At 34.0% G+C, this 59,820-nt stretch overlaps 2 protein-coding genes across 2 annotated transcripts; one reads left to right on the top strand and one right to left on the bottom strand.

Moving 5' to 3' along the window:
* Positions 1-3,648: 3,648 nt before the first annotated feature.
* Positions 3,649-10,641, bottom strand: LOC132719604 (uncharacterized). The gene is made up of 3 exons (XM_060703395.1): positions 10,529-10,641; positions 5,282-5,461; positions 3,649-3,842 (listed from the first exon to the last, which is right to left on the bottom strand). The coding sequence occupies exons 1-3, from the start codon at positions 10,610-10,612 to the stop codon at positions 3,747-3,749; spliced, it is 360 nt and encodes a 119-aa protein (XP_060559378.1). The 5' UTR covers positions 10,613-10,641; the 3' UTR covers positions 3,649-3,746.
* An 835-nt stretch (positions 10,642-11,476) lies between these two features.
* LOC132719603 (acid sphingomyelinase-like phosphodiesterase 3b) lies at positions 11,477-49,389 on the top strand. Its single transcript, XM_060703394.1, has 6 exons — positions 11,477-11,651; positions 23,681-23,894; positions 29,789-30,042; positions 39,945-40,108; positions 46,073-46,253; positions 46,984-49,389. The coding sequence occupies exons 1-6, from the start codon at positions 11,555-11,557 to the stop codon at positions 47,628-47,630; spliced, it is 1,557 nt and encodes a 518-aa protein (XP_060559377.1). The 5' UTR covers positions 11,477-11,554; the 3' UTR covers positions 47,631-49,389.
* The last annotated feature ends 10,431 nt before the right edge of the window (positions 49,390-59,820 follow it).

Below are 59,820 nucleotides of genomic sequence, written 5' to 3'. Positions count from 1 at the left end.
GCAACAAGACGCTTATCATTTGGTCATAAGTCATTGAATTATATGAAGTGTGTGCGTGTTTGTTTTTTTTAAATTTGTTATCTAGGGGAGGCAACTCAAAAAGGAAGGGCATATTGCATAAGAGCAGTAGACGATTACCGTTGACATATTTATTTAGTTTTAAAAACATAACAGTAGAAGTTATAGCTGTATTTACTTGTTTATTATAATAGTGGTTTTAGTTTGTTTAGAGAGACACTAATAATCAATGTGAAATATCGAACTTGTATGTTTACTATGCAAGCTTTACAATTGACGTTTCTGCTTCTAGATCAAACAACAACACTAAGCTTTACATGTGCATGCAGTAACTTTATAATAGCAAACCATTAGACAGCCGTATTTTAGTGTTAAAAGATAAAATCAAGTAAATATATCAATCATGTATGGCTAGCTGTTCATTTTACATGCAGTTGTAAACATAAACTTGGTCTATTTCTCATATGCTTATATGTAAATACTTGTACAATAAATTTAGGTCGAATAAATATTAACTTCTGCTCAACATTGTATAAGCCGTAGATCTTGTTACCTTAAACATTTTAACAAGACTTGTTTCACTCGAAAATCTTTCAAATGAAATAAACTGGGAATCTCTCGAAGAAAGACGATATATTCATAGAATGATCTTACTATTTAAAATTCAAAACGGACTAGCTGCAGATTATCTTTTCTCAATTCTCCCAACAACAACTAATGATAGGTACAACCTAAGAAATATTGACAATATTCCGGGAATATATGCAAGAACTACACTTTATTTTAACTTTTTTTTCGACTGCAATAAGGGAATGGAACATCCACACGATGTCCGTAACCTTCCAACTCTCACATCATTCAAACAAAAATATACGGCACACGCCTATTACTTTTCTGGTGAAAGAAAACTTCAAATTCTTCATACAAGACTTCGAACAAAGTGTAGTTCTCTAAACGACCATTTGTCTTTGAAAAACATAACTGCATCGCCTTTATGTCTTTGCGGCCAAAATAGAAAATAACTTTCATTTCTTCTTCGAATGAACACAATTTGACACAGCTCGACAAAAGTTACTTCGAAATTTGAATAATGTTGACATCTTTTAGGCAACCCAGACCTTTCTGACCAAACTAATGACATAATTTTTTCACACGTACACACTTACATCCAAGAGACAAAAAGATTCATTTAACACCTAAACACTTAATCATTATATTCCTATACTTTATACCTCATTATTTATCTTTCTCCTTCTTCACTACCTTTTCACCTTTCTGTGTTCTTTTCAAATACTATTCTACTTTGTATGTTTATATTAATATAAATGTTAATTCGATCCATTAATATATTCATTCTAAATATATATTCATTCTAAATATATTCAATGGAACATATACTATGTTTCTTAAAGCATTTAAATACATATCAAATTTTGTGTTTTCTTTTTTTCTTATATAAACTCGTGATTTTTTTAATATTATAGTCGTCTCAGATTATAAAATATGTAATTACTTAAGCGCCTATTATAATGTCAATTACTCACTTAGGAGAAGAATTTCATAAGACATGTTGTCTTTCATTCTAATCCTGTTTTTTAAGAACATTTGAATTGCTCTCTGTATATTGTAAATTGTAACATGTATATATATTCTGAGAATTAAATATGTTTAAACTAAAAACTAAACATTTTACACAAAAATGTCATGTTATTTCACTACAAATCATTAATGCAAAAAGCTTAATTATAACAAAGCTGTATTGCAGGATACATTTGCAGGGTGAGCAGAAGTGACACCATCGGTCGGGTTGCATTCTACGCATACAAGTCTACACCAACGCCTTATCTTGGTGAAGGTCAAGGCATCGTGTTTGATTACCGGACAACAAATATAGGCAATGCCTATAACGTACATAACGGTGTTTTCGTCGCTCCAGTGACCGGGGTTTATGTTTTCCGTGTGACACTTGGACATTATAGTACTTTTGTTCAGTCGGACAACGGTGATAGTAACTTAGTGGTTAACGGTGTTATTGTAGCAGGCTTATTTATAAGCAATGACCAGACATCCAAAATGATTGTTGTCGATCCCAAGATCGGTGATCCCGTGATCTACTTCCAATCAGGGGATTTTGCTACATAATTTTTTGTTATTCGTGATTTTTAAGTTCTGTAAATATTTACTCTCTTTGCTGAAACATACGCAATGTGCAGGTGTGAGAAAGTATTGAATCTCAACGATAAGGTAATTCAATATATTAAACTCTGGAAGGTTGAACATATTGAGGACGCCACTCAAAGAATGTTTCATTTTCCGTCAATATGCCCAGCTATGCTTTTATTTTTATTTTGCTTTTTTATTTGGTGTTCTTTATAGTGCTTACAAAAGTTACTGATTGCTGTACCGGACCATTTTTTTACTTTTGTTGCCATTTGGCTACTAGGTCAGTTACAATAATTTAACATTTTGTATGTATTTAAAAATACTACTTTGTTTACATTTTGCTATTTTTATGATTCAGCGCTTCTTTCTTCAGGCAGTAAATGTCTAGAATGCTTTAAAACCATTATTTAAACGTTGTAAAACCCCTTTTGTCCTTTCAATACTGATACATAATAAAAGAAACTAACAAATTGTTCCTACTGAGAACATTCAAATTCATTCTTTACTTATTCTGCAAATTTAAAAATTCTATCATAAACGTTTAGATATCTACGATTGACCAAAACATTTTCGTTTCATTTTTAGTGTTATATCTATTAAGAATTAAAAGCGTATAATTGTACACGAAGTTTCTCAAACTTGTAACCATAATTGTATTATTTGTCATATACATTTTTTCGCGCACGTGACTATGTCCTGTCATTACTACTACTGTCATTCTAGATATGTATTGTTGAATTACATTGATCAAAAACGTCTTTTTGATCCATTTCGGGAATTAAATGGTAATTGCAGTAAGTATGCATAGCGACGCACAAATCCAATTCAGCAAGCCAGATTAGATTTTTTCCTTATTACTGAAGATTTATTACCACATGTTAGAGGTTGTGATACAGATGTAAGTTATAGATCTGACCATTCTATCATAATTTTTAAAATTGATTTACAAAATATTGTACATGGGAAAGGTTTGTGGAAATTTAATAATTCTTTATTATGTGGCTTAGAATATTTAAATTGTATGAATGATAAGATAGATGATGTAATATTGCAGTATTTGTTGTCTGTATATAATATTGACTGTTAAAGCACTCATACAACACGGGACCTAGATTTAAAGTTTCATCCGAAAGATTGATTAGTAATTTTAGTTGGTCAGCCCGGGAATCGAACCCACAATGTCGAGATTACAATTCTCGCACTCTAACCTATTGAGCTATGTGGGCTGGCTAATTCGGAATCGTCTATGAACTTCTACTATAATTATATGCTCTTTTTGCCCTACGCAGCTTGTGCATTCATGAGAAATACTACTTTCGGTCCGCATCGTTAAATGGTCTATTTTATTATCTGTACAACCTGGTTTATAAATTGAAGTTATTTGTGGAGACGGCCTACTGAATTTTCGTACTCTTTATAGTAAATCCATCACATCTAAGACTAAATTCTGAACACAGCATATCCCGTACAGTCATTTGGTGGCTAAAACTTTCAACAACAATACTATCCAACTAAATTTAGCACAGAAAAATAATACATTGGCCCTTGGACTTTTTCTGCAGCTTTTAATTTGTGTAAGCACTATAAAATAAACCAAATAACAACTGGGATGTACTCTGGCGCATGGTACTTCCAAAAACCTTCCACCAAGAAATGAAATCCTGCAAAGATACACAAAAAACAACCTTTAAAGTACTTAGTAATGAAACTTCATGTACACATTTACAAACAAGAGCACCGCTAGGCGGAGCATTATATGCCCGAAAGTGTTTTTTTGTTAGTTAGGATGAAACATTTGTAAGACATGGGAATTAAATACATTAAATACAGTATTACCTCCTTCAAAAAGCAATCCTCATTTATAGCTAAAGAACCTTCATGTATATATATATATACAGTTGCTGTTTTCAAAGCACCAGCATCAAGTTGTAGTTATGCTCCAGAAACCACAACTTTCAGTGTAAAGATCATTGTGATCCTGACCTTTGACCTTATGACCCTTAAATCTATAGGGGTAATGTATTGGACATGGCTGTTCATCCTTTAAAACTATACAGCTGTAGGTTGATTAATACTTAAGTTATTAAGTGAAAACTGTTTTCAGTTTTAAGGTAAAAGTGACCTTGACCTTTGACCTTGTGACCCCAAAATCAATAGGGTCTTCTACCCAATATGGACAATCATCCTATGAAGTTTGAATACTGTGGGCCAAATGGAACTTAAGTTATGCTCCGGAAATCATTTTGAGTTTTAAGGTAAAAGTGACCTTGACCTTTGACCTTGTGACCCCAAAATACCTAAGACATTTGTCCAACTTCAAGTGTCGTATAATAATAGAAGGAAGCTGGTAAAATAAGATTTAAATACTTTTAATGAGAGAACCTCCGTTGCTTCAGTGCTTCATTCACGAAATCGGCGTTACCTGTAAAATTGGTCTCAATTACGTTTTATCTGCTAAATTAATTGTAATATGACACGACTAGATTGAAAAAAAGTCTCAGGCATACGGAATATAAAAAGTCAAAGATTAATATGTACGTTAGTGTATTTAAAGATATCAACAAAACTAACAATTGCCATCAATACGCTACTGAGGTCGTCATTTTCACGAATGATCTTGAAAAATAAACATTTTTATGAAAATATTTTTGATGAGGTTAAAAGTATAATGTCTCGGCAACCGTAAGCGCTAATTCGTTTCTTCGAATTTGCTGCACAGTAAACAAGATATTGGTCCATTTACGTATCGCGGTTCTCGTTTTAGCCACTAAAATATGACAAACAAGATCAAAAGGGAAGGCGGCGTTCAATAAACGCAACCCCCAGACGACCTAGCAACAAGAACCAGAGGCAAGGAGCCCAGGAGGATCCCAAACAAAAACAAGACAGGGCGCAAGGGAGAGCACTGTCAGGCTTATCACTAAAATGATACACATGAAGAAATAATAGTAACCGACAAGGAAATCATAATTTCAGAAAACATATAACTGATTGATTAATAGCCCCACTAATTAAAGGGCACAGGGGAAAGGGGATATGAAATTCGGGGAAGGAGGCGAAATAAAGAAATAAAACTAGGGGGGAAAGGGAAAATACTTACCGTAGACGAGACAACAACAAGGGACACAAACAAAAGTGTCACCAAAACAGTATGAAACAACAAGACATACATCTGAGGAACACAGATCGAGGGCGCCGCCTTGGAACGGTCAGCAGCATAAGTACTACTGGGGAGTTTAAACCGGTTAATGGTGCACCAAACCGTAGTCCCGCCATGTTCCTATAAACGAGACATTGTAAATAAAATGAATCCCCGCCAAGTGAAATTCTAACGGTTGTTATGATTACAAAAGATGAAATAAGTAAAACACCAAAATGATCATGTAGAAACATATAAAAGAAAACCCAATGACCAAAATAAAAGTACTCAATGTCTTAAAGGAACAAGAAAATCACCTACAAGGGCCCGACGAAGCAAGGCAGAAGATGAACATTAAGGCAATTAAGTCCCAAAGGGCTTCAAGAACTGTCCATCATAGAGTCTCCAACCTGGTCCGTCAGATGTAATCAAAAGAGGAAAACGTAGTGTCCAACTGTAAAAGGGTTGAACACTCAGCATGCAGTATGCCTTAAAATAGTGGGATCATAACCTCTTTTAATAAAACGTTTAATGATTTTAGTAAAAACAGCAGAAAAAAGCTTGCTGGTAATGAAAATATTCCGCTCGTTGAAATCTTTACGTACGTTGCTACACGCTCTAGAGAATCTAATTAACTGAGAAACATATACCCCATAAGATGTTGCATGGGGTACGTCTCCATATTCATGTGGATAATTTACTATACAAAAGTCAATGTCATCTCTTTTATCATAGATTTTCGTGTGATCGAATTGTTGTTGACAGTAATATGAAGATAAAAAAATGATGTACTAAAATTTCAAGTGTTCGTTTTATTAAGTAGTAGTTCATGGGGATAAATATCAGACAACATTTGATCAAAATAAAAATTATCTAAATTAAAAAAATCATCAAGGTATCTGGGAGTATTATTAAATGCTACTATAACATCTTGTTGTGTATATTCACAGAGACTCAACATAAAGTCTCTTTCATAGCAGTACAAAAACAAATCGGCGACCAGTATCCATAGGAATACCTATGATCTGTTTAAATAGGGTATTTCCAAACCTGACATAAATGTTGTCTAAAAGAAAAGAGAGTGCTCTACAAACTTCGTCACAGGTCCACATAGTATAATGTTTCACAATACCGTTAGTGAAAAAAGTTTTGTTAGAATTACATGCAAGAAAGGTAATTTTTTCCCGTGCAAAAGTTTTCTGAATTAAGGAAATTAGTTTATCATTAATTAATTTAAGTGGCAAGGTTGTATAAAGTGTAAAAAAAATTCGTATGTACTGACAGTTGAAGCTTGATAAATGTAGTTGTTAATTTTGAATTTATCCAATATTTCACCAGAACTTTTATAGACCAAAAGAGATGTTTGCCTGTGTTTTCATAGACTTTATCACAATATCTAATTACATTGTACATGTGTTTTAATGGCAGTCAAACAAGACGTCAATAAAATAGAAAGTTTACTTGTAGTGCAGAATGTAGAATTAGCAATGAAACTGGCTTGGAAAGTTTTTTTATGTAATTCAGGAATCCAATTCATAATAGGAAGTTTGAGTTCTTTTTCATTAATAATTGCACAATTCTGCGTAACTTTTGCACAATTCCTGCGTTATTTGCACATTCCTGCGTTAATAGATATACACGGTGATCATTTGGCAGAAGATTTGACGGCGAAAAAGAAAATCGAAACTTGTATCCTGCTGCGAGCTGCCGATGTCCTGACTAATACAGAGGCCGGGTAGTGGCCCTACATGTACAAAGTAGGCAGGGACGACGGGAAAAGTGTGCTAGGATGCGTGAGTCCCTAGCACAGAGAGTGACTGTTTGAAAGGTAGGCCCTTTGTCGGCATAATGTTCAGCCTTTATCAGGGCTACCTCCTTTCCGTATTGTCTCAGGTTACTTTTTTATTGACCGCCGTATAGTGACCTACTTTTGGCTCAAAATTCATATCATGGATAACAGACCGTGGAAATTGCATAGAGGTAAATTATCACCACTCTGTGGTTTAAGTGCATAACTAGTGAAATGTCCATGCAGGGTCCGTACTCGACAGCGAAAGCTGCATTTACTGGACAGTAAAGGGCGGATGGAGCTTCATTAAGCATAGACTACTCCCACGCCACCCCCCCCCCCCTCCTCATGAACCAGTGTGTACAGGCTCCTTTGGAATAAAACAATATTCGGAATATTTTTCTAGGAATGAGTCTATTCCACGTTTTAAATGCCTGGCTGCATGGCGATTCCTAGCATTTTTAGAAATACTAATATTTGTATGAATAAAATAATATAAAACATAATTGCTATTAGTGTTTACTTTTTTATTGTCCATGGAGCCGCTTTTTATCAATTATTTTTGTATACTGTTTGTACAATTATAATATTTAAAAAAAACAGACTTTGTTCATTTTGAGTACTGTTTTGTATGTTCCAAAGAAAATACATTTAATAGTCTTATCTCTAGCAAGCCTATCACAGTTCATGATGAACAATGTCTTTCGTCTGCCCATTCATCTTGTTCAATTCTGGTAAATCCAATTAAGGCAAACTAGTCAAATCGGCCCCAAGTCATATCGGCCCAGGTCAAATTGGCCACAAAATTAGTCAAATCGGCCTCAAAATTAGTCAAATCGGCCACACAACAATTTCAAAAAGTCAAATCGGCCCCAAAACTAGTCAAATCGGCCACAAAACTAGTCAAATCGGCCTCAAAACTAGTCGAATCGGCCCTTAAGTTATTTTTGTGACTAACAGCTATAAATACTTAAAAATAATGGTGAATTAATTGCCATAGCAAAATAAGTAAAAAATAAAATTTTATTTCTAAATTCAAATTTTTATAAGAGAAGTTTTTGATTTAAATTAATAATATAGTTTATTGATAAAAAATAAATAGAGATGCAATACTACTGGATTAACGAATGCGTGATGCAATTAACGGTAATTAAGTGTGAACAAAGTGCTACCTGATGAAACGTGGCGGTACAAAATTATGTGTTGTTGAAACTTTATTTGATTTGTTGCGCATGAGTGGATACAGAACACACAGACAATATAGATATATATAACATATATATGAATATATAATTTGAGATTTAATTGATGACCAAACACCAACTGTTTGAATTTATTATAACATAATTTCTTGGTGCATGCATTATAATAAATAGACATGCATATGTATGTTGTGATATTCGTTGTGATGATGTGTGTTATGCCCCAGTCAGAAATAAAGTATATATGCTCTGTTCTATCATGGTTATTTTGTCCGAAAAATACTTATTTATAGTGATATCCATCCAATTGAAGAGTGAGACGTTTAATCAAGTAGCATGTTGTTCACACTTGATTGCTTTAAATTAGCTGTTTATTAGTTACAAGTGTGAAAAACCTCATATGCCTCATACAGTTACATTTATCATGTTTCATATGTTTATAGTACATTGAAGATACATGTAAAACGTTATACTCAGACAATAAATTTGATTATTATATGTTTTGTTCTTGTTTTCTTTGTAATCCATGGTTTCTCATTTGGTATTCCCATCCACACAATTGTTTTTTTATCAATATGCATCCAGCATTTAAAAAAAAAGAAAATGAATAAAGAAAATAAAAAAATGGGCCGATCTGACTTGAGGCCGATTTCACTTGAGGCCGATTTGACTATTTTGGGGCCGATTCGACTTGGGGCCGATCTGACTTGGGGCCGATTTGACTGTAAATGCCAATGCAGCATTGAAAATTCTAAAATAATATCTGGTCATCAGATGTCTACTAGTTCATCGTCACTTGCTGCATTTTTTGCTTGGACGCCCTTTGATGCTTTGCATCAATGCTGCTTTCTTGTTATAACATGATATACCATTTGCCGCTAAACATTTTGGACATTTTGAAAAATAAAATCGATGAAAGATTTAGTTTTGGCTTATTTATATATGGATTTTTAGCTCGACTTTTCTATGAAAAGGGGAGCTATCCTACTCGCCCCGGCGTCGGCGTCGGCGTTGGCGTCACACCTTGGTTAAGTTTTTCGTACCACCCCACTTTATTTCAGAAGTATTACAAGTATGGCTTTGAAACTTACCATACTTGTTCACCATCATAACCTCCATCTACAGACAAGAGTACATAACTCTGTCAAGGTTTTTGACAGAATTATGGCCCTTTTTTGACTTAGAAAGTGTATTGAGCTTGGTTAAGTTTTTTGTACCACCTCACTTTATTTCAAAACCATTGGAGGTATTGCTTTGAAACTGACCATACTTGTTTTACCATCACGACCTTCATCAACAGACAAGAGGACATAACTCTGTCAAGGTTTTGACAGAATTATGCCCCTTTTTGACTTAGAAAATACATTGAATATGGGTAAAATCCACTTATTGCCTTAACCCTTTGAGATATTGCTTTGAAACTTTTAATGCTATTTCACATCATTACCCCCATCTGTACGCAAGAGAAGGTAACTCTGTCAAGGATTTGTTTTAAAAATTAAGGCCTTTTATCGACTTAGAATCTTGGTTAAGTTTTTAGTACCAGTCCACTTTTTGACTGAACTGTTTGAGATATTAATTTGAAAGTTGGAATACTTGTTTACAATCATGATTCCCAAACATGTCCAGGAGAAGGTAATTCTGTCAAAGATTTTATTTGAATTATGGCCCTTAACTGTCAATGTTTTGTATTATAGGCAAGCACTAAAAAACTTAAAAAATCTAAAAAAATTCATTCCTATCCACTTGTTCACTTTACCATAAATTATGTCATATAAACATTGCTGTAATATTCAAGGGTATCAAACAACTAGTTCACTTTAAAAATACAGAGATTCTTGTATTGCCTTTTACTGCAAAAACTTTTTTTATTGGCAAGCAATAAAAAAGTCGAGCGCGCTGTCTTACGGACAGCTCTTGTTATACTTCTTACAATGATTAGTTGTTGATATTTGTAGAGAATGAGTAGCATTACAGGTGAAAAAGAAAATGTACATGCTTTGATATTTTTTATATCTCATCTAATATGTTTTACTGTAGTGACACAATCAGAACATCATGTCACATACCATTAAAAAGTCTTGTTTGAATTGGAATTCAAAGCATATATATATTTTTTTAAATTTAATATCTGACCCCTCTGTCGTGGACAGTGCATACGATAAGTCTAATTATGCAAATTTAAATCTGGAATAATGTACATAAATAGAAAATGACCTGTGCGAATGAGCGCATTTTTTGCGCGGAGATTCTCAATTGCTGCATTTCAGCATCATTTGTACTTATAATTATTATTGTCATTAAGATATCAAAATCCAGCTTACTGGTTATCCGTATTGTTTGATTTTATTAACCTGTCAATTCCATACTGATTATACGGTCAATGCACAGAATATATTAATATTCGATAAATGTTCGGTAAATTCCGTGAGATGTACGCAGCAAGATGTGATTAAATTCATCTAGTTTGTATGAATTAGTTACACTGACCGTTATAGCGCAATAGGGTAAACCACGGGTATATATTATCTGAATGTCCAAAGTGTTGCAAGATCGAGTGTATATTCAGGTTTTTTTCTTATACATAATTATTTTCAACATTTTTGAAGTTATGGTTGTTCCTTTTATAACATGTTTTGCACTTTTTGTAAATACTATTCTTTTGTATATAACATTGTTTAAGAATTATTACTGAAAAGTCATTCGGATTAAAATCAAAATATGTAATTTCAGTGCCATAAAATACAATACAAAATGTGACAATTCAGTGTTTCTTAGTTGTTTCATATCTGTGTAGATAATTTTGCAAGCGCTTGACCATTTTCATTAAAAGTAAAGAAAGAATGTCAAAAGAAGGGATCGAACCTCGGGCCTCTCATGCATTAGGTTATCACTTAACCCACTGCGCTATTGCGGATGTTAAGAGAAATTTCATTAAGCTAGTGGCAGTTTTCCAAACGTTAGTCATATAAACTCCTTATTAATTCTCGTAAAATAAACGGACAAAACCGAAGTGGGATCGAATATTTAAATGAGTTCTATAATGTATTCATAGTTGACAGGTCAATAAAATCAGACTATAATAACGCCTGTCATCAACTCATCATAACACCCAGTGTTCTGTAAGGGAAGTAACTGCTAAAGGCAGTTGGTAATCAACGAATACAAGTTACACCCCTTGGTTACCGAAGGTGAACTTTGTACTTTCGTATCAGCTATTTTTTTTTTTTGAACGGTAAAGAAATGACGCGACCTATAAAGTTTAGAAGGCTAGAAAAAATATTTTTCATATTCTCAATCATTGTATTCGTCAATGTTGCACACTGCAAAAAGACAACTGGTAATTATTTTTGTGTTATTGTTTACATTTACTTATCATATTTCGGATAAGCTAATGTTCGGACATTAATGTTGAAAAGTTTAGGGTTTTAGTACTGTACTGGTCGGGGACCATCAAACAGACACTTTTTGAACATTTTTCCATACAGATTTCATAATTTCCAACTCAGAGACCTAAAAAATTGACACAGTACAGATAGGTTATTCTCCTAATTAACAAACTAGTTTGTTTATTTCTCCTATATAACTATAAGGAGGGTATCAAAATTACCTAAATTGTCTACACTACAGTACCATGTGTCCGGACAGATATCTACATGTTGTGATTTAATTCAGATAAAAGCTTGGGTGTTTTATTTTTTAACATTATATCCATTACAGTGAACTTGCCCTTTCCGAACCAATTTTATACTTTTTATGAATTACGATGCTTAAACTAAAAAAAATATTTTAAAATATAGATAAATATGTCACGATTAAAATAGCGCAAAAAGAAATTGTCTTTGAATTGAATTTTATACCGGAATTTCCCAGAAAATTTAGACTGGTTCTTTGCGTAATCAGAGGGTCATACTCGCCTTTTCCGAATCACCACAAAATTAACGAAATTAACGACATTGAATAAAACAATATTATGCTCGCCAGAGGCCTGCATAATATGATTTTATTCAACTCGTTCAATAAATTCAGTATTAAACCTACACTCATTGAATATCCTCTATAGATATTGTATATATAGGGATACATGTATATAATACATACATATATTGTGTAAAAATTATAAAGAAGAAGGAAGTTTATGATATTCTTTAATAAAAATGTTGGTGAATATGAATATTAAACTGTTCAATTTACTTTTGATTTTTGTTCCAATTCAGGATAAATAGAGAGTAACATGCTACTGTCTTTTGATATCAATTTTATCAGGCGAGGCAGATTATGGACTGAAAGGGGCAAGACTCAATTAATGCCTTAATTCCCGGGTGTAGATTTTCCGAGGTTTATGAAAAAAACCATGGAAACTGCTTCAAAAACCTTGGAAATAAACCAGTTTTACAAGGTTTTTTTTTAATTCCGAGGTTTTTTTTAAAACCTTGGCAACTTTATCCAAGGTTTTTGTATAAAAATCCTTGGAAATAAAGAAAACCTTGGAAACTATCTCGGAATTAAACACTCTGCCAAAAATCAGCTCGGAAAAAGCTTGGAAATAAGAACTTAGTCATTTTTTTGCTCGGAAAAGAACATAGAAAATTTACGTAAAATTTGTTGGAAACACTTTGCCAATATTTAGCTTGGAAATGACCTTGGAAAATTGAACTTAACTAAATTTCATCTCGGAAAATGTTAAGACATAATCATGATTTAACTTATAATGGGCATCAAAAGCAATAATCAACAGTTAAAGCAAACTAAGATAACAACCTGACTGTAGATTGCCCATGGATATTTTTTAATCCATGGTCAGAGCAAACATTATTGTCCAACAGCATGGAAAGGAGAGATTTGGTCCAGGAAATCAATTTTTAGTATGAACATTGTCAATGGCCAACTTCCTTTTCAATAAATTTGTACTTTAATTTTCTGAAGCCATTTTTTTCGGAGGAATCAATTCAAAAAATTTAAGTGTGAAAACATGGAAAAGTTAAATACAATGTAAATTCCTTGTTGCCATAAAATACCTTTTATTAATGGCTATAAAGGTATTGTAACTAATCATAATAAGATAAAGATTATTCAAATAACTGATGATCAGAAAGACTTGAAAATTTTTTTTTTTTTATTTTCATATATTTCTTTTATTATTTATAATTATTGTTACTAGATATCTTTTCCATTTTTAAGAATAGATAAAAGAGCAAAACTATAATACAAAAAGAAACAATCAGTGTTTATGTCTATTAGTTTCCAAATGCATCAGTATTTTTCCTGCAGTTTCTTTCTATATATAGACTTATTTTTACTTAGGGTTTTTTGACAGCCTGTAAAAGAATGCTATTAATATTTAATATATGTTTTTATGCCATATAAAATAGTATATTCTACTAAGCAAGTCTGTGACATACATTCAGATTACAACTTACTCTGCCATTAATTATGTGTACAATAAACATAAACAGTTATTAATTGTCGTTTTAATATATAATTATGTACAATTAATGTGTAAAATATGTATGCTTGAAAATTTCTTATAATTAGGATAAATAAATACTGCATCCACTAAGATTTCACACACAGAATATAACACACTGATCAGATAAAACTAATGGCACCCCAGGTGGTTCCCTCTATCTATGCATGATCAATCTTCTCATTGCGCATTCTGGGATAGACCAGATTGTTCCATGTGATTATTTAGGGGGAGTCTGGGTTTTTGTACATTCCAAAACAATCAGTCTAAAATGACACTGCAACTGTGATTCTCTTTCAAGAACTTATTATGATTTTCAAGTATTACTTCTATTTATCATTTGATATATTTGTACCTTCAATAAATGTAAAAATAAAATGATGATGGCTTTGATATTTTGGGATCACCCCTGTTTCACATTATGATTGCCCCTCCAGTTATACTGTTGAAAAATTTGAATCTCAGACATTAATTAATGGGTCAAGTGGTTATAGTTGGAAATAGTGCAAACCTGGATTTATTTTAAGCAATTTTGGAGATATCTTGTTTTAAATGTTAGGGAGCATATTTTGGAATTTTCAAAGAAAACAATTATCTAAGTGTGACAAGATTCAGGAAATGTTAGGTTGTTGTAATTGAACCTAACGATCAGTGACCTGAGACAGGAAGATAAACAAAAGACACATAATAGTAAAAAGGTTCAGGTAAATAATTTTAGATACATTTATGCATAAAATCTGTTGTTTTGTTTTCAAAAAAGTATTAAATACAAACTATTTTAGATCTATATTTTTAACCTAAATGTAAGCTAGTTTAAATACAAGTGTTTAGAGGATATTTTATGAGTATAATTATGCTATGTTTGTCTATGCTTGTATTGAACAAGATGAGTGCATGAAACTATGATGACATTATTTATAAACTTTCATCTTTCATCTATTATTTGAATCTACAAATTTTTAATTACAGAGTCAGCTTGAAAGCAAGTTTGCAGGACTGATCCAAACTGCAAGAAGATGGCAATCCAGCTTTGCTGTGTTTTATCATAGTATAAAGCAGAGGAATATATTTGAATGTCATATGCATTGGCACCTTCAAAGTCAAGTGATTAAGGAAGCCAACTGTAGAGCAGGAAAGGCTTCAAGGAATATACTACAGTATGTTTTTGTTTTAAAACTAGGTTTTGAAAGTTTCAATTTGAAATTTGAATGAATGAAGGTTTCTGGAACTGATTTTTTTATTGATACTTTGTTGGAAATGCTGTTAATGTTACATGATGACTCTCCAGCTTTATTGATGCAGATGTCACTTTGAGCAGACAGATACAGTCAGTGTAGGCAATCGGAATCACCTTATGAAAAGCGATATTTTTGGCAATATTTTTAGAGTGCTTTAGGTTGTAACATCCAGTATGACATAATCTAAAATAATAGTAACAGACATCATTTCTTTTCTAAACGTCACAGAATTGTCACACTGCTTACCAAAGTTTTCTTGAAATCCTGACACTAAGTACTGATGAAGAAAAAATAGAAATCAACATGAAAAAAATTAAATTCACTATTTCAAAACAGTAGACAAACATTTAAAAGTAACTACAGAAAAGGTCATTTGAAAATATTAAAGCTTTCATTTTAAACAAAGGTCTTAAACAACTTGTCATTCAAGTAGTTTTGGATCACTCAAAAGATGTATTTCTTTTCACAAAAGTGCTGATTCTTTAAAACAATATATATCAACAGTGAACTGATATTTTTGCCTATGGAAACGTTAGGAACGTATCATTTTTTTTATTGATTAATAAAAAAGAAATTAAATGATGTAATTCTGATTGCCTACTCATACTGAACTGTCCTGAGTATAACCATAGGTGTTCCTTAATCCTGGGCTGGATAGCTCCCTCAGAGGAAAAAAGCCCATCCTGGCTTCAGGAGTCAAAAATACAATGTTGTAAGGCAAGTAGTTCGAAGTCTTTGATCCTGACCACATGGAGAGGGAAGCGCCCAGTGGTGATTTTATATAATTTTTTTCTAACTTTTTTCAATGGCTGTACTTTATTAAATATTTACTTTATTTATTTCAGGAAATTTATCATGGAGCATTTTCCAAATGTGATCCCTGTGATGGTGAGGAAAAAACTAAGGGACACTTTAAAATCATGAAGAGTGAACAGGAATTCAATAGATAGATATTTGAATGTATTTAAATAAAGCCGGATACCAAAAAAATTATAACTGAACATTGATTGTAATATTTACCATTAAAGACTATAACTAACTTAACTTTTCATTTGTAGTGCATTACTATTTACTTCACACTGACATTAAATGTTTCAGTGAGTCATGTGATCATTTTTTGCTCTGTATTATTATAAAGAAGTTTCTTAATTCCTTAAAAGGACAATATAATTGCTCTTTTCAGAATATTTCATTGGATGTTATATTTTCTGATTTTCCATGGATATTCTAGAAATTTCCAAGGTTTTTGCTCAAATAAACCTTGGAAAATTCTCTGATGCCCTTAAGTAAGAATCCTCAAAAAATATAACAGTATTCCCAGTTGTGAGAAACCACGGAAACACTTTAAAAATCCTTGGAAATCGTTCCAATACTCCGAGGTCATACTTTTTACGAGGTTTTTTTTTTAAAAAACTCGGAAATTTTTTACAAGGTTTTTCACCCTCTCCCTATTTTTCCAAGGTTTTTTTAATAGAAAAGTTTTGCATTTTCTTGTTCCAATACTCCGAGGTTTTTTTCCAAGGATTTTGAGCCAAAAACCTTGGAAAATCTACACCCGGGTAATATCAAAGATAGTCACATGTTTTTTTTATTTATCATGTAACACATAAAAAAACTGTCAAAAGTATAAAATAATCTAACTTTAAAAGTTAAAATTGCAATTTTCATAGAAAGGGGTATATTTTGTTATTATTTATGAAATAATTCTTGAAAACAAAATTTAATTCCGCCACCCCTGATACTTAGAATCAACTTGTAAATGGCGGCCATCAAGATTATTTACTTTTGAAATAAATACAAAATAATGTAATACAAGTTTCTAGTGAATTTCAGTCAGTAGTATTTTGCTATTATTTAAGAAATAATTCTTGAAAACAAAATTTAATTCCGCCACCCCTGATACTTAGAATCAACTTGTAAATGGCGGCCATCAAGATTATTTACTTTTGAAATAAATACAAAATAATGTAATACAAGTTTCTAGTGAATTTCAGTCAGTAGTTTTATAACAGATATAAATTTTGAAAAAACAACTGAAACCAAAAATTTTCTATATTCACAATTGGCCATAATTCAGTCAAAATCAAAGTCAGAGTTTTATCCTTGGACAGTAGTAGTGAAATTTGGGGCCCCCAATATCACTACTGAAGTTTCATGTTTTCATGTGAATAGGGGTGTGCAATATATTGCAATACATGTATATTAGCAGGCAATATTAAATTGCAATATGCTTTAAGATATAGAAATATATAAAAGCTATGAAATTTTTATAAAAAACATAAAATTCTATAAAATTACAAATGTTTTCAACTTATATAGACTAAGCTTGACTTCAAATGGCATTTGCAGTAGCACTTTTAACCCAGCAAGAAGTCTTTTATAAAAGGACGTGAGAAGTCTTTTATAAAAGGACCTCTTGTACATTATGTTAAACTATAAACTTTTAAGTCAATGTTCTGTTGGTCTTACCCTTGGTTTTCAAGCATTTTAGACAGTTCATACTGTATCGCAATATATTGCAATTTATTATTTATATGTCTGTAAATATTGCACTATATCACAATACTGCAGTATGACTTTTCTTTGCAATAATAACCCAGCCTTACATGTGAATATTTTCAAAAGTTGTAAAGATTGATCTTGCACTAAAAACTTTAATCTTAAGTACAGTAAGGACCATCACTTCATCAAAATTCATGCTAGAGTTATAGGTCTTTAATAGTGACAACCAATTAAAATCTGGAAAAACATGTATAAAGTTTCAAGTAAATAACCTAAATAGTATTTAAATACATGTACATATAAGAGTTATGGGCCTTTGATATTGACCTCCAATTATGATCCTGAAGACTTTTATTTAGTTTGAATAATTTTGAAGATTTAACCAAAAAATTCATTAGTTCAAAATGGGCCATATTATTAGAGTTATGGGCCTTGGACTACATGTACCTCCAGTAATGATCCTGAAGACTTGTACTAAGTTAAAAGTCGACACCTTCAGTAGTTTTGATGGTTGGTGTTGCATGCAAAACTTTAATCAAGAATTTCAGGCCCCGTGTTCACTAAGAAAAGATCAGGATCAGGATCAAATGATCCTGATTTTATTTTAATTGTTTTATAAAACTAAAATTGATCGTATTTTGCACTTATTCAAAATGTAAAAAATTGCTGATTTGCAAAGAAACAAACCTATTTTGGGATAAAATCGACAAATAACAAAACAAAATTAGAAATAATCACTGCGGTATACTGTACCCCCGGATATTGCTCGATATAATGAGGACTTTCATCCCATTTCGCGACTTTGAACGGGGAACAAAGGTAAGTTCAGCGACAATATTTTCCAAACTAATGGCTATTTCATTTATCTCAACAGGTTTTTAATATATCTAGAGGTATTTTTGTAGCTTAAAAAGACGTAAAAGTTTGACAGGTATTTGTAAAATTGATTAAACTACCCCTAAACGATCTGCTGCTCACTAGAAAATACTGACCGCGATACTGTAGAATCGTTAGAAATTATTATATAACCAATATAAAAAAAAATTGAATCGAGCATTTTTTTATTCACAATCCAAGTATGCTTTGTCCAAATTTCAGGCAAAAATTGTGAAAGTACAAAAGGATACATAGTCCAAAAAAGATACGAGTATTGATTTTAAATTTTAAGTGTACAGAGTATTGCAAAATATAGCCCAACTTTAGTGTACAGTATATTGCAAAACAGTCTCAATGAGCACATTAGTATGGAAAATCAATATTTTTGTCTAATTTTCACGTCTGTTTATCGATTCCATTTCATTTTGCTGATAATGTACTGTTTATATGATATTCATTCAAATATTTCAGATTCAGCAATGCATTTTCAGTATTGTTACTGTTCTTTTTCTACGGGCAAATACATAGAATTAAATTTCCCATTTGATTGAAAATCACACTATGGATGAAATAAAGTGTGTGCAGGGTCTGAAGCAGGGTTGGGAGCTGGGTAGAACCATCAAAATTGACGATAAAAATCTTTAAATACATGTCTCAAGAAACTGTGATCATCATGGAGACCCATCTCTGAAAAAAAGAGAAGAATAACAAAACATATTTAGATGACATTAATTATAGGTTTTACAGGGCAAGTGTGTCTTAAGAAACATATCGACACACTTAGTAAAATATTGGCCCGAGTGCTTATGCCGTCTAAGCATGCCGGTATCGTCTTAACCTTTTACTGCATGAGCATATTGCGAAAAATGGCTGTTTTCATTGAATTAAGCCTGTTGTTACAAGTTCAAACTTCTATGAACTATAAAAAAATGCTTCAGTACTGATCAAACTGGGCACAAATGTTGGCTGGACCATAGCCTGTGGAAAAGCATGCTCAATTTTAAATTTCCAGTTACCATGGCAATGGGGGACATCTCAAAATTGCCAAAAATCTCTATTTTGCGTTGTTTTTTCCCATCAAAACTGATTTCAAGGTGCAGCAACTTTTCAATTGATTGAGATAAAGTCTAAGGTTTTCGGCGTTCAGATTACATGGTGCCTTTAAATCGACCCGAGGCCATTTTAGCCCCCCCTACAAGTCCCAAATCTTCTCGGCGATTAGAGGGGATACTGCCCCACTTCAATCCCCCAAACAGAAGGGGGCACATCCCTCCTGAGGCACCTTCCCCCTGTGGCACCCCCTTGATGTACTTTTTTAATGGGTGGGGGGGGGGGTGGCACCAAAAAAGTGATCACTCTTTTGAACAACATTTCTCAAACCGAAAAACAGTGTTTGGGGCCTAAATAGCGCATGTTTTACACTATTTTGAGGCCTCAAAAGGGTTGGGGTGTAAAGCCTTCAAAACACGACTTTATGAGGTAAATAGAGGATATTAAATGAGTGTAAGTTCAATACTGAATTTATTGCACGAGTTGAATAAAATTATATATTAAATAATATTATTTTATTCAACGAGTGCAATAAATTCAGTAATGAACTTACACGAATTTAATATTCTATTTATCACATACCCAAAATATTAAGACCGTTTAAAGTGAAATAAGAGTCATTTTTTATTGACGCGCTTACAGTATAACGCTAACATTTAGCGCGTCTTTACACTATGTCAGTATAACGCTAATCACGTCACGGCCATGCAGTACCATATTTACGGAGTCGCAAAATCGGCATGGGTGAGTGATAAAAGGTTATAAGGAAACATAACCTTTTTATTGCATCTGCTGCCCTTTATCATAATCTTATCAAAATCCATTATTCGGTTTTTTGAGCTCAGAACAGTACTTGCTCAGAAGTCATACGGTACCTCATTGCTAATGACGTAACAAATTTCATGTGCAGATGGTCTGCCGTTGCTAGAGTGCAGGTGCAAAATGACCGAAAGTTACCTTTATATGGATTTCTGACTTAGTAGGAAGTCGGTTGATATTAGATATTGGCACACTTGCTCAATACCGTCTAATATTGACAATCTTGAGGCAGCATTAATGCACTTTGGATGCATTTTTTTTTACTGTTTAAAGTAAGATATGCAATAATTATTAACAAATTCTGGAAAGGTTGATCCTTCGATAGCAAAGAGAACTTTTTAAACACAGAAAATTGCTGAGTTTGTTTGACTGAGATTTTTCATGAGCAGGAATGAAAATCTGGATTATTTGCAGGTGTTTCCAGTAAAGTACCTCCGAACTCTGCATAATCTGCACATATAGTGTAAATAAGTATACACAATAAGAAATATTTAAAATTAAATGTAGGAAATACTCTGTGTTTATAACTTGCATTAATTTTACTCTATATCGATAACCAATACTCGTTATACTAAAAAGCAATACTCGTGACACACTGACATGTGTATTTTTCTCAAAATGCACTGTCATCTGAGGTTCTATTGTTGATTGAACATTTACAACATAAACGTTATCATCATTATCACATTTCACTTGATTCAAGTTTTTCTTTTAAGGAAGTATATTCACAAAAACATCAAATTTGACTGATCCTAGCTCATTTATCATGTGAGCAAAGAGATGAATTTTACCACAAAGCTATTTCTCAACATTTTTGGGTTTTTAGTTTCTAGAGGAATTATCAAGTATTTTTATGCCCCCGGGCATATAGTAATTGAACCGTCCGTCCGTCTGTCTGTCCGCACTCACAGGAGAGTAATTATGTGGCTAGAGGGACAATAGGTAACTGTTCTTTCTCTTTGATGTCATTCATTCCGTAATGCTTTTATGTGGCTATTTTCTTTGTGTGGCTAAAAAGAACAATAGAGAGAACAATAGAGTAGCCACATAATCACTGTCCTGTGAGAACTTCTGTCCGTCCGTACGAGGTTAACCTAGAACGGCAAGTTGGATTTTTCTTAAGTTCTACCTGTACCAATTTTTTTAGGCTTCTTAGTTTACACACTTACTAATCAATACAAAGTACATGATCTGGTCAAGTTACATAACTATGGCTTCCATATTTACCAAGTTATTGCCCTTTTCAGCACTTAGAAAATGAATCATGGTTAACCTAAAACGGCAAGTTGGAAATATCTTAAGTTCTATCTATACTAATGGCTTCATAATTTCCACACTTACTTATCAATACAAAGTACATGATATTGCCAAGTTATGTAACTGTGTCATCCATATTTCCCAGTTATTTCCCTTTTTTCACTTTGAAAATAGGGCCTTGTATGGTTAACCTATTCCGACAAGTTGGATTTATCGTAAATTTCTCTTAATTGCTTAATTTATTTAATGATATCTTGCATATTTGGTAGGTGGATACCTTTAATGGTCCTCTAATTTTTTGTGGAGTAAGTGGTCTCTAGGGTCAAAGTCAAGGTCACTGGTTTAGAAAATAAATTTAAACATTTTTGCTCGTACTGCCTTTATTTTTTGGTTGATGTCTTTCATGTTTAATACAAACATGCCAAGGGAGGTCCTCCTTCTTTGGGTATAGTAAGCAGTCATTTGGGTCAAGGTCAATGTCACCAATGTCAAGGTCACCAATGTTAAAAATAGATTTTTACATTTTTACAGGTGTATTAACCATATTCTATCATAAGACAGATGCCATTTATAATTGATAGGAACATAAAATTTGATGGAGTTAGTGGTCAGTTGGGTCAAAGTCACCGGTGCTAAAAATAGATTTTTACACTTTTGCTCATACAGCCTTTATTTATTGACAGATATATTTCATATTTGGTAGGAAGATAACTTGCATGGTATTCATCCTTTTGATTTGGGTAGGGATCAGTGGGTCAAGTTCACTTGTGCTAAAAATAGATTTTTACACTTGCCCATACAGGCTTTATTTATTGACAGGTGTATTTCATATTTGATAGGAAGATAACTTGCATGGTATTCTTCCTTTTGATTGAGTTAGGGGTCAGTGTGTCAATGTCACTAATGCTTAAAATAGATTTTTACACTTTTGCCCATACAGCCTTTATTTATTGACAGATATATTTCATATTTGGTAGGAAGATAACTTGCATGTTATTCTTACTTTGGATGGAGTTAGGGGTCAGTTGGGTCAAGGTCGCAAGTGCTAAAAATGGAGTTTTACAATTTTGCCCATACAGCCTTTATTTATTGACAGATTTATTTCATATTTGGTTGGAAGATAACTTGCGTGGTATTCTTCCTTTGGATGGAGTTAGGGGTTAGTTTGGTCAAGGTCATCAATGCTCAAAATAGATTTTAACATTTTTGCCCATACAGCCTTTATTTATTGACAGGTTTATTTCATATTTGGTAGGAAGATAACTTGCATGATATTCTATAGGTGTCAGTGGGTCAAGGTCAAGGGTACCAAGTATAGATTTCTTACATTTATATATATTTGATAAAGTTGAATATTTATCACTTCACAAGTCATAGCAATGACTTGGCAACTTATATATTTCACAATTACAAAATGCCATGACTCTGTCAAGCTATATAACTAAAATGTGTTTACAATTTTTGGCAATGTTTCTGTCCATAACTGAGTGAATGGGTAAACATTTTTTGAAATATTGCTACTGACAAGAATCGGAGCCGGGGACATTAAATGTGTTTAACAAACACGTTCTTGTTTTCTATAAAATTTATATCAAACCAATTCAAAATGACTAAATATCGTCACTGAACTTACCTTCTTTCCTCGTTCAAAGTCGCGAAATAGGATGAAAGTCCTCATAATATTGAGCAATATCCGTGGTACGGTATAATACCGCAGTGATAATAGGATCAAAATAAGGATCAGTTTTCTGATCAAGATCAATATTTGGATCAACAGTAAAATGCCAGCATGTTGCAAAAATAACAATAAATTTATTCTAAAATTTCATAAAAATGCCATTTCAAGTCCAATTGTATTAAGTCATTATTAAATATTTAATCTATGAGGATAAAACAATACAGAATATTTGAGTTTTTAAATTTGATCCTGACAACCTTAAATCTTTGTGAATTCGGGGCCAGAAGTTCAAGAAGGGCCATGCTAGAATTATGGGCCTTGGAAAGTTACCTCCTATTATTGTCTCCAATAAATATGTGAAGTTAAAAGCAGATATCATTAGTGGTTTATAAAATATGATGTTGCATGCAAAACTTGTAACAAAGTGTTATGCTGATGATTAGGCTAACCTGCTTATAATGTTTCTTTTTTTTTTACTTCAGGCTACTTTTGGCAAGTAACAGATTTCCATTATGATGCCAATTATAGTACATCAGGTGACCCTGACAACATGTGCCATAAAGGGAACAGTAGTTCACCAAACTTGATTGGTAACTATGGAAACTATCTGTGTGATTCTCCATGGCAACTGATCACCTCAGCTGTACAGGCAATGTACAAAATCCAACCAAACCCAGATTTTATCATCTGGACAGGGTGAGACTCCATATATACATTGAAAATACACAATGAGATCTTTAAATTAAAAACTAGCTTACTGTACAGGTTATGTCTGACATTGGCACCTGTACAGTGATCTAAATTTCAGTATAAAAAGCATCTCTTTGGCTTATAAATTGCACAGAGGTAAATTGTCACCACTTTATACTTCTGCTTCAATATAAACTCTTAAGGATGGCATGATTTGGTTTGTTTTTATGTATATAAACACATTTTAAGCTCACCCACAAGTGAACTTTTGTAATGGCAGTATTCTTAGTATCTGTCATCTGTTGTTCAATGTCCATCCACAATTCCTTTAAACAACATCTTCTCCTTAACCACTTGATGGATTTTGACCAAACCTTACAAGAATGGTTAACTTAGATTGTCCTTTACAAAAGTTTTAAACTGTTTCAGTTTGAGGCATAAGTAGGTCACAGTAGCTACAAATGGACTTTGAAAATTCTAAGTCTCAGAAACAACAATGCCCAGACCTTAGATATTTGTTATGTTGCATCACCTTGTGATCTTCTTAATCGTAAAAAAAGTCCCACTTCAGGGGTCACCTATAGAGGAAAACAAATTTAAGACATTTTTTTGTGAAACTGCAATAACAAGAGCATTGGCATGTAGCATTGAATGTTATGACCCTCGGGTAAAAGATGATCCCATCCTTGGTTCCCTTAGTTTACCTAGTCTTGTATAGTAAAAATGCAATTAAAATGCCTCGAGTTTAGATATTTTGCATGTAGCAAGACCTAATGGTCCTCTACCAAAGTATAAATCATCCCCTTGGGTCAAAATTGGTTTTTTTGCCTGTGGTACATTTAGATTATATAAACTTACATAGTAAAACAAATTAAAATAAGATTTCTTGTGTGAAATTTCAGTGCTAAGAGATTAGTTACATGTACAGTAGAATTACCCTACTTAAGACCACCCCAGAATTAAGACCACTCCACTATTAAGACCATTTTTTTTAAAAGAACTGAATTTTCTGTTCTTTATGTTACATGGTAACATGATCCAGATTTAAGACCTTCCCCACTTATCCACTTTTAAGACCACCAGATTCAGTCCCTGGAGGTTTGTGTTTTATTGTCTACTAGTATTTGACCCTACTATTGAGACCAGTGATATTAAAGTAAACACCTATTGTTTGGCAATATTAACCTGAGACTCATTGAATTTTGGAAGCTTTTTAGCTCACCTGTCACAAAGTGACAGGGTGGGCTTTTGTGATCGCTTTTCGTCCGGTGTCCGTCCGGCGTCCGTCCGTCGTCTGTAAACTTTTACTTTAAATGACATCTTCTCATAAACCAATGAGCCAATTTCATCCAAACTTCACAGGAATGTTCCTTTGGTGATCACCTTTAAAAATTGTTCAAAGAATTTAATTCCATGCAGAACTCCGATAGAAAAAACTTAAAATATCTTCTTTTAAAAAACTCAAAGAGGTAGAGCTTAGATATTTGGCATGAAACATCTTCTAGTGAGTGTCTATCAAGTTTGTTCAAATAAAAGCCCTGGGGTCAAAATTGGCCCCGCCCCAGGGGGTCATTGATTTTCCCTATATGCATATAGAGAAAACTTAAAAAATCTACTTTTAAAGAACCTAAAGAGCTAGAGCTAAGATATTTAGCATGAAACATCTTCTAATGGGTGGCTACCAAGTTTGTTCAAATAAAAGCCCTGGGGTCAAAATTGGCCCCGCCCCAGGGGGTCATTGATTTTCCCTATATGCATATAGTAAAAACTTATAAAATCTTCTTTTAAAGAACCCAAAGAGCTAGAGCTAAGATATTTAGCATGAAACATCTTCTAATGAGTGTCTATCAAGTTTGTTCAAATAAAAGCCCTGGGGTCAAAATTGGCCCCCCAGGGGGTCATTGATTTTCCCTATATGCATATAGTAAAAACTTAAAAAACTTCTTTTAGAGAACCCAAAGAGCTAGAGCTAAGATACTTAGCATGAAAGATGTTCTAATGGGTGTCTACCAAATTTGTTCAAATAAGAGCCCTGGGGTTAAAATTGGCCCTGTCCCGGGGGGTCATTGATTTTCCTTATATGTGTATTGCAAAAGCTTTTTAAAAAAATCTTCTTTGAAAAAACCCAAATAGCTAGAGTTTAGATATTAAGCATGAAACATCTTCCAGTTAGTGTCTTCAAAGTTTGTTCAAATAAAAGCCCTAGGGTCAAAATTGGCCCTGCCCCGGGGGACATTAATTTTCCTTATATGTGTATAGCAAAAACTTAAAAATCTTCTTTGAATAAAAACAAATAGCTAGAGTTTAGATATTAAGCATGAAACACCTTCTAGTGTCTTCAAAATTTGTTCAAATAAAAGCCCTGGGGTCAAAACTGGCCCGCCCTAGGGATGTCATTGCTTTTAACTATATGTGTATAGTAAAAACTTAAAAAATCTTTTTTTAAAAAACTCAACGAGCTAGACCTTAGATGTTTAGCATGAAACATCTTCTAATGGGTGTCTACCAATTTTGTTCAAATAAAAGCCCTGGGGTTTAAACTGGCCTCGCTCTGTGGGCCTATATACAGGTGAGCGACTTCAGGGCCATCATGGCCCTCTAAATGTTTCATTATTTTCCATAATTTTTACAATTCACTAATTGATTTTTAATGATAGGAATGTTGCCGATACTTTATTTTATACTAACTTCCCGATGGCATAGCAGTAAGTGGCCTAGTGGTAAGTGTGACAGCATAGTAATCGTGAAGTTGCAAGTTCAAATCCTCAAGAAACTTTTTTTTCAGATTTCTTTAATTATTTTTTAATTAAATGCAGTATTAATGGATGAATCATTTCTTTAATTTCTTATGTCTTTTCTATGAAAAAATCATAACTTTGATATATAGATGTATATTTGTAAAGTTTCATAATTTCAATTTGTACAGTCTTACAATGGTTGATTGGCATGCACACAAATTGAGTATTAGATTTGCAAAATATAATTAAAAAAAAACAACACACACACATAAAAAAGTAAAGTTTCATTAAGATTTGGACCTATAGTATACAGTCTTCACTTTGAAACTAAAAGTCTTAACACCTTATCACTGAGACAAGTTACACAAGTGTTGTTCCGGTAACTTTAAGTTATACATAAACCAAGAATAACTATCATCGTATGGTTATGCCATATTTTAAAATCTGTATGATATACTTCAGAATCCGACAATTACTGATATATTTAGGTCATTGAATATTCAAATGTCTAAGGTCAATATTGCCAGACATTACCTTGATCTTAAATTTGTTTAAAATCTCAGTGCTTGAATGCTCTTGACGACACTTGAAAACTGTTTAAATATTGGGTTATTGTATGAAATAAGGCGAGAAAGTAAATTTAAGAGTGGTTTGATGTTGCTTTCAGCACATTTTATTTTGTAAAGATTTCATTTCTTATTATGCTCCCTGAAAAATTTCGGGGGAGCATTATAGTCGCCGGGTTGTCCGTGCGTCCGCACGAGAGGATATAATCGTTGGGTACTAAATTTAACCCAACAACTACAAATCCTACTCATTCCGTATGTATTTTTTTGTATTTTTAATGAATTTTGATGTATTGTTGGGTACTTTTTTACACAGTAAAATACCCAACAAGAATACAAATGTAAGGATGTCCGTCCATCAGTCCATCCGGACTTCCTTACATTTGTATTCTTGTTTCGGTCCATAACTTCGTAATTTGAAGTCGGATTTTACAACTTTTTCACAGAAATGATCACCATATTGAGACGACGTGTCGCCCGCAATATTTGGGTCGCTACCTTGAAGGTTAGGTCACAGCATGACCTTGCAGCAAAATTGTGTTCGGCCCATAAGAAGTTATTTGAAGTCAGATTTTACAACTATTTCACAGAGATGATCAACATATTTAGACAACGTGTTGCGCGCAACATTTGGTCACTACCTTGAAGGTCAAGGTCACAGCATGACCTGGCAGCAAAATAGTGTCTGGCCCATAAGAAGTTATTTGAAGTCAGATTTTACAACTATTTCACAGAAATGATCACCATATTGAGACAAAGTGTCGTGCGCAACATATGGGTCGCTACCTTGAAGGTCAAGGTCACAGCATGACCAATATGCAGCAAAATCGTGTCCAGCCCATAACTTGATTATTTGGAGTCGATTTCACAGAAATGATCACCATATTGAGACAATGTGTGCCGCGCAACATTTTGGTTGTTTTTACACTTTGAACTTTATCTGTTACATAACTGACACTACAAGAGGTATACCTTCCTGTGTCCAAAACCTATACGGGGAGCATCACCTGGTTCAACCAGCTCTCTTGTTTGATAGGTGAATTACGTGCATCATGTAATAATTAATATTGAAATCAAACCAAGGAGAATTTAATATTAAATTTCTTCAGAAATATGATTTTCTCTCATCAGATTAACATGCATGGTTTCCGATCAATAACTAAAGAATGCTTAGGCCTTGGAACTTCAAGCTTGGTATGGGGATTGTTCATGTCCAGAAGATGACCCCTATTGTCTTAAGGTCAAAGGTCAATGTCAAATTTCCAATTAATAACTCAACAACTCATGAGACTTTGACTTTCAAACTTCACAGGTGCATTGGTCTTGGCCATTGATTTTTGGGTTAAGGGGTCAAAGGTCAAGGTCACATTGATGTTGTAGTTTAAAACAGTTTCTGATCAATAACTTTACTATGCATGGGCCCTTGGCCCTCAAACTGCATAGGTGCATTAGTCTTGGCCAGTAGATGACTTCTATTGATTTTGAGGTCAAGGGGTCAAAGGTCAAGGTCACATTGACCTTGAAGATAAAAACAGTTTCTGATCAATAACTTGACATTCCATCGGCTGTTTGCCGGTGCATTAGTCTTGGCCTGTAGATGACCCTTATTGATTTTGATGTCAAAGGTCAAGGGGTCAAAGGTCAAGGTCATATTGACATTGTAGTCAAAAACAGTTTCGGATCAATAACTAATAAAACCCATGGGCCCTGGCCCACAAACTGCAAAGGTGTATTGGTCTTGGCCAGTATTGGGGGGTCAAAGGTTAAGGTCACATTGACCTTGAAGATAAAAACAGTTTCTGATCAATAACTTGACATTCCATCGGCTGTTTGCCGGTGCATTAGTCTTGGCCTGTAGATGACCCTTATTGATTTTGATGTCAAAGGTCAAGGGGTCAAAGGTCATGGTCATATTGACATTGTAGTCAAAAACGGTTTCGGATCAATAACTATGCAATAAAACCCATGGGCCCTGGCCCACAAACTGCAAAGGTGTATTGGTCTTGGCCAGTATTGGGGGGTCAAAGGTTAAGGTCACATTGACATTGACAGTTTCCTATCAATAACTCAAGAACCCATGGACCCTTGACCTTCTATGACCAGTAGATAACCCCTTTCGTCACTGTCAATAAGGTCAAAAGTTTAAGTCACAATAACCTGGCGATATGACTAATTGGCTGCGGAAAGGTGCATACATGTTTTACAAACATATCTTGTTTATATTGTATTTACAGGTTAAGATACATATTGTTTATCCATACAAAATGACAGAAATAAACCATGGTCATAAAGTATGTAAGCAATGATAGGAATATCCACAACTGAAATCTGACCCCGCTGTTAAAAGTTCCAATGGTCATTTTAATTGAGGGTTTTTAACTGTATTTGTTATGAAGTATTTCGTAGCAGACATCATTAAATATTTTAAAAATTTAGTAGCTTGGGTAAAAATGATAAACATTACTGACTTTAACATTGAAAATTTTTATTATTTCTAGCAATGTATCTTGGGTGAGCAATTCATTTGGCAAATTTCATTGACAAATATACATTGATTTTACGTAACAAACAGCTAATAGTATATGCATATTTACAGAGACAGTGTTCCCCATGTGAATGAAAAGGATCTAGATCTTGACAAAGTCTTCATGTTAATTGGAAATGTTACAGCAGAGCTTATGTCAGTGTTCCAAAACACAACAATCTATCCAGTGCTCGGAAACCATGACCCATATCCCTCCAATATGATGCCCTATGATGTAGAAGACACAAAATATTACAAGGATATATTAGATGTAAGCGGCTGGCGTGCAGTATTAGGACAGAATGAGAGCAAGCAGTTTATGAATGGTAAATTTTTTTGCACCTATCTCAAAAGCTACTGGTTAAGTCATCACAAGAATTATGTGACACTATTATTGGGCCATCAGCCTAGGATTGGCCAGACTCTGTATTTGTTTGCTTCTAAGTTCTAATTTCAAGTATAATTATTTTGATAGTGAAATTTTATAAATGGACTGTTTGTTTCCTTTTGAAAGCAAAACTAATATATTATACTGCTTCAGCAAAGTAGTATTTCTTTTTTCTGTCCATCTGTAATACTGTCCTGCTGTATGTCTGAGTAGCCTGACATAACAGTGAAATGTGGGGTATCAATGTCCTGTGGACACATTTCTAGTTTTTAGCTCACCTGTCACAAAGTGACATGGTGAGCTTTTGTGATCGATTTTCGTCCGGCGTCCGTCTGTCGTCCGTCCGTAAACTTTTACTTTAAACGACATCTCCTCATAAACCTCTAAGCCAAATTCATCCAAACTTCACAGGAATGTTCCTTTGGTTGTCAACTTTAAAAATTGTGCAAAGAATTTAATTCCAAGCAGAACTCTGGTTGCCATGGCAACCGAAAGAAAAAACTTAAAATACCTTCTTTTAGAAAACTGAAAGAGCTAGAGCTTAAATATTAAGCATGAAACATCATCTAGTCAGTGTCTACCAAGTTTGTTCAAATAAATGCCCTGGGGTCAAAATTGGCCCGCCCCGGGGGGTCATTGATTTTCCTTATTTGTATATAATAAAAACTTAAAAAATCTTCTTTTAAAAAACCCAAATAGCTAGAGCTTAGATATTAAGCCTGAAACATCCTCTAGTCAGTGTCTACCAAGTTTGTTCAAATAAATGCCCTGAGGTCAAAATTGGCCCCGCCCCGGGGGGTCATTTATTTTCCTTACTTGTATATATAGTCAAAACTTAAAATATCCTTTTTAAAAAAAAAAAAATAGCTAGAGCTTAGATATTAAACATGAAACATCTTCTAGTGGGTTTCTTCCAAGTTTGTTCAAATAAAAGCCCTGGGGTCAAAACTAGCCCCGCCCCAGGGGGTCATTGTTTTTCCCTTTGTGTTTTTAGTAAAAACTTAAAAAATCTTCTGTAAAAACCCCAAAGAGCTAGAGCTAAGATATTTAGCAGGTTTAAATTGGCCCCTGCCCGGGGGTCATTGATTTTCCTTATATGTATATAGTAAAAACTTAAATATCTTCATATAAAAACCCAAAGAGCTAGAGTGTTGGTACTAAGCATGAAATATCTTCTAGTGAATGTCTACCAAGTTTGATCAAATAAAAGCCTCTGGTTTAAAATTGGCCTTGGCCCAGGGGCCTATATACAGGTGAGCTATTTCAGGGCCATCATAGCCATCTTGTTATTAGTCCCCTACCGGTTGAACTGGAGGGGACTTTAGGTTTACCCTCTGTCTGTCTGTCTTTCTGTCAGTTCTTCAATCTGTCCGTCCACAAAACTGGATCCTGCGATAACACGAAAAGTACTGAAAATATTTTTATAAAACTTGGTATATGGATAAATGGCAGTATGGAGATTATGCACGTCCTTTTCTTTTCTACCTATGTTGAAAATTCTGGTTGCTATGGCAATAAATATACTGAAAATATGGCAAATTTAACACATAAACTGGATCCCGCGATAACGCGAAAAGTACTGAAAATATTTTTATGAAACTTGGTATACGGCAATCTGGAGATTATGCACTATGCACATCTTTTTCTTTTCTTCCTATGTTGAAAATTCTGGTTGCTATGGCAACAAATAGACTGAATTTCAAGATTTCTGATTCTAGTTTTTACGCTTTTTCACTTTATTTCTTAAGGTATTTACTTCAAACTTTAAATATTAGTTTCTGGTCATCCACCACATCATATGTGACAACTCTAGCTTAAAAATTATCAAAATTACCTCCCTTTTCATGAAAAAAATGAGTTTTTTTTTTTAAAATAACTTCTTTAGTTCTTAATGTATCTACTTCAAACTCCATATAATGTTTCTTATTATGATGTTTTATGCCGTCCAATATTTTTGTCCGGAGCATATCTCAAAAAGGCCGTTTGAGGTATCAACTTGAAACTTCATAGGTGGATAGACCTCATCGAGGAGGAGTGCAGTGCACAAGAATGATAACTCTACCCTGCATAATTTTTGAGTTATTGCCCTTTGTTATTTTTCAAAATTAATCTTTGTCCAGAGCATAACTAAAAATGCCTTTGAGATATCAACATGAAACTTCATAGGTGCAAAGATCTCACTCAGGAGGTGTGCAGTGTACAAGAATGATAACTCTACCTTCATAATGTTTGAGTTATTGCCCTTTGTTATTTTTCATACATATTTTTTCACCTGAGTGGAGCATAACTCAAAAAGTGTTTGAGATATCAACATGAAATGTCATAGGTGGATAGATCTCATTTAGGAGGACTGCTGTGCACAAGAATGATAACTCTTCCCTATATAATTTTTGAGTTATTGCCCTTTGTTCTTTTTCATACTATTTTGTCCGGAGCTTAACTCAAAAAGTATTTGAGGTATCAACTTGAAACTTCATAGGTGGATGGATCTCATTGAGGAGGAGTACAGTGCACAAGAATGATAACTCTACCCTGCATAATTTTTTAGTTATTTCCCTTTGTTATTTTTCAAAATTAATTTTTGTCCAGAGCATAACTCAAAAAGCCTTTGAGATATCAACATGAAACTTCATAGGTGCATAGATCTCACTCAGGAGGTGTGCAGTGCACAAGAATGATAACTCATCCTTTCATTATTTTTGAGTTATTGCCCTTTGTTATTTTTCATACCTAATTTTTCACCCGAGTGGAGCATAATTCAAAAGTGTCTGAGATATCAACATGAAATGTCATAGGTGGATAGATCTCATTTAGGAGGACTGCTGTGCACAAGAATGATAACTCTTCCCTATATAATTTTTGAGTTATTGCCCTTTGTTCTTTTTCATACTATTTTGTCCGGAGCTTAACTCAAAAAGTATTTGAGGTATCAACTTGAAACTTCATAGGTGGATGGATCTCATTGAGGAGGAGTACAGTGCACAAGAATGATAACTCTACCCTGCATAATTTTTTAGTTATTTCCCTTTGTTATTTTTCAAAATTAATTTTTGTCCAGAGCATAACTCAAAAAGCCTTTGAGATATCAACATGAAACTTCATAGGTGCATAGATCTCACTCAGGAGGTGTGCAGTGCACAAGAATGATAACTCATCCTTTCATTATTTTTGAGTTATTGCCCTTTGTTATTTTTCATACCTAATTTTTCACCCGAGTGGAGCATAATTCAAAAGTGTTTGAGATGTCAACATGAAATGTCATAGGTGGATAGATCTTATTCTGGAGGAATGCTGTGCACAAGAATGATAACTCTTCCCTATACAATTTTTGAGTTATTGCCCTTTGTTCTTTTTCATACTATTTTGTCGGGAGCTTATCTCAAAAAGTATTTGAGGTATCAACTTGAAACTTCATAGGTGGATGGATCTCATTGAGGAGGAGTGCAGTGCACAAGAATGATAACTCTACCCTGCATAAATTTGAGTTATTTCCCTTTGTTATTATGCCCCCCGGCATATAGTAATTGAACCGGCGGTCCGTCTGTCGGTCCGTCCGTCTGTCCGTACAAGGTTAACTTAGAACGGCAAGTTGGATTTTTCTTAAGTTCTACCTGTACCAATGGCTTCATAATTTACACACTTACTAATCCATACAAAGTATATGATCTGGGCAAGTGACATAACTATGGCTTCCATTTGCACCAAGTTATGACCCTTTTCAGCACTTAGAAAGTGAATAATGGTTAACCTAAACCGGCAAGTTGGAAATATCTTATGTTCTGTCTGAACTAATGGCTTAATAATTTTCACACTTACTTATCAATACAATGTACATGATATTGCCAAGTTATATAAATGTGCCATCCATTTTCCCAGTAATTTCTCTTTTTATCACTTTGAAAATAGGGCCTTGTATGGTTAACCTGTTCTGCCAAGTTGGATTTATCAAAATATTTCACCTAATTACTTAATTTATTTAATGATATCTTTCATATTTGGTAGGTGGATACCTTTAACGGTCCTCTAATTTTTTGTGGCGTTAGGCGTCTCTAGGTCAAGGTCACTTGTGTAAAAAAATTAATCTAAACATTTCTGCTCATACAGCCTTTATTTTTAAGTTAATGTCTTTCATGTTTATAATAGTCATACCAAGGGAGGTACTCTACCTTTTCCATTAGTAAGGTTATTTGGGTCAAGGTCACTAATGTCAAAAATAGATTTTTTACACTTTTTACAGGTGTATTAACCTTATTCTATCAACAGATGTCTTGTATATTTTGTAGGAACATAAAATTGAGGTATTCTCATTTGGATGGAGGTAGGGGTCAGTTGGGTCAAGGTCACCAGTGCTTAAAATAGATTTTTTTACACTTTTGCTCATACAGCCTTTATTTATTGACAGATTTGTATTATAATTGGTAGGAAATAGATTTTTTACACTTTTTACAGGTGTATTAACCTTATTCTATCGACAGATGTCTTGTATATTTTGTAGGAACATAAAATTGAGGTATTCTCATTTGGATGGAGGTAGGGGTCAGTTGGGTCAAGATCACCAGTGCTAAAAATAGATTTTTTACACTTTTGCCCATGCAGCCTTTATTTTAAATATTGTTACTGACAAGAATCTGAGCCGGGGCATTTGTGTTTAACTTTTTCACCTGAGTGGAGCGCATAACTCAAAAAGTATTTGAGGTATAACTTGAAACTTCATAGGTGGATAGATCTTACTGAGGAGGGGTGCAGCACACAAGAATGATAACCTACCCTGCATTATTTTTCAGTTATTGCCCTTTGTTATATTCAGCCATCAGTATTCACATAGATTTCAAATCTGTAATCACTTCAGCCATCAGTTTTCATTACCAAAAGACCTCTTAAAATGGAATTATTCTGCTCTACTATAATATACATTCTTCCAATGAGTAAACACATTCGGCGGGGGAAGGCAATGTTGACATGGCTCTTGTCATTCAACATTTGTGAGAAGGTCCAATACTCTAGCAAGACTATTTCCAGAATTATGTCCCCCTTGAACTTAGATTTTTTTCCAAGAAATTTGTATTTTTTATTCCAACTTTTTCATTCCTTATAGGATTTACATGTACTTTAAACTCCCACATCATACTAATATGACAAGGTTTATAAGTCTAGAATCCACAGTTCCAGAATTATCTCCTCCTTAACTTTTGAATTATTCTTATTCATTCTGTAACTTTCTTATTTCTTCATGGATTTACTTCAAATTCAAAATAAACATTCATTATCAACACCTACATTATATAATTATTTTTTTCTTTTTTTTAATCTTTGTTACTATACATGTTAATTAGTGTTATATTTGAAACTTGGTATTTTTTTACTTTTCTTCTTTGTGACTTAAAATGGTATCTTTAAACTTAAAATAAATGTTCTTTGTTACACTCACATCATGTATGCATGACAATGTTCATAAATCTAGCATCTTTATTTCAAAGAGTTATCTCCTCTTTAAGTATTTCACTTTAAAAATTGTTATATTTTGATAACAGGGATGTTTAAAAAATTAACTTTTGAGTCTCCTTCAGTCTGTCTGTTCATAAAAACTGTTTCCTGAGATTATTTTTAAAGATTTTTTCCAACAAATTTACTTAAAATAGAGAAAAGTTGAAACATTAGTTATACTTATTCATCCTGAGTAAACTGGACCTTTTGATTAACTCACAATTGTATTAACGTTTATAATTCCTTACTAGGCAGGGAAACTTAACACATTATTTTACTATGATATAGACAAACTTAAAACTCAAAAGATTTAAGGTCAATCATTCATTCAATGATATAATTGAATGGCCAATGGCCCATCAGAGTGTTGCTGGGGTTCTAACCGGTAGGGGACTTATGGATTGCTTGCAATACTATGATAATTGCTTGTAAATATCATTATTGAGTTATTGTCCATTAATATTTTTCATGCCTTTTTTGTCTGGAGCATGACTGGAAAAGTATTTGGGATATCAATTTGAATCTTCACAGGTAAGTGTATCTCATTGTGGTGTGCAGGACACAATAGTGATAACTGTACTATCTTCATTATTAAGTTATTTTCCTTTGTTTTTTCCATGCTGATTTTTGTCCAGACTATAACTCCAAAAATATTTGAGATATCATCTTGAAAAGTCAATGGTAGTTATATCTCATTGAGCAGAAGTGTACTGCACATTAAAACGAGTAATATTGTCCTTTATTTTTCATGGTTAATTTTTGTCTGGAGGGTATCTGTCAACTTCTGAGGTGGATCAAACTAATTAAGGAAGATACAGTGCATAAGAATGATGACTCTCCTCATTATAATTTTTAAGCTCCATTTTCAAAGAAAAATGTGGACCTATTGTCATGACCCTTTTGTGTGGTGTGGGTGTCAGTTAATATTTTCATTTAGGTATATTTTTTTAAAAAACTATAAAAGCTATTCACTTCAAACTTGTTATACATGATTATTGTCATGAAAGGATTCAAAATGGCAGATTACATTGTGTATATTCAAATTATTTTTTGCAAATTTATGTCCCTTTTTCAGATTTTTAGTCCTGGTTAACCTTTTTGTAACGTAACTATCAAAGTAATTCATTAAAACCTTAATATAAATGTTCACTATCAAAATATGACACCATTTCTGGAGGACAGATAACCCTACATTTTATTTTTTGTGTTCTCTTTACAGAGTATATAGGGATCACTTCTCCACATCAGAAAACTTGTCTTGACTACTGGGACTATTCCTCAAAAACTACTGCTGCAAATTTTTGTCCAAACTTTACAGGAATGGTCAATACCAAGTCTAGTTGTGCATATGATTGGCATTTTTCTGGTTCATTGATTTTTGTCAGGGTTATGGCCCTTTAATAATTTTTCAGTCTCTTAATACCACTCTAAATGCAATTTAAATGAAACTAATCAAACTACAGTATTGATCAGTAGCTTCAATACTTATGGTTCAATGATTTTTGTGACAGTTATGGTCAGGATTGGTCTGTTACTGAGGTCAACTACTTTCACATATTGAACAGGTTTTTTGCTTGAATGATTTTTGGTTGCTTTATTATACCCCCACAAACAAAGTTTGGGGGGGGGGGGGTATATAGATGTCAGTTTGTCTGTTGGTCTAGAGTTTGAAATGAGGTATTGTAATCAAACTTTGTATATAGCAACCTTATGTGGAGACCCTGGTTGGTATTGCATTTGGACCCCCTGGGGTCAAGGTCACCCATACTAAAAATAGAAAAATTATTTTCGGACAATAACTAGAGTTAGGAACTTAGGAATGAGATATTGTAATCATACATGGTGATTAGCAAGCTTATATGAAGACCCCAGTTGGTATTGCATTTGGACCCCCTGGCGTCAAGGTAACCATTACTTAAAATAGAAAAAAGTTTCTCGACAATAACTAGATTAAGGAATTAGATATTAATTGTAATCAAACTTGGTGTAAAAGCAGCCTTTTTGAAGACCCCGGTTGGTACTGCATTTGGACCATTGGAGGTCAAGGTCACCATTACTAAAAATAGAAAAATGGTTTCCCGACAATAACTAGAGTTAAAAATGAGGTATTGTAATCAAACATGGTGTAAAGCCAGCTTATATGAAGACCTTGGTTGGTATTGCATTTGGACCCCATGGGGTCAAGGTCAAGGTCACCATTACTAAAAATAGAAAAATGATTTCCGGATGATAACTAGAGTTAGGAATGAGATATTGTAATCTATCTTGGTGTATAGCAACATTTATGAAGACCCCTGTTGGTATTGCATTTGGACCCCCTGGGGTCAAGGTTAGGGTCACCATTACTAAAAATAGAAAAAAAAATTCTGGACAATATCTAGAGTTAGGAATGAGATATTGTAATCAAACTTGGTGTATATTAAGCTTATATGAAGACCCGAGTTAGGATTGCAATTAATGGAAATAATTCTTTGACTCAGTTGATACTTCATTTACATAGGTTGAGTTCAAAGTTTCCTTCACTTACTTTTTTTCAAAAAGTCAAAGTTGCTGGTGGGGGTATTAATCACCTTCAATGATAGGTCTAGTGGCCCTTGAATAAAACAAGGCCATCAGTGATGACATATGTCGCCTCATGATAGCCAATCGTATGTTGCACTACTCAGAGTAGCAGGAGACCCAAAAATCATTAACAGGGCAAACCACTTTTATTCAAGGGCGATAAATCAGCTGAAAATCATTCAAGCGAAAAACTATTATGCATGAATACTTGACCTGCCAGTCGATTCTGTAAAGTTTCATTGAAATTGCAATTTAATGGTATAAGAGTAGTTACGTCCTGACAACTTTATTAAAATCCTTTTCAATCAAGGGCCATAACTGGGCCAAAAATCATTCAAGCGGAAAACATGTGTAATATGCACAAGTACTTGACCTACTAATCAATTCTGTAAAGTTTCATTAACATTGCATTAGTGGTATAAGAGGAGTAGTCCGGACAAACTTTAAAAAAAAAAAATTATAAAAAGGCCATAACTCCAACAAAATTCATTGAACCATAAAAAGCCGATGATGTGCACAACAAGACTTGGTACTGGTTTAGATGAAATTGCACTAGTTGTTTTTGAGAAGTAGTTCGAACAAGCTTTTGTGTATCTGGCAACACACAAGAAAAACCACCTTTTTCACTAAAGGGCCATAACTCGGCCAAAAATCATTGAACTGGAAAACCTGTGCAATATGCTCAAGGGCTTGAGCTACAGATCAATCCTATAAAGTTTCATTGAAATTACATTAGAGGTATAAGAGGAGTAGTCCTGACAAACTTTAAAGCTAAAAATTATAAGGGCCATTACTCGGACAAAAATCATTGAACCGGAAAATGCTGACAATATGCACAACTATACTTGGTACTGATCATTCCTGTAAAGTTTGGATGAAATTGCACCAGTTGTTTTAGAAGTAATCCGGACAAGTTTTGTAACGGACGGATGTACTTACGACATGGTACTTATGTGACTAAAATTTCCTGTGATCTTTTTAGCCATTTTTAGTCACATAAGTTTTAAAAAAAGACACACAAGTAAATCGGATGAATAGGATCAAAGAAAATTTACTATTACCCATTGTTCTCCTTAGTATCACAAGTACCTCTGGGTTTGTAGGGACAGACAGATGGACAGACAGACGCCGGAGAAGTGATCCCTATATGACGCCGGAGAAGTGCCTATATGTAACCACTGCTAGAGGTGACACAAAAAGGAGTTAATAAAGATTGTTTGGACTAATCATCTTATACCATTTGTGCCATTTCGATTAATCTTTATAGGATTGATTGGTAGCTCAAGTACTTGAGCATAATACGTACGTTTTTCCCTTGAATGATTTTTGGCCCTTCAATAAAAAAGGAGTTTTTAGTGTGTTGCCAGCTACACAAAAGCTTGTCCGGACTACTTCTTAGAAACTACTTGTGCATTTTCATCCAAACTTTACAAGAATGATCAGTACCAAGTGTAGTTGTGCATATCGTCAGCATTTTCCAGTTTAATGATTTTTAATGATTTATGGCCTTTAAATAATTTTTTTAAGTGATGTCCGGACTAACTTCTCTTATAGAATTCTTTATTCTAATATTCTTCCTTCAATATGTTTGACTTAAGAAATATGAAAAAGTTGAGTTTGGCTCCTGCTTGCTGTAACTCTTGTTTTTTAAGTTCTAGTAAATTAAAACGATAAGCTATGACAGGTATAGTCATAGCTATATATACATGTATATATATATCATATATATGTTTATTTATGAAAATCTACTGTCTTAAAGAATATGATATAAAATTGTATTTATATTCCTTTCAGGTGGTTACTACAGTTCCCATTTATCTGAGAAGATCAAGCTACTAGGCTTAAATACCAATCTCTACTATAACCTAGACAAGCTGACCAAAGGTCTGCCTGATCCTGCAAACCAGCTTAAATGGATTGACAATCAGCTTCAGTCAGCAAGAAAAAAAAATGAACGGGTGTGTTTGGCTGTTTATCCATTCATGTGTTTGGCCCTCTTTTCGTCAATCTGAGCTAACATTTAGATACCTATGATACCAACTTAAAATTTTACAGCTCTATCTATAACATTATTGAGAAGCATACTTTTTAGCTTGACTATTTGATAAGAATAAGTTGAGCTACCCTAGTCACCCTGGCGTCGGTGTAACCACTTATGTTAAAGTTTGTGTACCACCTCAAATATTTTCAAAGACCATAGATATATGCTTTTTTTGGCATCCAATTTTTGTCCAGAGCATATCTCCTACAAGCATGGAGGAATTTCAATGAAACTTCATAGAAATGTTCACCACTATGAGAAGTCAGGTGGCACGCATGAATCCGGTATCTAGGTCAAAGGTCAAGGTCACACTTAGAGGTCTTTGAAAAACACTTGTCCGGAGCAAAACTTCTACATGCAATAGAGGGATTTCAATATAACTTGGCACAAATGTTCACTTTTGTGAGGCGAATGGTTCCATGCAAAATTTAGGTTCCTGCAGCCAAGATCAAGGTCACATATAGAGGTCAAAGTGCAGATATTAAAATATTAAAATTTGATTGGAACCATTTAGTTATCATTTATGAAAGAGATTGAAACACAAATGGTCATTATCATAACTACTGGTGTGAACCATGAACCAGGTTAATAAATGCAAGGTCAAGGTCACTTAAGATGATAAAATATAGAAATTTTGTCCAGAGCATATTTCCTCCAGGCATGGTGGGATTTTAATGAAACTTCATAGAAATGTTCACTTAAGTATGAGAAGCAGTGTCACGTGCATGAACCAGGTCTCTAGGTTAAAGGTGAAGGTCACACTTAAAGGTCATTGAAAAATGCTTGTTCGGACCCGAACTTCTACATTCATCGGGAGATTTTAATGTAACTTGTCACAAATGTTCACCGTTGTGAGGCTTATTGTGCACATAATACAGATCCCTGCTACCAAAGTCAAGGTCACATAGAGAGGTCAAAGTCTGTAAACGGGGACCATTTAGTTATCATTTATTCATGGATTGTAACACAAATGATAACTATCATGACTTCAAGTGTGACACATGTAATTAAGGTTAATATTTGCAAGGTCAAGGTCACTAGAAAAGATAAAATATCCAGATAATTTCCGGATATTGCCCAGAACATATCTCCTATATGCATATCTATAATGCCCAAATCTCTATCAAAAGCTTTTGTGACAGGCTTATATTGTTACAATAGTGTTCGACTTAGAATTTAGGTTAAAGTTTGCATACCACCTTAAATATTTTCATAAGTCCATAGGCATATGGCTTTGAAACTTTACACACTTGTTCACCATCATGCCCCAAACAGTAGTCAGGAAGAGGTAACTCTAGCAAGCATTTTGACAGAATAATGCCCTTTTTGCATACCACCTCAGATATTTAACCAGGTTTTCCGAAGGGTAAAACTGGTTATTAAATTGAGGTTTGTTGGCGGATGGGCGGGCAGGCGGACGGGCGGGCGTAAACAATTTCTTCTGTGTGCAACTCCTCCTACATTTCCTAACAGATTTTTACCAAACTTTCACAGAAGCTTTGTCATCAAGTGCCCTGGCACATATTGTCAGGGTTTTATGATTGAATAATATTTGACCTAATTATGGCCCTTTGTTTTTTTCCTTATATAGAATATATAGTGAACAATTTCTTCTGTGCGCAACTCCTCCTACATTTCTCAATGGATTTTGACCAAACTTTCACAGAAGTTTGTCATCAAGTGCCCTGGGGCATATTGGCGGGGTTTTGTGATTTGATAATATTTGAAGTTATTATGGAAGTTTTTTTTTTTTCTTATATAGAATATATAGTGAACAATTTCTTCTGTGCACATCTCCTCCTACATTTCTCAAGGATTTTGACCAACCTTTCAAAGAAGCTTTGTCATCAAGTGCCCTCAGGCACATATTGGCGGGTATTTGTGATTGGATAATATTTGACCTAATTATGGCCCTTTGTTGTTTTTCCTTATATAGACTATATAGTGAACAATTTCTTCTGTGCGCAACTTCTCCTACATTTCTCAATGGATTTTGAGCAAACTTTCACAGACTAGCTTTGTCTTCAAGTGCCCTGATGCATATTGTCAGGTTTTTGTGATTGGATAAGTTTTTACCTTATTATGGCCCTTTGTTTTTTCCATAAAATTTTATTATATGTGTAATATATCCTTTTAATCACAACAAACTTTATTAAGTTATAAAACAGAAACTATCTAGGTTGTTGCACGCCTGTCAGCTCATCTGCCTGCTTTTGGGTCCTGTAGAGTCAAGGTCAAGGTCATTGTTGCTAAAAATAGAAAATCTGATTCCAGTCAGGTCACTGTTACTAAAAATAGAAATTAGGTTTCTGGTCAATAACTAGTTTGGAATAAGATATTTTTATGAAATTTGGTGTAAAGCAAGTTTTTATAAAGACCTCACTTGGGATGGCTTTTGGGCCCCCTAGGGTCAAGGTTACAATAATTAAAAATAGAAAATTCATTATTCATGATTAACATTGCACAAAGTTACATTGTTTGTTGCTTGTATTTGTATTTCAACTACAACATATTTATCTACAATGGTGATAATTGAAAACCTGGTTTCGTGGCATTGCCATGTTTCTTGTTTCATATTCTATTGACATCTGGCTTTGAATCAAGTTGAAATTTTATACACTTCTTTGAGAGCATAATAGGACTCTCTCCAAAGCCTATAACTGTAACAATTGGAATTTAAAAATAAAGGTTCTTTTGTGAACTTAGAAAAATTTACTTTATCAAGGCTCTGCATGGGTTTTGCATGTGGATTTTTTTTCAGTTTTGTTAGAGTTACTATACTTGACTTAATATAAATTTGCAATTTTCAACTTATCATGCATAGCTCAAAAAGTATATGACCTGTTGGCCTGAAAGTTTACAAGAATGTTGGTCAGCATGTGTACTTATGCACCTTGGGGTTTTCTTGTGGATTTATTCAGTATTTGTAGTATTTGACCTTTACTTAATAAAAATTGTTTAGTTTTCAACTTGGGCACATGTAGCCACAAAAAAAAATTGACGTAGAGACATATTTAAGATTGACAAATCTGTGGAGTGTGGGGGCACCCGTGTCCCATTGACACATTTCTAGTTTATTACTTGATTCAAATGTTCATCATCATAAGACAGTATTTGTTCATGAACTGAGTTAAAGTCTTGTTCAAAGGTCAAGGTGGCACTTACAGGTTGGTCAAAGAAAAACTGTAGGTATGATCATGTGTAGAGGTCAAATGTAACATAAAGATTAGAAAATGTGTGTATGTACCATTTTGTCATCGAGAATTGAAGCATTCTGACACAAATGTAAACAAGCTCAAGGGTCTTATGAGCAAAGTAAAGAGATGATGAAATGTTGAGAATTTTGTACAGAGAATATCTTCTCTATTACCTGCATATTTATATATGCCCCCCTTCAAAGAAGTGGGGGTATATTGCTTTGCGTTTGTCTGTCTGTCGGTTTGTCGGTCTGTCGGTCGGTCGGTCTGTAGACCAAAAGGTTTCCGAGAAATAACAAGAGAACGCTTAGGCCTAGGAACTTCAAACTTAGTATGATGATTGTTCATGACCATTAGATGACCCCTATTGATTTTGGGGTCAAGGGGTCAAAGGTCAAGGTCACATTGACCTTGTAGGTAAAAATGGTTTCCGATCAGTTAAACTTAAGAATGCTTAGGCCTAGGAACTTCAAACCTGGTATGGTGATTGCTCATGACCAGTAGATGACCCCTAAAGATTTTAGGGTCATGGGTCAAAGTTCAAGGTCTCATTGACTTTTTAGGTAAAAGCAATTTCCAATCAATAACTAAAGAATGCTTAGGCTTAGGAACTTCAAACTTGGTATGATGATTGTTCTTGACCAGTAGATGACCCTATTGATTTTGGGGTCAATAGGTCAAAGGTCAAGGACGCATTGACCTTTTATGTCAAAATGGTTTTCTATCAATAACTGGACAACCCATGGATCCTTGACCTTCAAGCTCTACAAATGCATCGCTCTACAAATGTATCGCTTTTGGTCAGAAGATAACCTCAATGGATTTTTGGGGTAAAAGGGTCAGAGGATCAAGATCATATTGACCTTATAGGTAAAAACGCTTTGTGATTAATATCCCAACAACTGACATAGGCCCTTTACCTTTAAACTTCACTGGTGCATTGGTTTCGCCAGTAGATAAGCCCTATTGATAATGATTTAAGGGTCAATGGTCAATGTCATATTTACCTTTTACATAAAGACGATTTCTGACCAATAACTCAACAACTCAAGTTGCCTTGGTTTATATTTTTTTATCAAACTAAAAATGCTTTTGGTATACAAATTTCAAGGTCTTATTTAATATAACAACTTGGCTGTCATTAATGAGGCCTTGTAATATGCATATATTATTTGGTAAGATTTGTCATAAAATTGTTGCATTCAACCTTTGCGGTCACAATTACCTAGTGACTAGTCATGACCAATAGTTAAGCCTTATTGATTTTTTGGTCACAAGGTCAAAAAAAAGTTATAATACTGTATGTGTAGAAATATTTGGGGGCTTCAAATTTTCGCGATCTTCGCAGTAACATTCGATCCGCGAATTCATGTTCAGCGCGAATATTTCTACACCAATAATTTCTTAATAGTCATATTTTCGCACATCTATAGAACAATGTATATCAGTGCGTTCAAGGCTGCCATAAGTCTGGTATCCATGGTGCTTTCAAAGAGTGATTTTACTGTTTTATAAACTATACATGTAAATTCAGCTCTGTATATAAATCAGTTTCGTAGTGTATTATTGTTTGACTGATATGATTATCGGATTATTGTATAAGTATATACATGTTTGAACAATACAATTGCATCAGGCTATTTATTTTATAGTCTGAGTCATAAACATCTTGACATCTGATTATATTATATTTTGTTTTTCTAAACAAACATTTCAAACAACACAAACATTAATGATTTTAACTGATGGAAAACAAAACAAAATTTTAACAAAATCGGTGAAAAGATTATGGTCTCATTCGGTGCTGTTTAAAACTGTGAAAAATCACATACATTGTATGTTAACACATATTTTTGTTTGCCATAATCTGTCCGCTAGACAAATTGAATGTCTTTGTTCTGTACAATAGCGTATTGTTTGACATCTGAGGTGTTGAAAATAAGTGAGAAGTCCCACAATGATTACAGTAAAAAGTATGTAAACTGAAAGAAGGCTGCTTGCGAAAACCATTGCCTAATCGTGTAAGAGTAATTTTCCTTATTTTTTAACCTGATGGGTGTACGCAATTTATGATTTTTGGCAGTCACCTCCGCGAATTCAAAATAGCGCGAATATTTGTATATACCCCCAAAATGGACCTTTCCCCGAAAATTTGTTTTTTTCGCAAATTTAAATACACATACAGTTAACCTGATCACATGACTGATTGGCTGCTGATAGGGATCATACATGTTTTACAAACATATCTTGTTTTTATTGATGTTTACCTTCACGAGACTTAATGTTGTGCACTAAAACTAGGTCAGAGGTCAGGGTCATTCCTATAGGTCAGAGGAAAAAAATGTCAATGTCATAAGAAAAATCTGGAACCCTGTGAGATTTCATTGTGGGCATATTTTATGACAATGGCACCCTTGATAAATACTGGTATATATTTTTATAAACCAGACTGAGAAATCAGTTCTGATAAGCTGTTTTAATTATCTTCATATTTATCTAGGGGATGTAGTTTTGTACAGTTATGTTGTCATATTATAGTTCTGACTAAGATTTTAAAACATTTGTGCATTCTATATTAATTAATAATAAATACTGAAGTTATCACCAAATGTTTGGTATTCTTTAAAAATGCTGTTAAAGAACTAAGTTGATAAAGAACAAAATTCTTGTCCTCTCATCACCAGGTACTTATTATTGCACACGTTCCACCAGGACTGTTTGAGTTGTTTGAAGGAATGGCATGGTTCTATGAAGACTTTAACAAGAAATACCTGGAGGTGATGGAGAAGTATTCTGATGTAATTATAGCACAGTTGTATGGCCATGAACATACGGACAGCTTTAGAGTACAATTTGATAAAGAAGGTACTTTTTTCATGCGGTTTCTTGTGCCAACCAATCTACAGTTATTTCTGCTTTGTGCTTTATGATACATGTAATTGTATGTATGCAGTTTTTAACTCAATAAATTACAAACACAAATGTACCAATGAATGGGTATATAGTTTTGTTCTACTAAAATTGTTTTGCTGACCTAGTCTAATTAATTTGGTATTTGTCTGTAGGATTAGGCAACTCAAGTCTTGAGGGTTATTAGATCAAAGGTAATTAACAGTAATTTGATTTCTCACCCATTTGATAATTAAGAAGGCCTTTGTCATTATAATCGTTGCAGCCTAATTATGACCAATAATGTGTTCTTTCTTAAAATCATTTCTTCATTTAATTATGACTGAGCCAGATAATCCAATGTCATTAACAATCCAACTGATTAAATGTTTTACTATTTTTACCTGACATTGACTGTGACAATTCTAAGAGTCTTACATGAAAATGTATTTAATGTGCACTTAAAGTATTGTGCATGATGCATTAATGATTTGATTGTTATATTTTGCCACTTACTACAATTTAATGGAAACTCGAGGTTTGATTATTAAATATAAGCATTGAGCCTTTGCATTAAAAGATGTCTATTCATTTGGTTCATTAACAGATTTTGCAAAATCAACCAGTTTGATAACCAGTTACATTTTTTCTAAAGCAAATCTTAATGGTATTTTAAAGCTTACTAAGTTTCATCCTTGTTCCACAGGTAAACCTATTTCTGCATTATTCTTGAGTCCTGCTGTAACACCTTGGAAAAGCACATTACCAGGTGTAGGTGCCAATAACCCGTCTATAAGACTGTTCCAGTATGACAGAGAGACAGGTGTGCTACTAAAATATGAGCAATACTTCCTCAACCTGACTGAAGCCAACATTGCCAGTGATCCGACCAAATGGGAGAAAGAATATGACACTTCTGATGTTTATGCCATTGATCAACTTAAACCTGTTGAACTGCATACTGTGTTAAAGGGATTTTCTGATAAAAAGAATAAAGTCTTTAGGAAATATTTAGACTTCAATAGTGTGAAATGGCTTGTAGGTCAAAACTGTAATGACACATGCTTTCAAAAGCATATCTGTGCAATATCAGAGCTAGACATTGATAACTATAAAACATGCATGGCAGGTGGACAGACAACCGAACACCCAGAGACATCAAGCAAGCATCAGCATTCCACGCCAGAACCTCAAGTGCCTAACTACATGTACTATGTGATAGGAACACTGGCTGTAGCACTATTTATTTTATTCTTAGTTGTAGCTTTCATGTGTTTTAAGAGAGGTGGTAGGGTATCTGCACCAAGATATGCTAAATTTGGCTCCCTTTCTGTAAATACTCAAAATATTTAAATGCTATTGTAAAATAATTAACATGATGGAAAGAAAAGAAATAAAAATCATATTATACTAATTATGAATGTTTTAGAATGGTAGTTAATCTTAAAATTTTAAAGGTTCAAGCTTAAAATAACAAAATTATTCAAGCCAAGAATTTGATCATTGTGTAATTAAGTGTTCAAATCTGGATATTATGCAAGAATAAAAATATATTTACCTTCATCAAATTTAATTTTCAAAACTAATTTAGTTATTATTGTACAGTTTAGATTGATATCATATTGAAGCATTCCATTTAAAAAAAAATATAGTTATAAGAATATAATCATAATAATGTCTTTAGGTTGTTTGCCCCAAGATACATTCTTGTTTCTAATTAGTATATTTGTGAAGTGTATGAAATGATAATATAGTTAATTGTTTAAATATATTTGATAACGAAACAAACCAACAATACCAAGAGGAGATGCGCAAATCGTTGTCTTGTTCCGGTCAGTTACTTTAACTCAGAATTATGGCCCTTGATTAATTATGCAGTATGCATGTAGAACAATATTATTTGTTTCTGCGCTACTTCTCTGCAACTACTGGCTGGAATTCAATGAAACTTTATGGAAACCTTCAATACTAAGAGGAGATGCCCATATCGTGGCCTTGTTCTGGTCAGACACTTTAACTCATAGTTATGGCCCTTGATTAGTTATGCAGTATGCATATAGAGCAATAATCGTTTCCGTGCTACTTTTCTGTAACTACTGGCTGGAATTCAACAATACTTCATGGGAATCATCAATATCAAGAGAAGATGCGCATATCATCGGCTTGTTCCAGTCAGACCCTTTAACACAGAGTTATGGCCCTTGATTAGTCATGCGGTATGCATATAGAGCAAAAATCGTTTTCGCGCTACTTCTCTGCAACTACTGGCTGGAATTCGAAGAAACTTTATGGGAACCTTCAATACCAAGAGAAGATGCATATATCTTCGCCTTGTTCTGGTCAGACACTGTAACTCAGAGTTATGGCCCTTGATTAGTCATGCAGTATGCAAATAGAGCAATAATTGTTTCCGCGCTACAAAATGTACTTCTCTGCAACTACTTGCTGGAATTCAACAAAACTTTATGGGAATCATCAATATCAAGAGGAGATGTGCATATTGTCTGCTTGTTCCGATCAGACTCTTTAACTCAAGAGTTTTGGCCATTGATTAGTTATGCTGTATGCATATAGAGCAAAAATCGTTTCCGCGCTACTTCTCTGCAACTACTGGCCGTAATTCAACGAAACTTTTTAGGAACCTTCAATACCAAGAGGAAATGCACATATCATCGCCTTGTTCCGGTCAGACACTTAAACTCATAGTTATGGCCCTTGATTAGTTATGCAGTATGCATATAGAGTAATAATTGTTTCCGCGCTACTTCTCTGCAACTACTGGCAAGAATTCAATTAAACTTTATGGGAACCATTAATACCAAGCGGAGATGTGCATATTGTTGCCTTGTTCAGACCAGACCCAGAGTTATTGCCCTTGATTAGTTATGTAGTATGCATATAGAACAACATTGCCATTTCTTTGCAACTGCTGTACTGATTTCAACAAAACTTTATGGCAACCATCGATACAAAAAGGCAATTTACATCTCATTTGCATGTCCAGATATTACTATTTAAAACAGAGTTCTGTTTTTGCCCTGAATATTTATCATGTACAAAGAATATTACTGTTTATGCCATGATAAATATATAAATAAAGCCTTATGTCTTCTGTTGTTGTGTTAGTAATAACCAGTACTCAGCGGGGGATATAAATTCAACGAATTTGCTTGTTTTCTAATAGGGACACTTTCAGTTTTTCATTTTTATCTTAATGTATCCTTCTTTTACAAGTACCATTTATGCCCTTAAATGTAACATAGGTTACTGTCGCTACCTAGAATTTTCAACTTTGATGATGTGTTGCAGAAACATAAGTTCCAGAATAAACGAAACATGTGCAATTAGTCATTGCTGCATGCATATACATTCTGATTATTATTGAAAATTGTACTTGGCTGTTAAAACCTCACTGATATCATGGATGATAAAATGTCGCCAAATACATGTAAATAAATAGTAACAAACTTAAAGAATTTGATAGCGAAACAGAAGTAATGTAATGCCTAATAATACAGCGTATGTATAATTATAAGCAAATATAAGCTGCCAGTCTCTCAAATATCATTCTGTTGTTTTGAAAATTTTATTTTTTATTCGTATCTTTTTCAACGACATTTTATACAGAAACATACGTTACCATGGTTTTTACGCAAATCCATTCAAGAAAATTCAAAACAAGAATAAAAATTTATCTTTGTGTAATTCTGATAATTATTAGTCCCGAATTATATAGCGCGTTCTACGCTCTTGCTTTATTTTTCAACCAACTTTTAATGTCAATATGAAACATACGCTACAGAAATATATGTTACTAGCTTTAGGATCGTTGAATGTTCATTGTCCGTTCACATTTGTTCCTTAACACTCTAGTAGTCACATTTTTACCTCAATCATCATCAAACTTTGTCAGGATGCTTGCCTAGGTAATTGCTCGGTTGAGTATGGACATGGGTCATCTCGGATGAAAAACTAGGTCACAGGAACATAAAAGTGCATTTTTATGAAAATAGAATGATGTACATATGTTGCCTGAATAAAAGAGCCGATTTACATGTAATTTTGAATTTTATGGCAGATTTCATGAATAAGCCAGTATGAAACCTGCGTAACTCCAACTTAAAACTCAACAATTGTGGATTTTCAATATTTTCCAACCGCAAATGTTCGTTTTATTGAGAATGAGCGAGAAACAGCCGACAATTACGTTCATAAGAGAGTAGAAATTAGTGTGGTGATACAATTATTATCCCCCGCCGAAAGGCGGCGGGGGATATAGAAATAGTCTCCGTCCGCCTGTCTTTCCGCCCTTCCGTCCGACATTTTTGTCCGGAGTATATCTCAAAAAGTATTTGAGGTATCATTTTGAAACTTCATAGGTGGATAGACCTCATAGAGGAAGAATGCAGTGCACAAGAATGATAACTCTACCCTGCATAATTTTTGAGTTATTGCCCTTTGTTATTTTTCAAAATTAATTTTTGTCCAGAGCATAACTCAAAAAGCCTTTGAGATATCAACGTGAAACTTCAAAGGTGCATAGATCTCACTCAGGAGGTGTGCAGTGCACAAGAATGATAACTCTACCTTTCATAATTTTTGAGTTATTGCCCTTTGTTATTTTTCATACTTTATTTTTCACCTGAGTGGAGCATAACTCAAAAAGTGTTTGAGATGTCAACATGAGATGTCATAGGTGGATAGATCTTATTGAGGAGGAATGCTGTGCGCAAGAATGGTAACTCTTCGCTATATAATTTTTGAGTTATTGCCCTTTGTTCTTTTTCATACTATTTTGTCCGGAGCTTATCTCAAAAAGTATTTGAGGTATCAACTTGAAACTTCATAGGTAAATGGAACTCATTGAGGAGGAGTGCAGTGCACATGAATGATAACTCTACACTGCATAATTTTTGAGTTATTGCCCTTTGTTATTTTTTCAAAATTAATTTTTGTCCAGAGCATTACTCAAAAAGCCTTTGAGATATTAACATGAAACTTCACAGGTGCATAGATCTCACTCAGGAGGTGTGCAGTGCACAAGAATGATAACTCTTCCTTTCATAATTTTTGAGTTATTGCCCTTTGTTATTTTTAGCTCACCTTGCACAAAGTGCAGGTGAGCTTTTAGGATGGCCAACCAAATGGCGTCCGTCGTCTGTCGTCCGTCCACATTTTAAATATTCTAAGGACATCTTCTATGATACCGCAAGGCCAATGTTAATGAAACTTGGCAGGAATACTCTTTGTATGAAGCTCTATCAAGATTGTTCAAAGAATTCCATTTCATGCAGAACTCTGGTTGCCATGGCAACCGAAAGAAAAATCTTTAAATATCTTCTTTTAAAGAACCGAAAGAGCTAGAGCTTAGATATTTGGCATGAAACATCTTCTAATGAGTGTCTACCAAGTTTGTTCAAATAAAGGCCTAGGGTCAAAATTGGCCCCGCCCCAGGGGGTCATTGATTTTCCCTATATGCATATAGTAAAAACTTAAAAATATTCTTTTAAAGAACCCAAAGAGCTAGAGCTAAGATATTTGGCATGAAACATCTTCTAGTGAGTGTCTACCAAGTTTGTTCAAATAAAAGCCCTGGGGTCAAAATTGGCCCCGGCCAGGGGGGTCATTGATTTTCCCTATATGCATATAGTAAAAACTTAAAAAATCTTCTTTTAAAGAACTGTAAAAGCTAGAGCTTAGATATTTGGCATGAAACATCTTCTAGTAAATGTCTACCAAGTTTGTTCAAATAAAAGCCCTGGGGTCAAAATTGGTCCCGCCCCAGGGGGTCATTGATTTTCCCTATATGCATATAGTAAAAACTTAAAAAATCTTCTTTTAAAGAACCCAAAGAGCTAGAGCTAAGATATTTAGCATGAAACATCTTCTAATGAGTGTCTACCAAGTTTGTTCAAATAAAAGCCCTGAGGTCAAAATTGGCCCTGCCCCAGGGGGTCATAGATTTTCCCTATATGCATATAGTAAAAACTTAAAAAATCTTCTTTTAAAGAACCCAAAGAGCCAGAGCTAAGATATTTGACATGAAATATCTTCTAGTGAGTGTCTACCAAGTTTGTTCAAATAAAAGCCCTGGGGTCAAAATTGGCCCCGCCCCGGGGGGTCATTGATTTTCCCTATATGCATATAGTAAAAACTTAAAAAATCTTCTTTTAAAGAACCGTAAGAGCTAGAGCTTAGATATTTGGCATGAAACATCTTCTAGTGAATGTCTACCAAGTTTGTTCAAATAAAAGCCCTGGGGTCAAAATTGGCCCCGCCCCAGGGGGTCATTGATTTTCCCTATATGCATATAGTAAAAACTTAAAAAATCTTCTTTTAAAGAACTCAAAGAGCTAGAGCTAAGATATTTAGCATGAAACATGTTATAATAGGTGTCTACCAAGTATGTTCAAATAAAAGCCCTGGGGTCAAAACTGGCCCTGCCCCGGGGGTCATTGATTTTCCTTATATGTGTATAGCAAAAACTTAAAAATCTTCTTTGAAAAAACCCAAATAGCTTGAGTTTAGATATTATACATGAAACATCTTTAAGTAAATATCTACAAAGTTTGTTCAAATAAAAGCCCGGGGTCAAAACTGGCCCTGCCCCAGGGGTGTCATTGTTTTTAACTATATGTGTATAGTAAAAACTTAAAAATCTTCTTTTAAAAAACCCAATGAGCTAGAACATCTTCTTATGGGTGTCTACCAAGTCTGTTCAAATAAAAATTGACCCCGGGGGGGGGGGGCTATATACAGGTGAGCGACCTCAGGGCCATCATGGCCCTCTTGTTCATACTTAATTTTTCACCTGAGTGGAGCATAACTCAAAAGTATTTGAGATGTCAACATGAAATTTCATAGGTGGATAGATCTTATTGAGGAGGAATGCTGTGCACAAGAATGATAACTCTTCCCTATAAAATATTTGAGTTATTGCCCTTTGTTCTTTTTCATACTATTTTGTCCGGAGATTATCTCAAAAAGTATTTGAGGTATCAACTTGAAACTTCATAGGTGGATTGATTTTACTGAGGATGGGTGCAGCACACAAGAATGATAACCTACCCTTTGTTATTTTCAGCCATCAGTATTCATATAGGTTTCAAATCTTTAATCACTTCAGCCATCAGTTTTCATTACCAAAAGACCTCTTAAAATTGAATTATCTGCTCTACTACATATACATTCTTCAAATGAGCAATCACATTCGGCGGGGGATGGCCATGTTGACATGGCTCTTGTTACAATGTTATTAATCCAGGGTTTGCATAAAACATGCAAAGTGTCTCTCTTTATTTAAAATGACAAGGATTTAAATATGTTTATCATCATAGTTAGTACGAAAAAGAAACTAATATTTTTTTAATATCATACATGTTGTAAGCTTGATTGTTTGAAGAATAGTGGGACTATCCAACTCGCCCATGCATTGGCTTCGACATAATAATTTTGTTTTGCATCTGTTATTGCCCTTGCTTAGATGCTTTAAATGTTTGTTAGGTATAATGTAATCCCAGTGATGGGGAAAGAACAAACTTGTTCACCCAGATTATTTCAACCTTAGCTAATGCTTGCACTAACATCATTTGTCATGGGCGAATATTCCTGGTATGTCACCTTCACTTGGATGAGGAATTTTATTTCTTTAATTTTGTATTGCTTGTTTTTACTGAGTTTTGTATATTCGTTTGTATATATATTAAATTTATTATTTATCTTTTATTATATACATACTAACTGCAAGAATACGTTAACATGTCTATCTATACACCCCAGAATTTATAATCGGTTGTGATTGAAAGCACTTTCATGACATGACCACTTAGTTGAGCTAAGAAGTAGAAGTAGTAATGTTATAAGTAGCGATACCAATTTAGTAACCTAAAATGACATTATGTAGCCAATTTTTTAATAACGTATGTAACCGCCACGTGCCCGGATGATAGCCTCAACCCTTCTCCTCATACTACCAGTAATGCGTCTAATGTGATTTTGAGGTAAATTTTGCCATTCTGTTCCAGTTATTGTAGGTTGACTACAGGTGGTTCGTACTATTGCCCAAATAAAATTCAAAATTTCAGTTGTAGTCATGTCAAAATTGAGGCATATGCCGGGTGTGGGGAGAAGGGTTGAGGCTATCATCCGGGAACATGGCGGTTACACACGTTATTAAATATTTGGCCATATAATGTCATTTTAGGTTACGTAATCGTCCACATTTACCAAAAAATATCCACCAGTAAATGTTTTGTAAACGCTCCAACACCATACTTATATAAACACATATTTGGTAAAAAACAAAACATTTGCTTATGTTTCAATAATTTGGTTACTCATAAATTTACTGGTTTATGATTACTCAATTGGTATCACTTCTTATCAAATTACTATTTCTTAGCTCAATTAAGTCGTCATCTCATGACAGTGCTTTCAATCATTAAACCAATTTTAAATTTCCGGGGTGTGCTTTACTTATTTCCAGGTGTATATTTTGTGTTCTGTCTTTAACGGGAGTTTTCTAAAGCTTGTTGATGCATCTTGATATACAGATAAAGCCCATGGTGCATTGTAATAATCTTTGGTGCAATTTATTGTACAACTTATAATAGTCAGTACATTTTGTAATAATTGTGTTAAATAAAAATGTTTCTTTTATATGGTAGTTTGGATGAGTCGGTTTATTTCAATATATCATGTACAAGTCCATTGAAATTAAGTAAAGCTATAGATATACAAGTACGGTATTATACACTATTATGTTTTTAAACGAAAGTACAAACTGTAGACCTTGTTGCCGTTCTTACGGATTTGATTGTAATTGGTTGACAATGGGCATTCTTAAATTGATGTCAAGTAAATACATTCGTTATAGTACTTATTATAGAAAACAACATTCTTTGATTTTGTTTACATCTGAATAAACGAGGTAGATCTACTCTCAAATGCGATAATTATGATTATAATGATGATTGACCATATTTGTTAACCCCCTTCCGCATAGCATCCGTCCGTCCATAACACTTCCGTGTCCGCTCACGGATTTATATTTAAATCCGTGGTCCGCTCCATAACTTTTAAACCGATGAAAAAAATTTCAAATAACTTGGCAAAAATGATCACCATAATGAGACGATGTGCAGAGCGCAAAAATTGGATTGCTACCCCCAACGTAAAGGTCACACTTAAAGGTCAAATGTTAAAAAGTCTTCATTTCATAATAAATAGTGTACATTTCATGTCCGCTCTATAACTTAAACCGGTCGATGCAATGTTTTCAAATAACTTGGCACAAGTGATCATCATAATGAGACGATATGCAGAACGAAACAATTAGGTTGCTACCCCCAAGGTCAAGGTCACACATAAAGATCAAATGTTAAAATCTTCATTTCTTAATAAAAATTCTACATTTCGTGTCCGCTCCATAACTTTTAAACCGATGAAAATTTATTCAAATAACTTGGCACAAGTGATCACCATAATCAGACGATGTGTAGCGCGCAATAATTGGGTTGCTTCCTCCAAGGTCAAGGTCACACTTAAAGGTTAAGTGTGGAAAAGTCTTCATTTCGTGTCCGCTCCATAACTTTTAAACCGATGAAATTTTTTTCAAATAACTTGGCACAAGTGCTCACCATAATGAGACGATGTGCAGAGCGCAATAATTGGGTTGCTACCCCCAAGGTCAAGGTCACACTTAAAGGTCAAATGTTAAAAAGTCTTCATTTCATAATAAAAAGTCTTCATTTAGTGTCCTCTCCATAACAATTGCTGAATTTTTTTTTAAATAACTCACCATTATTAGACGACGTGCAGAGCGCAATAATTGGGTTGCTACCCAAAAGGTAAAAGTTACACTTTAAGGTCAAATGTTAAAAAGTCTACATTTTGTGGCCGTTGCATGTACGGTTTCATGGTGCACCGTAAGGATACAGTTGGGGTTATAAAACAGACCTGACGACAGGTAGAACGTTTGTCTGTGAATTAGGCGACCAGGGTTCGATTCTCGGACGGTGCAGGTCACTTTCGTTGTGGTTGATCATGAATAACTTTCTACGGTTACTCGCCCTGTACCTCCCCGATGGATGAACGATGCGGTGGCTGAACTATGCTCTGGCTCTGGAAAATTTAATGTGGCTTACTGCCAGTAATTCCTACAACCACCATTCACTCCTTAGTCAGCCTGTATAGCTGAATCAGTTAGATCGCGAGACTTGCAATTTTTCGAGTTTCATTTACAATATTTTATAGAAAACTTTGATTAAAAAGTGTAATATGTCTCCCAAAACAGTCTCCCAAAACAGCAATAGAAGAAAGAAAGGGAATGAAGTCAGAGAGGGAGAAAGCAAGGACTTCACCCAGAAAACAAGGAAAAAGACCAGCAGAAGAAAAAAGTGTGGGGTGAGAAAACGGTCTGACGAGGAAAAGAGTACGAATACCGTACGTGAGACAGCCGACCGGATACCTCACGTTTTTTTGTCCGTATACCTTACAATCACCGTACGATGGTTACAAACTGGCCGGATAATGGTCGATAACGGCAGTCGGCCGATTACGTTAAGAATATTGAACGATGTCTAGAAAAAAGATGTAAAAGTTTAAACCAGATGATCGGGCGAGTACCCTTCGGAAATCGTCTGAATACATACCGGACCACAGAGGTGAATGACTCCTTCCCGGACATGATTAAAATATTTCTCTCCGGTTTTAAATTATCCAAGAAGTCCCCTCGGACTGCCCGCGCTTGTAATGTGACTTGGGCTTAAATAGGATGTTACTTTGCTGTAGTTTTTAGGGAGCAGCACAGTTTTCCAGAGTATGTTTTTTGTTGTTGTTGTTCATTTGTTAATTTTAGTTTTTTTTAGCGGCACAGTTTTCGAGTCTTGTTTTTAATGGGGCGGGTGGCGATGGGAATGGATAGTTTTTCAGAAGTTGGTTCTTCATAAGCGAGTCGACCACGATTTGAAACTTAATGAATATTTGTTTTTGTTATACCTTTGTGTATTTTATTGCTACTATTAAACCAACAGTTGATTTTAGTTGCATATATGCATGATGGTTAATAAGAGCTTTTGCAAAGTATTCATATTTAAATGGTTATCACGGTTGCATATATCCAACTGATTTAGGTGCATATATGCAACTGAAATTTTAAAGAATATATGTAATTTTGCATAGTTTTTATGACATTTGCATTTGAAATATTAGTTTGTTATATATTTTGTATGTTCTCTATTATGCATTTTTCCATTAAAATCAATTGAACGAATTTGATTAAATGACAATTTCACAATATTGTGTTTTGTTTTACTGAAATCGTTCTGAGAAAATTCCGGAAAACAAACAATCTACAAATATAAATAGTTCGCTGGCAAGTGTGTGATTTTTGGTACAAGATATAAACTAAATAAACTTAAGTCAGCTATCATACTATTGAGAATAATCCGAAATTATCAATTATCATTAATTGAAATTTGGCCTTTTTAACATTAACGCTGCCAGACTGAGTAAATGAGTAAATGAAAGAAAACTGAGACAGAATTTTTAACATGAATAAAAACTATTTAGACAAGATTAGTAATGATATTTATGGTATGCAATTTACACGTTTCAGATCTTGAAATAGAATTAGGTAAATAAATGTGTGAATACAAACGAGTAATGGTGACATCTGAGCCTCAGAAATATATGTTCATTTTTTTTATATATTTATGTAAATCCAAATAGACCTAGCTTATCATATGCACGGTTGACTTTGACCTTCAAGGTCAAATAACATTTGAATTTTTTTTACCAACAAATTATGTGTTGTAGGATTACATTTAACTATAAAATTCTTCCTCTGATGCGTTTGACTTTAGAAAATAAGAAATTGCCGAGTGTTGCCCCCGCTAGGCGGTGGCTCTTGTTATTTGAATATTTTAATCACTAAGACTTATACCATTCAGGCGCTGATGCAAAAGTTTTACCAGAGGGGTGGGTCAAGAAGTAATGCTTATTCCAAAGGGGTCATTTGTCAAAATGTTGCTGACTTTACTAGTTTTTGCGTTATTGAAATGGGCACATTTTACAAATTTCAAATATTGATAAAAACAAAAGAAATGTATCATTTTGACATTTTTGAAAACACATTTTAATCTTCTTGCAAACTACAATGTCCAGAGCTTAGATCTTTTCTCATGTAGCTTTGTCTTATAGGTCTCTACAAAATTGACAAAAATCATGAACCACTTTTACGAGATGACTCCATCATTGAGGTCACTTAGTTTACATAGACTTTTATAATATAAATATGACTACATACACTCTGATAAACATGGCAACATCCAAGAGCCTTGCAGTAGTCAGTGACGGTACTGTTTTTGTCTGCAACCGTGGGGAAGAGTGACATGTTGAGCTTGAATTTTACCCGAACAAGCAATATGTTAATAATTGGAGTGTTGTCCGACAATATTTGTCTGCCCATTTTGCATACACTAGCCGGTGGTTGGCCGTGGTATTTTTTCGGACGAAGTTGTTTGACTTCCTGTAAAATTTACAGGGAGCAACTGAATATGAGAGAAATTTTCATTGGGCATTTTAAAATTGCAAAACTAAAATCCGGTTTAATCTTAATTATTGGCCATTCTAAAATTAGTATAATAATCTAAATGATCTTTCAGAAACGCACGAGTATACACGTTCAAATATTAATAAATAATATAAAGTAGTATCGGAAACACTTTCTTTTGGAAATCTGTGAACTTCCCCAGAATAAATATTTTACACTGCTTAAAAAAGTGTCATTAATTATCTAGTGAATATCTTATTCAACATAAGAATTTAACCGTTCTATAATGACGAGACGACCAATTATGTCCATGATCCCCGAAAAAACATGTGCATACCGAAAGACATCGTGGCAAGTAAAAAACTTTACCTCGTCCGAGTACAAATGTATCTATTAAAGATACTTTTGGTAATATTTATATCTAATTTCTGTTTTCATGGAAATCTGTAGTCGCACCCAGAACGAGTAAAAGTATTAAAATGTTTGATTTTAAGTGAATTAAATGTCGCTGTTAAGAAAGGTTCAAAAAAATTATAAGAAAAGAAAAACAAACGAGATTTTTAAGATGTGATGAAGTTGGCGGCCTGGCGGCAAAAAATTGATAAAAGATCTCTCAAAGTATATATCTTTTTAAATAACAAGAACTTCATTAAATACCATTTAGTTTATATAACATTTCTTTCCAAGCTTCACAAAAATGATTAATAAAAAAAGTTCTGTGAAAGTGTTTTTTTTCCGCCTTCTTTTTTATATACCTTTTAAATATCAGGAATTGGTCCTAAGAACTTCATAAAGTCCCTTTTTATCAGATTTATAACATTTCTACAAAACTGTACAATTTTCTGGCTGCCAGGTCGCTAGAGTAAAAAAAAATCTGTTGTTTTTTTGTCTTTTATATAACTGTTAAATGATAAGATATGTCTTTAAAAGTTAATCAAGGGTCGTTTTTCAATTTTTTTTCCCAAAACTTTTACAACATTGAAATTCCT

The sequence above is a fragment of the Ruditapes philippinarum genome, unplaced genomic scaffold (genome assembly GCF_026571515.1).
Source record: "Ruditapes philippinarum isolate M1 unplaced genomic scaffold, ASM2657151v2 ctg434_1_1_1_1, whole genome shotgun sequence".
NCBI lineage: Eukaryota > Metazoa > Mollusca > Bivalvia > Venerida > Veneridae > Ruditapes > Ruditapes philippinarum.
The sequence above is the reverse complement of the archived record's forward strand: the minus strand, read 5'-3'. Positions and strand labels throughout refer to the sequence as shown.

Bases quoted from the DNA above. Each gene is read 5' to 3' on its own strand.
- LOC132719604 (XM_060703395.1), bottom strand. From the start codon at position 10,612: ATGACAATAATAATTATAAGTACAAATGATGCTGAAATGCAGCAATTG. The intron at 5,462-10,528 runs GTCATTTTCTAT...TCTCGTTTATAG, and splicing joins AAATGCGCTCATTCGCACAG to GAACATGGCGGGACTACGGT. The intron at 3,843-5,281 runs GTAAGTATTTTC...GTATCTTTGCAG, and splicing joins TTGTTGTTGTCTCGTCTACG to GATTTCATTTCTTGGTGGAA.
- LOC132719603 (XM_060703394.1), top strand. From the start codon at position 11,555: ATGACGCGACCTATAAAGTTTAGAAGGCTAGAAAAAATATTTTTCATA. The intron at 40,109-46,072 runs GTGTGTTTGGCT...TCTCATCACCAG, and splicing joins CAAGAAAAAAAAATGAACGG to GTACTTATTATTGCACACGT. The intron at 46,254-46,983 runs GTACTTTTTTCA...CTTGTTCCACAG, and splicing joins AGTACAATTTGATAAAGAAG to GTAAACCTATTTCTGCATTA.